The sequence below is a fragment of the Sus scrofa genome, chromosome 13 (assembly GCF_000003025.6).
Source record: "Sus scrofa isolate TJ Tabasco breed Duroc chromosome 13, Sscrofa11.1, whole genome shotgun sequence".
NCBI classification, from domain to species: Eukaryota; Metazoa; Chordata; class Mammalia; order Artiodactyla; family Suidae; genus Sus; species Sus scrofa.
In genome coordinates, this window is record NC_010455.5 from 93651857 (window position 1) to 93723945 (window position 72089).

The 72089-nt window shown below is 36.9% G+C and overlaps 1 long non-coding RNA gene across 1 annotated transcript; it reads right to left on the reverse strand.

Moving 5' to 3' along the window:
• On the reverse strand, positions 13505 to 39168 carry LOC106505717. Its single transcript, XR_002338147.1, has 3 exons — positions 39027 to 39168; positions 30659 to 30980; positions 13505 to 13690 (listed from the first exon to the last, which is right to left on the reverse strand). It is a non-coding gene; the product is annotated as an uncharacterized LOC106505717 (long non-coding RNA).

Below are 72089 nucleotides of genomic sequence, written 5' to 3' on the forward strand. Positions count from 1 at the left end.
TTCCTAGCTTCTGCCACCCTTTGGTCCTCAGAATCCATGGAGAACACTTTCTTAAGCCCATGTGTGGCTGGCATGGCTCTCAGCCCATAAACATACACATCAGTGCCTGTAGACTATGCTGGGGCCTTTGACCCACTCCTTTACTGTAACTTATTAAATGACCTAGATTTCCATTTCTGAGCCCCCAGAACCAATGTCATTTAATTCTGTAGCATTTTAGAGGCAGTAATTGGTTTTCAGCTTTAGAACTATTAAGAGAGAGAAAAACTATATATCCAAAAGTTTTTATTTTTTTAAGTAATCCCTAGATGGAAAGCTACAGCATCTGTGATGGCCAGAGGAAAGATCTGGGCGAGCAAATAAAATGACATCGACAGATAAATGGATTAAGAAGATGTGGTACATATACAGAATGGAATACTACTCAGCCATGAAAAGGAACAAAATAATGCCATTTGCAGCAACATGGATCCAACTACAGATTCTCATTCTAAATGAAATAACTCATAAAGAGAAAGACAAATACCATATATGGACTATAAAATATGGCACCAATGAACCTATCCACAAAACAGAAACAGACTCAAACATAGAGAACAGACTGATAGTTGCCAAAGAGGAAAGGGAAGGGAATTATATGAATGGGGAGTCTGGCAGTTAGTAGATGCAAACTATTACATTTAGAATGGACAAGCAATGAGCTCCTATTGTATAGCACAGGGAACTATACCCAATCTCCTGGGACAGAACATGATGGAAGACAGTATGAGAAAAAGAATGTATTAAAAAAGAAGTAAAAGGGAGTTCCCGTCGTGGCTCAGTGGTTAATGAATCCGACTAGGAACCATGAGGTTGCAGGTTCGATCCCTGGCCTTGCTCAGTGGGTTAAGGATGCGGCGTTGCCGTGAGCTGTGGTATAGGTTGCAGACGTGGCTTGGATCCCTCATTGCTGTGGCTCTGGTGTAGGCCAGTGGCCACAGCTCCTATTCGACCCCTAGCCTGGGAACCACCATATGCCACAGGAATAGCCCTAGAAATGGCAAAAAGACAAAAAAAAAAAAAAAAAAAAAAGTGAAAGAAATGTATATATACGTATGACTGGGTCACTATGCTATACAGCAGAAATTAACACTGTAAGTAAACTATAGTCCAATAAAAATAAAATAAAATTTAATTTAATGTAAAACAAAAGAAAATGAGATGAGGCAGAGGTTGACAACTCAGAATCTTCCTACATACTTATCTTCAGGCAGCCACTTGGTTATTTGTTATGCAAAGCTCTGCTTTTTCTCCCAGAAATATTTTTATTTATCATTGGCCAATCAGTAGGCTCTTCTCTCACTGAATGTCCTGAGATTAGTCCTCTCCAAGGAAGCTTGAAGAAACCAGGGGCTTCATGCTTAACTGCCTGCAGGACCAGCTGGCCCAAGATGTGAAAAAGGGTGGATGCTTATTATGAGCCCGTCGAGTCATGGGAGCTTTCTCCACAGAAGAGACCCTAGGTTCTATTCTTAGGTGGAAGGGCTTAATGTGACCTGCCTTTCACTGTCTACTCAGGTTGCAGAAGGATCCCCATTTTAGAAACTGAGACAGGAGTCCACTCTCCTGGCATGAGTACTAGGAAAGAGGAAGAATTCCTTTCCTTCAGTACTTCACATATAAGTGGATGCTCTTCTAGGTATAGGTAAAAGTCATTTTGTCATTTTCCTTTTATTTATTTATTTATTTTTTGTCTTTTTGCTATTTCTTTGGGCCGCTCCCGTGGCATATGGAGGTTCCCAGGCCAGGGGTCCAATCGGAGCTGTAGCCACCGGCCTACGCCAGAGCCACAGCAACGCGGGATCCAAGCCGCGTCTGCAACCCACACCACAGCTCACAGCAACGCCGGATCCTTAACCCACTGAGCAAGGGCAGGGACCGAACCCGCAACCTCATGGTTCCTAGTCGGATTCGTTAACCACTGCGCCACGACAGGAACTCCTCATTTTCCTTTTATTTTAAGGAAAAAATACATTACTATTACTGATAACAATGACTTTTACTTTCTCATGTAGCTTCATGCTCATAGAGCCATGCAAACTTATCTCTGAATGGCTTTTCTGAATGCAGGCCCAGGCTCAGTTCCTAAATATTTGGTTCCCCTGAGCTTTGGAAATGAATTACACAAATTACATATCGACCAGCTTTCTAAGACTTGCAACACTTCCCATATTCACAATTCAGAAGCTAACCACACATAATTGTAAATTACAGGCATCTAAAGCAGGTAATTATCTTTCCAGAATTAAGTTCCTCTTGGGAAACTACTTTTACTCAAATGGCTCACTGTAATATACTTCCTCTAAAGAAATTTGATAACATCTTAATCCATTATTAACTCATTGCCTTTAATTGCACACAAAAACTACTCAAACTGATCAAGGAATTGAGCAAATAAGCAAGATATTAGATTAACATTCAGAAATTACTTGCATTTCTGTATACTAACAATGAAATAAATATTAAAAAGTAACACCTTTTAAAATCGCTCCTAAAAATATTAAATATCTAGGAATAAATCTGACCAAGGAGATGATAGGTGTATATGCTGAGAACTATAAAACATTAATCTAGGAAATTAAAGAGGATTCAAACAAATGAAAAGAGATCCCATGTTCCTGCATTGGAAGAATTAATATTGTTAAAATGGCCATACTACCCAAAGCAATCTACAGATTTAATGCCATCCTTATCCAACTATCCATGACATTTTTCACAGAATGTCAATCACAGACCAAACAATCCAAAAAAATTATGTGGAACCACAAAAGACCCAGAATTGCCAAAGCAATCCTGAGGTTAAAAAAAAAAAAAGAAAAAAGAAAAGAAAACATACACACATAGGAGGATAGGCATAACTCTTCCAAATTTCAGACAATATTACAAAGTTACAATAATGAAGACAGTGTGGTACTGGTACAAAAACAGACACACAGACCAATGGAACAGAATAGAGAGCCCAGAAATAAACCCAGACACTTACAGTCAAATAACCTTTGACAAAGGTAGCAAGAATATAAAATTGGAAAAAGATAGTTTAACAAGTGGTGCTGGGAAAACTGGACACCTGCATGTAAATCAATGAAACTAGAACACACCCTCACACCATGCACAAAAATAATTTCAAAATGGCTTAAAGACTTAGACATAAGACAGGACACCATAAAACTCCTAGAAAAGAACATAGGCAAAACATTCCCTGACATCGACTCCATAAATGTTTTCACAGGTCAGTCTCCCAAGGCATTAGAAATGAAAACAAAAATAAACCAATGGGACCTAATTAAACTTAACAAGTTTTGCAAAGCAAAGGAAACCCTAAAAAAAAAAAAATCACCTACCAAATGGGAGAATACAGTTGCAAATGATGCAACTCAAAGGGCTTTACCTCCAAAATTTATAAACAACTCTTACACCTTAACAGAAAAAAAAAAAAAAAAAGAGAGAAAGAAAAATGGGCAGAAGACCTAAACAGATATTTCTCCAAAGAAGACATAGATGGCCAACAGGCACATGAATAAAAAAATGCTCAACATCACTAAGTATTACAGAAATGCAACTCAAAACTACTAGAAGCTACCACTTCACACCAGTCAGAATGGCTATCATTAATAAGACCACAAACAACAAATGCTGGAGAGGATGTAGAGAAAAGGGAACCCTCCTCCACTGTTGGTGGGAATGTAAGTTGGTAAAAACACTGTGGAAAACAGTATCAATGGTTCCTCAGAAACGAAATACAGAGCTACCATATGATCCAGCTCCTGGGTATATATCCAAATAAAACTTTAATTTAAAAGATACATGCACCCCTATGTTCATTGCAGCGCTACTCACAATAGCCAAGACATAGAAACAACCTAAATGTCCACTGACAGATGAATGGATTAAGAAGATATGGTACATATACACAGTGGAATACTACTCAGCCATAAAAAAGAACAAAATAATGACATTTGCAGTAACATGGATGGAACTAGAGATTCTCATTAAGTGAGGTAAGTCAGAAAGAGAAAGACAGATACCATATGATATCACTTACATGTGGAATCTAAAATATGGCACAGATGAACCTACCTACAAACCAGAAGCAGGCTCACAGACATGGACAGCTGAGTTGTGGTTGTCAAGGGGGAGCAAGAGGGAGTGGGATAGACTGGGAGTTTGGGGTTAGTAGATGCAAACTACTAACCATTTAGAATGGATAAGCAATGTGGGTTCCTGCTCTGCTAACAGGGAACTAATGTCCAATCACTTGTGATGGAACATGATGAAAGATAATATGTGAAAGACAGCATGTATAGATATATGACTGGGTTCTATACAGCAGAAATTGAAAAAATAATATAAATCAACCATAATAACAAATTTTAAAAAACAAATATGAACTAAGGGGACCTAATTAAACTTAAAAGCTTTTGCACAGCAAAAGTATCAATACTTTTAATTCTGGTCTGGAAAGGGAAATGTGAATAAGGCAAGCATAATAATAATAATAATAATAATAATTTTGTCTAATCTAATCAAATTTACTATCACCCACATTAAAAATGCAAAACAATGATGAAATAGATCTATGAAAGTATTCCTCTTAATCCACCAGTCATCAATCCACTAGCAACTCTTTTGAATGAAACACCACATTATCAGCAGAAATCATCAGTAGCTAAGACTGCCTAGAACAATACTAGTATTACAATTGTCAATATACACCACTGACATTCTTCAACTTTGAGGTCTTATGGAATTTTATAGCATACAAATAAATTAACTATAGAAAAAGCCAAAAGAATAATCTCAACAAATCCATAATCTACTGAAGCAAATGCCATTGATTAATTCTCAGACTTCACTCCTTTGTTAATTGTCATTGTGTACTCTGATCACTCTCTTCATAAAATCTTTCATTATCTGGTTCTTGGAAGCCCACTCTCCCTTCTCTCTTTTGTTCAATAACTAGTCATCCTCAGTGTCCTTTGTTGTTTCCTTTTCATATCTCTGACCTCTAAACACTGAAGTGTCATATTACAATTGCCAAATTTATATTCCTTGTCTGTCTGAATCTTTCGGCTGATTTCCAGACCCATATATTCAACTGCCTATAATACATCTCACTCAGATGTCTCTTACATGCCCTGAACAAACTTTTGACTTCTACCCTCCAGACTAAGATGCTCTCTTTGCAATTCTCAGTAGATGGCAACTTAATTCTCCCAGTCAATCATATCAGAAAACCTGGAATTCTCCTTGACTTCTTGAATTCTATTTCTTCCTTCACATTCAGCAAAAAAGCAACATCACTTTTTCTTTTCTCCAGAATATGTTCACAATCTGGTGCTTCTCATCATGTTGACTGCTACTACATCTGTTAATGCCACAATCATTTCTGTTCACAATCTGGTGCTTCTCATCATGTTGACTGCTACTACACCTGTTAATGCCACAATCATTTCTCCTTTGAACTGGCATAGCATCCCACTCAAACAATGGCATTGTTCCATTCTAAACTCTTTAGATAGCTCCTGGCTTTCAGTGGCTTCCAAAGCCATACATGACTTTTGCTGTCGACCTTTCAACTTGAATGTCACTTGCCTAAAGGCCTTTTTACATATTATTTCCTCAGTCTGGGATGTTCTGCCTTCCCCAAACCCTCTTCTTTCAGCTACCTTAATAAAGAGATTTTCTCCCAACTATAAAACAGCAAGTACAATTTTCCCTATTTTTTCCTCCACCAAAATTAACCCTTTCCAAATAATAATTCATAATTAGACAATAAGTAATTCTCTCTCCCACCTAACTTCCAGGGCCTGGAAGACTGCCAGGAAGGTAGTAGGCATATGGTATTTGTTGAATGAATGAACAAACAAAATGCCACAAATACTTAATGATATCCATATAATCAATTTTGCCTCTAATCATACTTGTTTTGCTTTTTTCACTTTTGCTTTTTTTACTTTTCATGTAATGGTATCCAGGGAAATTTTATATCTTCAAATGATATATTTGCTATACATTTTGACTTCCGTAGATATACAGCAAATATGAATGTGAATATACACTATTCAAGGATTATTTAGAGATAAATATAAAAAAGCATGCCCCAAAGACAAAATCCATAGAGGTATTATTAATATGTTAAAAATTTTAGTGAATATATATTTTATGTACTAATATATATTTTATATAACTAGATGTAATGTTATGTCATGCCTAGGACTTAGCCTCTATATAAACAAGGGTTAGATATCCACATAATGTAACTCCTTCTTACTATTCTCCCAAATATTTGTTAAAATTCACCACTAGGGAAAACCCACAAACTGTCAGTTTGTCAGGAAGAATAGTTAGAAAGGAATAGACCCTGTCAGAGACATAATTCTGTGAGCAATGCTGCATATCTGATCTGTCCGTTTTTACATGAAATCCTCAAAGAAATATGTAGTGTGATTGGAATCCAAATTTATACCAATAATAAGGGAATTTTTGGCCATAGAACCTCTTTGAAGAAAACATCAGGAGTTCCCGTCGTGGCGCAGTGGTTAACGAATCCGACTAGGAACCATGAGGTTGCGGGTTCGGTCCCTGCCCTTGCTCAGTGGGTTGACGATCCGGCATTGCCGTGAGCTGTGGTGTAGGTCGCAGACGCGGCTCGGATCCCGCGTTGCTGTGGCTCTGGTGTAGGCCGGTGGCTGCAGCTCCGATTAGACCCCTGGCCTGGGAACCTCCATATGCCGCGGGAGCGGCCCAAGAAATAGCAACAATAACAACAACAACAACAACAAAAAAGAGAGACAAAAAGACAAAAAAAAAAAAAAAAAAAAAAAAAGAAAACATCAGAGTATGTTAAGAACCAATTAAAATTAGGAAGTGGCTAATATTCAGTTCATTAAAGTCCTAATCATAAATAGAATTCCACCAAATCCTTCAGTTTGGATTATGGTTACTTGCCAATCCACTTCATCATGGTATTTGTAACTCCACTGGCCAGACTGGGGATGGGGGCAGGGAAACAGAATCCTTGACAGCTTTAAAAGTCTCTTTCCTCCTCAACTTTCTCTTTCAGAAATCCACTATCAGTTCAGTTTGAACTAGTATCCACTTGCTCAGAGCTGACACACAATGCCAAAATAAACAAACAAATAAATAAGTAAATAAAATAAAAATTAAAAAGACTTTGTGTCTTGCATTGACAACGTCTAGGTTCTAATTATGGAGGTTTCTTCATCTATAACTTAGTTCTAGACAGTTCTTATCCTATATACCACTCACTGCTCAGATTTGTTTAAATTATGAAATTTCAATTATCATCCAAGTTCATAAAGCAAAGGCTTTAGTTATTTTCTGAGGAAAATGCTTTGATGCTTGTGTTTGAGTAATGGTGTGAGTTTTATAAACATCCCTTATCATTAAGAAGAGATGGAAGTACAGGGTGAGCAGAATGTGAAAGGATCTACTCTAGAATCTCCCAGTCATTCTATCAGTTATCCCCCTAGAAATAGCAGCAGCAGTTGTTTATTTCTTAAGATCTAATTTTTCTTTTGTGCTGTCATCTTTTTTCTCTTACTTTTCACAATATCTGAGTTAAAAGTAATAGCTAGCACAAGAAATACCCGATAAATGCTGTTTTAGTAAATATATAATGCAATGAAAATTATGAATATTATTCACATAGCAATGAGCCCACCTTTTTATATTGTATATACATCTTAAGCCTCTGGCATATATGAAAGTGTGCTGACAGCAGTATTCTCTGAACACTGAAATTGAGAAGCTGATTCAGTGATGTGAAGCAGAATGTGACAAGACAACCTAAAGTTGGGGGGTGGGCAGGGAGAGGCTCTGGGAGGAAGGAGAATTTGACTACTGGATGAAGACTTGCAGCAGCACAAGTGACAGATGCAGAAGACTTGGTGTTATTTTTTCAGCCTTCCCTCTGTTCTAGGATGTGTTTCATTAATCTCCCAGCACACGACTGAGATCTGGAATTCTTTTACCCTTGTTTTGAAAAGAATATGATCTTGAGCAGAAGGCAGCAAGAGGCTTGACATAACAGAAGTAAGTAAAGTTACAGAGTCCCCAGTGCTGTTCTGTAGCTTCAAATTGTTTAATTGCAATAATAATTTTCTTTCTCTGTAACACAGGTAGGCTTTAATTACAGTGACCATGGCAACCAAGTCAATGAGCTACATTTTCTTTATCCTCGTGAAATACAGTTATTTTATTCAATATACCATATGCACTCCTTTCTTAACCATTTATAGGACTTTAATATTGAGGCTAGGATTTGGACTTTCTACACTGAGGCTTTTACAAGATAATCAAAATGTCTCTCCTATGTCTAATCAGGGGTCTATAAAAAGCTCAGGAATTCAGACTCTCTGCTCACTTCACCTTTCTGAGCCAATGGAGTATAGTACCTCAGACAAGCTTCTGGCTTTTAGTCCCTAGTCCCCTTTCAGCAACAACTTCTCTGCATGGTTAAGCACAAAGCCTCAAAATATTTCATCTAGCCCTATTTATTGCTATCTTGGTTCCTTCTTCCCATACCTTGTTCCACAGCTACCATCTAGATTGGTCTGTTCTGGATGACAGTCATACAAAAACCAGTCTGGATGGCATGGCAGATTCTGATCAAGAAATAGTGGGACACGAGGTTGGAAAGGCAGTTCAGATCTAGAGTATAATGATGATGTATCACAGGTGTATCTTTGATTCTCCTAAATTTATGGATTCAATGGTGAATATCAATGAAGGGTTCTAAGGCCCAAGAATTGTTTAAATGAGTGATTTGGACATATCCAGACATGACCTCAGTGCCAAGTCACACAGGCTATTGAATGCACAACTCAATGGGTTGCCTGTCAATTATACTACAGTCCATGGCATGTGCCCCATCTGTATAATGTGATCATTATAATCAGATATATGGGGAAAATCTGCAGCTAGTTAGAAAGATATTCAGTTTTATAGCAACCTGGACAAATAATTATTTGAAACAAAGTTTTTTGTTTGTTTTGTTTTTGAGTAGAGGTATGGATTAGGAAGCTGAATTAGGAGACCACTGCCATTGTCTGCAAACACAGTAAGTGTTGGGTTAGGATCTAGCAGTGAAAATAAGAAAACTGAGTACATGACAAAGCCATTATGAAGCACGGAGCAACAAAATAATGACTCATTAGATGCATGGAGGAAGAGAAAGATGTTGAGAGGAAAACTAATATGGATGACTTTGAAATTGCCTCACAGGGAATTGGGATGATGAACACACATAGATGAATTTTGTGTTTTATATACTGTTTGGGGCAGAAGTGCAACTACAGAGTAGGTCTCCTGACTCCTGTCAAAGACTTTTCCCTATTATTCTATCATAATTTCCCACCGAAAAAATTCTTACTCTTTTACCTTATACTTCTAGAAGACAGGTTACTCAATATCCTAGCATTTTGATCAATTCATCAAAAAATCATTAAATGAAGTTCTTTATACTTTCTTCCCCATGCACTGATTTTCAAGCATAAATACTGAAATCAATATCAGATATCTTTGAGGAGGTTAGAATCTAGTATTTACAATGAGCTGAACTTGCCGGTCACTATGCAAGAAATTTCACTTTTTATTTAAACATAGTCCTGTGGAGGTACATATTTTCTGTATTTACAAATGAGAAGACTGGATAAAAGAAGTGAATCAAATCACCAAGTTCCTGTGGCTAGAAAATTAAGGGGTTGAGATTCAAGTCCAAGTCTAGCTACAGAAGCGTTCCCTGACCCCTTAGTAGGTAATATCTCAGTGTAGACAGTGCTAAGTGTGTTGAGGTTTCTAGAGGAAATAAAAAGTAAAAGCAACACTCATTTTTCCTCGACTTAAGTTTCTTGCTGTCAACACTGTTTGATAAGTTTTATTTAAACTGGACACTAGTGACTAAAGCTCTTAAGGTGATAAAACTATCTCATTAGGTTTCACATGCAGGAAAGCTTATCTGAAATCTCCATATATCATCACCATAGGGTTCACTACTGTAATTATCACAGCTTGGGTGCCATCTATTCTAATAAATCAGTGTCAAATCATTCAAGTCTAACAAATTGTGTTTCTTCCAGCAAACCCCACACAGAATATCCTGCCTAGGCTAAACTAAGTGTGCTGCTGCCTAATAAGAAGGCCAACTAGACTCTAGGTTCAGGTTTCTCCATGTAAGAGACTGAACAAATGACTTCGCAGTGGAGGCATGGGATAGTCGAATACTAATGGTAATATAAGTGTGATGCTAGCAAACTCATTACTACTACTGATGAGGCTGCAGTCACAGAGGAAGAGACCAGGTCTGTCCCCACATCACTACAGAAACTGGTATGAAACTGCTTTAAAGAGTATAAATGAGAAATAATCTGTTTATATGTCAGGTTTGGTTAAATACATTCATATTTTAATTTCAAAAGCATGAGTAGAGCACCTATTAAATATCAGGCCCCCTGTCTTAGGCCTAAGGATGACAAAGAGAAATAGCACAGGACTCTGCCCATAAGAACCTTCCAGTAACCTGGAGAAACCAAAAGGAAAATTTGGCACTCTTCATCAGCAAATCACACCTGTGTCTATAAAGCTGGCCACCATGAATGAAAACTTCAAAAAATAACAGAAGAGACTCAGTCATGTGCCAGTAAATATTCTAGGAAAGCAAGAGGTTGTGTGTGTCTTACAGATCTGCAGTAGTGCCCTTTTGTTCCCTCAAGACTTTCTGTTACGACTGTAAGAGAAAAAACAATTGAAACTAGTATTTCTGGGAGAAGAATGACATAGAGACATTAGGTTCTTGGTTTTCATAGGCCAACCTATGAACAGGTGAGGAAGGGAAGTCATCTAAAGGCCTTTATAGTCTGAAATGACAGAACTTGCTTCAAGCCATGCTACATCCTTAAAACCCACTAAGTCCTCAGAAATCCAAACCCCTGAAGTTGTGAGTCTAGAAAACTAATGACCCTGAGAGGAAATATCCAAGGTCACTCCTGACTCAGACACAGAAAATATACTCTGTGTTCCCGAGATTGGAGGGTCTCTGAAACATAAAGGGTTTCCTATGGCAAAGAAGAGCACATGGCAGCTTTGGTCTAGGCAGATTCTGGAACTAAGGAGTGGAAAAGGCCCTTGTGGCATTCCCCATAATAAAGGAAAGCCAACTTTTCATTAAAATAAGATTTTAAACATGTCATACCCTGTACTTTCAATTCTACTCTGCTTTCACACCCCTCCTCCATCCTTCCCCTTTTCCCTCCTTCCCCCATTACAAATGGCTAAATTAGTATATTTCACAAAACAAGGATGACAAGAACCCAAAGACCTCATAAGCAAATAATGATAGTAGACTTTTGATAAGGCATTTATAGATGTTCCTATTTCTTTGAAAGTGTTTCTATTGTAGCTTGAACTTTGTAAAAAATGATATTATAATCAAAGTGTTTATAATTCACATTTTATCCTTTTATTGAAGTATCTAACTACAAAAAAGCATCATTGGTGAATAGTTGGCAGGTACTCTTGAGAGTCAGCACCCTTCACCTGGAGGTTCAACTCAAATACCCATCACATAGCTGTGTAGGAGTGACTGGGCTCTTGGCTTCATGGCATTACCACCAAACGTATTATATCTTAGTCTACTATGTTATTCCTTCATCCACCCAGCCTCTCCAATACCTACTTAGAGTAGGAATTCTTGTACCTGCATCAGAAACACACACTGTATGTGTCCTATTTTATGTGTAATCACTTTTTACCTTTCACCTTACATCCCGCACCTGAGCTTATAATTTTCTTATTAAATATAGGTGCTCAAATGATCAAGTACTCCAAAGGAAATATATATGTAATTTGGTGACTCTGGTGGTAATTCTATTGCAGATTCTAAAAAAGTTAATTTCCTCTGCTTATATTTATTAAACATTCATATTTCAGTTTTCATATCTGTTTGAAAAAGTTTAAGAGGTATTTTACTACTCAAGAAGTATGGTCTCTAAAAAAATTAATTACCCAAATTAGAGTTTGATGGGACAGAGATGCCTTTTTTTTTTTTTTTTTTTTTTTTTTTTTGGTTTTTTCTAGGGCTGCTTCTGCGGCTTATGGAGGTTCCCAGGCTAGGGGTCTAATCGGAGCTGTAGCCACTGGCCTACACAAGAGCCACAGCAAAGTGGGATTGGAGCTGTATCTGCGACCTATACCACAGCTCATGGCAACGCTGGTTCCTTAAGCCACTGAGCAAGGCCAGGGATCAAACCCGCAATCTCGTGGTTCCTAGTCGGATTCATTAACCACTGAGCCACGATGGGAACTCCCCAGAAATGCTCTTGTATCTGCTACTTTTAAGCTAGGAACTTCTGAGAAACAGAGGCAATAATTAGATGATATAAAAGGGAAAAAAATAAGGATGCTTCAAAATGTTTTTCCAACTGTATGAAATGCTATTGAATCTTCTGCATAAGCTCCTCTGTTCCTGCAGGCAAAATCTGTGTAGGAAATTTCAATAAGCAGGAGAGCGGCCACAGAGATAACACTGCAATAAGATTTCCCACAGTCAGTGCAGATGTGACCCGAATGCGCTATTGAACATACCGCTCCCAAAGGGAGTGGAGGCAGGAATTCAACAGTTTTGAGTATCTAGAGAGCCCTCCATCCATCACATTCCCTTCTGAGCCTAAGCTCTGTCATATGCCTACTTCAGTCTCATGTAACTGGAAACAGTTTATGTTTTTCTCCCGCAGGCAACAATCTTGATTTTTTTTTTTTACACCTCTTATTTTCTCAAGACAGAATTATTATCTCAAGTACCTATAAACCAAAACCCTCTATTCACTGCCCCTGGGCATTTAAAAGTATAAAGTCAACTTTTTGGACTATTTCTGGAAATGTGACATTTGTGCCCCTCCAACATAACCTAGTTACTACAGCACAATATTTTAGAAGGAAGAATCCTTTTACCTATGTCTGTATGTACACTGTCTTTCTACTGAAGTGTGTATTTACTTTTAAGTACATATTTATTGTATTCTCTGAATGCTAGTGGGAATGTCTGCTGTTATTAGTTATGGTGCTGATAATATTTTAATAGCATATGCTGCAAAGTACTTCTGTTCTGATTAGCCTTATCAAGTATTACTAGAACTCCTTTTAAGATTTTGCTATAAAAGTCTTTTGTGTATTCATTTGTTTCATCAAGAAAAACTGTCAGAGGTTTCTTTCCCCCCCACCTCTCCAGCCACTATTGGAAGAGTTCCGACTGTACTAGGAAAACACACACATACACACAAAGAAGCATTAGTGAAATAATGAATCACATCTCAACTGCCCTGGCCTAATTGTAATGTGTAATTACAGGTTGCTATACAATTAGAACCACTTTGTTTTAATAATGCCTCCATGTGTCTCAGTACCTAATGCCTCTCATGAGGTTAGATTAAGAGTACAGTATTTCTCTTCCTTTAATCAACTACTATTGTAAGAAATGGGAGGGAAGGCTTTACAATAATTACAGTGATGGCTATCTCATAGTCTTTAGTGCATGGTCAGGCACTGCGGCGAGTTTCATTCATTCTTCCTGCACTGCACTTCAGATGACCCAGCATCTGCTTCTGATCCAGTAGCGTACACAGTCAGGTCCTCTCTGTTTAAGTCCAAGAGAAATGATGTGCTGTTACAAGACAGAGTGCCTGCTCAAAGAAAATACTAGTTTATCAGCAGGGAGAACTGCTTTCCTAGGGACTGACAGCACAGCAGTTGGCTGGTGGGTGTACCCATCTCCTGGGCCTTCTAGGGCTCTATTTTAGGAAAATTATCACAACCAAAAAACTCTAAAGGAATACTATGCAGTATTATAACTGAATTTACTGACATTTAGGGCTTGAGTTAATATAAAACATTTTCCCTTCAGTTATCACTGTACTACTCAAGATTGTTGTGAATTTTTCTGAATATTTTCCCAACATCTGCATTATCCAGATTTATGATTTTTAATCATCTGAATTCTTGAATTCAAGTGAAAACACATAATGGTTAAGAACAAAACTAGCTTATATAAAGGTGCAAGTTCTATTCCTCTTAGGGGTCGATTCAAAAAGGAGGATTACATCTTTTAGTGTGATTTAACTGGGAATGTACATTTGTAACTTGAAAGTGAAAAGTATGATGGTTTGCAATATTCAGTTTTTAGGTGTTGTGTCTTCCTGTGAACAATTAGTTTCACCTAAGAATAGGAAGGTAAATGTTATATATGTACAAATACTACATCAATAATAAAAGAACTCAAATATCAACCTTAAAACAGGAGAGATTTGGGATAGGTCACAGACTATAATAAGGAAACAAGTTTAAGTACACACACTCAAATATTTTGCATTCAAAGTTACAAACACAAAATTCCCACAGATTTTGAGCTGCAGTTTAAATTTTATATAATTTCATTTTAGATACCTGAATAAAATGAAATCTGATATCACAATCAAAATTTTACTTATTTTGCTTCGGTTTGGCCTTTCCAGCATTTGTAATAAAGTCTTGATTCTTTCTAGAATATTCTGGCATCTTCCATCAGATTTATTTAAGCCCCCTTTCCTGTAAACATAAAGTGCATACGACAACTGTGTGTGTGTGTTTATGGGTCACCTTCAATCCCCTGTTAAGTAGAAGCTATCTGCAAGCACAGAGGAAAGGTCTAAAAAGTAGGAATCAATGATAGACTATTAAAAGTTATCAGCTATTTGCACTAAGTAACCATGACAGTTAAGGTCACAGACCCAAACTACACTGTTCAAAGTCCAGAAGTTATAGATGCCTTTGGTTGTGGTTGATGAGTAACTACCCTGTGTACATGTATATGTGTGATAAAGAGAAAGGAGATATTGGGGGCTGGGAAGGGCATTTGCTTCAAATATCCTGACTAACTTTTAAGCAGTTCTGGTCACAATTCAAGAACAAGAGGCAATGTATACAGATTAAGTGGGGTTTTCACACAGGACAGCCTAATTTCTTTGAGGGGAGCAGAACTGAGTATCTCCTTTGCTGAAAACCTTAGAAGGCTTACTGAATAGCCATGTTCATCCTCAAATACCCAAAGGATATATTTGAAGATGTTGCAAAGCTTGGTGATACAGTGTGATGGAGGACAGTACTAGCTAGCATCTGGAAAATCTTGGCAAACTACAGACTGCTAGCTAGAACTGTCAAGATTACATTTAATACAATGAAATATAAATTCTGAACCTCTAGTTAAACATGATAGTTTCAACACCTACATTCATTTCTATTCCTTCCCCCACTTCTACTATCATGACAGTTAATGAATTTTAATGAGACATAAATATCCAGGGTCAAAGAGAATGGGAAACAAGATCACAACAGTTAAAAGTTCTGAAGCAGAAAACCAGATGCAGGAGAAGTACCTATCTTACTGTAGCTGAAAACAGAAAATAAAACCACTCAGAAGCAAGTTAATTCAGATCTTCCCTTAACCCCACCTCACCAAAGAATGTGAATTTCCAGTTTAAAAAGAGATAATGAATTTTAAAAGGCACTTTTCCATAACATTTCTAAGAAGCAGAGATAATGGAACGATCTTACATTAGGTGCTTAGGTGCTTTTACAAAAAGGTTTTTTTTTTTTTTTTTTTTTTTTTTTTAAAGAGGTCACATATATTAACTACAAGAACAGCATCAGATTTCTTAATGGCAAGCTAAAGTTACAAGAAAATGGAACAATGCTTTCAAAACTCTGAAGGAAACATTTTCAGTAAGGAATTCCAGGTCTAAGCAAAAGATAAAATTAAGAATAGAATTAAGGCACTTCTAGACATAAAACATCTCAAATTTAACTTCCTCTTTAGGGAGCACCTAGAGAATATACCAAAATGTAGGTATAAACTGAAAGAAAGACAAAAGGCTCAGGAAACCTAACAAAAAAGAGAGATGAAGGAATTCCCAGGATGACAGCATAAAGAGCTTTCCAGTTGACGGTAGTACAGCAGGTCTATAGATCAATCCACCTACACTGGAGCAGAGGAAAAGGTAACTCTAAAATGAAAGAGAACACAAGTGATTATTTGATGCTCAATCCTCCAGAAACAGAATTTCAGTAGTAACAGAAAAAGCAAGATTTAAATACCAGGTAAGGAGAAAGTTGACCGACCAACCAAAATCAATGGCCATTATTAACTGTAGGGAAAACAAAAAATTGGACACAAAAAGAATGCTCATAATAATCAAACACAGGGTTCAGCTGTGGATAATATGTGTAAAGCCATCATAATGTAAGCTGTGGATAATATGTATAAAGCCATCATAATGTAAGTCAAATATCAATTTTTTAAAAAATAATTGATAAAAATGCTGTCATCCTCAGTGGAAGGCCTGAAAAGTCACATTTCTTTGTCCTCCACCACAGTAGCTATGTCACAGTCATAATAAGCAAGCTGGTTTTGAAATAGTAACACAAGTCATAGTCCCAGTAGCAGTAACTAAAAGGGCTACCAACCAAGCAAGCAACCCAAAATCCCAGGTGAGCCCTGATGATTTTCTATTCATACTGAGGGACACAGAGGCAAAGAACCCCGAGCAGACACAGTGAGTGCTCCTGCTTCTCTTACAGATAATGGGTTAAGGGTAGGATCTGAGCAGAAAAGTTGCTAAGTCCAAACTAAAACAGTTTCAATTCATTTGGGGGCTGTGTTCTGAAGGAGGGAACTCAAGACAATCAGTTTGATTTAGAGTGCAGCTAATGTTATTTACATGCCCTGTAGCTAATGTTATTTACATGCCCAGTTATTTTGATTTATAGTCATACTCTGAACCTGTTTCCAATAACCTATAACTTGTGATATTCCAAAATTGTTCAGTGAACTTAATGGGCCACTACTGGACTCACCATTTTTGTTAGGCTCCATTGCACTTAAAGCACAAATAGATGTTTTTATAGGAAATGTCATGTTTTTATAAGACTTAGAAACTGAAGAACTACTAAAAAACTTAAGTGAACATTAAAAACAGGAAATAGTCAAATAGTTTGAAGTACACTTTTCCACAAGTTTTATCATCAGAAGACTGATAACTGGCATTTCCGGTGATCAATCTCACAAAGTGGAAGACAGAACACACATGGAATCTCCTCTCCCAGGGCAGTTACAGCCTGCACTGAGATCAGTTGCTGACAAGTGAGTATGGAAAGGATGTCGTAAGGTCCTAGGTTTTTCATTTTAGCTTATGTCAGCCCCAGTAGTTACCAGCTGAATGTGTAGATAATAAAATAAAATTGGATTTTCACTGCAGCCACAATGAAGGAATTTGATCTTCAAACAGAAGATAACAGTAGATTTGAAACATCTCATCTCCATTGTTTAATTGCCATGACTGACTTCTGAAAGGCCACTCTTGGTGGGCCTTTATAAGTTATGGTTTGAGTTCGTTAAAGTGTGGCCTAACTGCTTGATGAAGGTCATATTGATCTGATTCCAATTTTACTGCTTTATTCCTTCAGAATATAAGTGATGTGCCATTGATTGGAGTTTCTATGAAACTTAGCACTTGGATGAAATTAAAAAACAAATATCATTAGCATTAGAAACACAAAGGTGAGAGCTTCTCCAGTGAAATCTGAAAAAGTCTCCCTCCAATACTGAAGTTATTCAGATATAAAATTGTTGAATTCACAAAACTGATACCAGATCTTGTTATTATGCCTAAGACCTTGTAGTTTGTGGTATGTTTTCACAAATAAGAATTACCTCTGAAAAGCCTTTGGTAGTATTATCCCATTTGCCTTTTCAGATAGGAAAAATTCCAATAAAAGCCTAGAAAGAACTTAAGAATGTCAGACATTTTTAAAGAGATTTATTAAGATAATTTATATTCCACATAATTCACCCATTTAAAGTGTCAGCTCAATGGTTTTAGTATATAACCAGAGTTGTGCATCCATTACTATAACCTAATTTTAGGGTATTTTCTTCACCTTCAATAAGGAGCCTTTCTCAGTGGCAGTCAATATGGCAGACTTTCTGCAGTTTCATTTCTTCCCTTAAAAAGAGAAGGCTGAAAGATAGCTTGGTTGTTTAGAAATAGCCAGCTAATGTACTTTGGGCATGGTCCTATTGTCCCCTCCTGCCTGAAAGAATCTCATGTATAGCATGTTTGTCCATAATGAGGGTTTGTGGATGATCAATCGGTGCCAATGACAATTACTAACATGTTTAATATTTGCCTGGCACTAAGTGGTTCATACACATTAACTTATTTATTCCTGGTGACAACCCTATGAGGTAAGCACTATCATCTCCATTTTACAGATGGAGAAACTGAGGCATGAGGTTAAACGCTTAAGAAATACTAGTCTTTTTTTTTTTTTTTCTTTTTAGGGCCACACCCACTGTATATGGAAGTTCCCAGACCAGAGGTGGAATCAGAGCTGCAGCTGCTGACCTATGCCACAGTCATGGCAACGCCAGAACCAAGTGGCATCTGCACCTACACCACAGCTCATGGCAATGCTGGATCCTTAACCCACTGAGCAGGGCCAGGGACTGAACCTGCATCCTTGTGGATACTAGTCGGGTTCCTTACTGCTGAGCCATTAAGAGGAACTCCAGAAATATCAGTCTTTATTACTTTACTAGCCCAGTCATTTGGTATTTTCTCTAACTACTGGACTAGAAATTCCTTCTAATTCTTCAATTCCTTCTAAAAGTCAATATTCAAGAACTTGTACATATACTGTTTCTGCTATCTGAAAACAAAACTCAATGTTTTCTTGCATTCCTTTGACTATGAATATCTTTGTATATAATCAATTTGGGTGCCTAATTTGTACCTATACTTAACTTACAGATGTATTCCAGATATAGGCTCTGTCCAAAGCTTTGTGTGTTTCAAGTTCCAAACAAGTGACCTCTAATTTACCACAGCAATGATGTTTCCAGTAGTCATATAAAGTCCTCTGGCTAGTCTACAGACACCCGAAGTGTACTTGGAAGTACAAACTTTTAACTACAAGTTGTAGATCCATTATGATTTAAAGGTATTATTGAGCACCCTGGAGAGCAAGGTCCACGTTTTGAGAGATTCTGAATTTTAACAAAGCTTTCTCTGCTGGATTCTGCTACCTTCTGCCCTCGCTGAAGGGGAAGGAAGTTACACATGTGTGTTTCTGAACTTGACAGAATCAGAGGGAAACAAAACCTACCTCTCTTGATTCAATGTCTACAGTCAGCATGGAAGATAAGACTCAAAGGTCAGAGTATGTTGAATGCTGACTGTGATTCCAGCATCAGAACCACTGAGAGTCAGGGTGTGTGTTGGGGTGTGTCACGGTGTGCGTATGTAGAGAGAGGCCTGGAACATGGGAAAGGCCCAGCTGTATGCAGACTTGATTATCTTTCTTTTGAAGATAGGTTTATTAATCTATAAATGTAGAGTATAAATCTATAAATGTAGAGTATAACTAGGGAAAACACAAGATGAATTTCTCCAAAACACAAATTGTTCATTGAATAATACATTTCAGAGTTTTATTTAGAGTACCAAAGAGTTTTTAGAATGATGGAACTAATACTTGTGAATTAGAACTACCTAAATATTAAAGAGAAAATTTAAAGACAACTATATTATGAAACAGTATATGTTCATTACTAAGAGCATAGACTTTGGGGTCAGACAGGCACCTACATTCAAATCATAGCTCTGCTATCTTGAAATACTCATATGTGTATACTTTATTTTACAACTGTACAAATTATGAATTGTGTGCAAAGTCCAAAGGGATATACAAACTATTTACATGGTTACCCCTGAAGAGTAAGAGTGGGAATAAAACAATTTTCACCTTTTACATTATAAGCTTCTGCATTATCTAAACATCATTTTATAACAAATATCTGTTATTTTTGTAGTAATAAAGAATATGTCATAAACATTTTCTTTTAATTTCCTTTTGAGCCAAAGAGTAACTTGAGAGCTAAACAGATAAAAGAATCAATCCCCAACTGGGCAAAAGGGTAAATGCCAAGAAATCTCTTATGCAGTACCATTACATTCCTATTTAATCACTCCAGGTCCATAATTAGGTGAACCTTAGATGACATACATGCATGTATGTGTGTGTGTGCAACTTCAAATCATTCCATTCAGATCAGTAAAATACAGATATTAAATACAAATCTGCATTGTAGTATGATTATGTTATACATGTCTTATTTTCTCTAATTTTGGAGGGCAGGTGTTCTCTTACTTTTAAAACCCCCACGGGACATAGGACAGCTTCCTAATGAATTAAAATGTACTCAATAACAGCCTTTAACTGAAGGACCAAAGACTAATTATTGCAGAGGTGATGGATATGTCTTAAAGTAGATAGAGGCACCTAAGCTGGTGAATTCTAGAAAGATGGGAAGGCCTTTAACAACTGCAGAAATGAAAAAGCACATTGCAGGGAGAGAAAGCCCTGTGGGCCAACACATAGCAAAAAGCAGAGCCTGTCAGGGGAAGACTGGGACATTTGCTTGGCTGGACATAACGTACAAATGGGATATTAGGTAGAAAATAAATATACAATATCTTCATGTGATTGAAAACTCAAGGTTTAAGTTTTTTAAATGTAATACCTTCAACTGGTAAGAAGCTGATGTGTGAACTTTGTGTAATATTCAAAAGCATGCATCTACAGCCTTATTTAGATGGACACTGCACTTTCTGCACTCATGTAGAAGCACTCTTCCTCATTAACAGCAACTGAGTAAAGAGCTGCTACTTGCCTGATTACATGCCACTTTTGGTCAAAGGCCAGGACATACCCGCCTTGACAAGACAAGAAAGAGGAGAAAACATATTCTTTCAATGGGAAGGAAGGCTGCTTTACAATTTCATATAGGCAAAGATGGCCAACATGAAGACCCAAAGAACATTCATGTTTAGGTACTTAAAAATATACACATTCCTTTAAACACAGAAGAAAAATATTTCCTAAGTAGACAGGGTACCATTTACATTAACAGAGCCTTATAATTTGTTGGTAATGAGGGAAATAAGATAGAAGAAGGATGGTGGAATGTGGTACTAGAGTACTTTCCCAGTCTCCTGAAAGAATGCCCTGAATTTATATTCATGGACAATACTGACATGCGTATAAAATCTAAAAGATATTGCACATGTTTTTGAACTCCCAGGATTACTCTTAGAGCCCTGCCTTGAGGTCTTAGAAAGGCTAACGGTCATGTTAAAAAAAAATGGTTAATTTCTTTGCTGATTATTAATTTTTCTCCACAGTAGCTCTTTCAACTTTATCCTAGTTAAAACTTTTTTCACATCAACATTCTGGTTTAGAGGAATGAAATGTCATTTCTATTGAAATTGCCTCCAGGATATTGCAATTCAAAGAGATTATAATATTTGGAATTAATGGACAAAAGTACATGTATTTTTCTTAAAGTATTCTCTATGAATAAGAGTATATTAACTGTTTGACAGCTGAATATAACAATTTTAAACCTCTGTAGCTTTTAAAACATACTATTTTAGAAAATTTAAATTCTGTATGAAGTTAATCAGTTTTACTTTGAAATTTGATGTCTTTTTCCAATGTTACGATAAGAAACATAAGCTTCCTGTCTGAAGTCATCATAGTCAAACCCACATTTCAGGAAGTCAGTCTATTATCGGTCTTTCCAGATGTTTCTTCAACTTGTCTGAGGCCGCCTGCAACTAATTTGCTTCCTTTGAAGAAATAGGGTCCTTTCCGTTCCCTTTATGACCATTCCTCAAGTTGAGAACACAGTATTTGCCCCCAAATCTCATTCCTTTCCTAAGATTATTGGTGAATGTGAATGTGTGCTATTCTCTCCTCTCCGGAAAATGTGTCACTGCAGCTTCCTTGGTCAGAAATGTCCTTGGGAAAAGGAAATGTATTGTTCCCTGTAAAATACTGAACGTTCTGAAAATCCCCAAACCAACCCGGAAGTGTTCTGCAATAATTTCATCCAACAATGTCACTGTGTAAGAGGATTTATTAGGGGTTTTTATGACCTCTTATCCAATGTCCCACCTGGTTTTTCTTGCACTTCCTGTTGCCAAACGAAAGTGCTGCAGATGTTCAGTGGGAAGTGATATAATTACATATGCGATTTGTTTGTCAAATCTTCCAAATAATGCATGGTTCTAAAGTTGTAGAGAATGAAGAATAAAAACCACAGGCAGTAGGTGAGACCTGGGAAGTCAACCTTTTCTGCCACCTTCATAACCAAGAATAGAATTCTCTACATGTTAAAGTACTTATAAAATATTTTACCTCTTTGTCAACTGCAGTATTTTTCATTTTCAACCAGTGTATCTTACTTGGGGTAAGTTTTCACTTAGGGAATAGAAAGCAACCCCAGTAAGTCTTGCCTACAAGGAGTTCTGCTGATGCTACGTCCCATGCCATATGTCTGCTAATCTCATCCCGACCCCACAAAATCCTTTCCTTCAATTTCCTTTTTCTGTCTTTTATGTTCACTTTAAGTATTAATTCTCACCTGCTTTTAACAGTTTTCATGGGATACAAGGTTGGGGAGGAATATATTCTACACATTGAAGGGGATATGGCATATTTGATCAATTTATATAAGGAAAGATCTCATAATAAAAAAGAACACAGTGTAATAACAGTCAAGCACACATAAGTTCAAATGCGATCCCTGTGAAAAAGAAGTTTGTTTCAATGTCAGTTTTCTTATATCTGAGACATGACAGCATTATGACCACTTCAGAGGATTGCAGTAAGAATAGAAGAGTATAGGTAAAAAGCCCAAAAATCTACTTAAGTCCAGGGGGAAACAAACAAACAAACAAACAAAAAAAACCATACTACTGCATGCCAGGTTCCATGGTAGGTTCTAACATCACAAAAAGGAATAAAGCAGCATCATTACTTTCCATGATACGAGGGCCAGTGAAGTAAGGGTACTCAACAGAATGCAATGAAAGTAGCTATCACCATTATTTAAACTATTCTATTTTGTTGATAAACCTTATTGCCACAGTTTTAAAAGCAAAACCTTATAACTGTAGCCCTAATACATGTACAAGCAAACTGCCATGGAAGCAAGGCTGGAAGAAAAATACCTTCTTTGGAAAAATGGATAATAGAGGTGAGTTCAGGAAAGCTTCAAACGAGAAGTTATCTTAGAGCTGAACTTTACTGGAGAAGTGGAAAGAGGGCATTCCAGGAAGCAGGAACACCACAAAAAGGGATAAAGGTATGATAGAGTGCATGGCACGCACAGACAACACGCAGAAATTTTCTCTTTAGAAAAAGAACATAGTATAAAACAGGAAGGCAGATGGACTAGCCAAGGGACTCAGTCCCTAGGATGATATTTTGAAGAGGGCTGAGTTAGGCTATAAGCGAAGAGCAGCCAGTGATTACTTGTGAGGAGAAAAAGCAATATAATTAAATCTGCGCTGTAGAATGGAAGCTCTGTTTGCAGTGGAGAGAGTGGAATGGATGGTGGCTAAACTGGAGGAAAGAACATGTCAGAACATTGAAAGACAATGGAAAGATGATGACTGACACTAGCATAGGACTAGTGGAATGGAGGGGGAAGAGAACTATTTGAAAAATTCTGGGACATGTTTTATTAGCATATTTGATCACATGATCAGAGAAAGAATATCTCATCACTGTCACAGATTAAAATATTACAGAGCAGTAAATATAGAAGTAAGGGTATCATGGAGACATTCTCCCCTTTTGGTGGGGGGGGGGATGTGGAGGTAAAAGAGGGACACAGGGAGAAATGGGAAGCAGGCACAGAAATCTGTTTGCTTGGCTGTCTTCCCTACCAAGAACCCCATCGTAATACTGACTTTCAGGAAATTGCTCAGAGAAGAAAGGATAGTTGGGGTCCGAAGAGTGAAGAGGACGAGGCTTATGACAATAGAACTGTGCTCTGGGGACAGAAGATGGAGGCCAGGGGCCCCTCACCACCTACCAGCTGCATGACCTTGGAGAAGCCACTTAATATCACAGAGCTTCAGCAGCATATCTGCAGCAGGAAAATAATAACTTCCCTGCTTGCCTACTGGAGACATGAAAGGAAATGTGAAGAGCTAATGTGTGTGAGAATTCTTTGCAAGACTGTTATGTGAATGAAGGATTATAATTAAAGGATCATATGTGTTAATGTTACGGGCATTTCACTTTTATGGGGATTCAAGAGACAGTGTCTTTGCTCCAAAAGATGCTTATTTCATGAAGACATTCATACCCACAAATGCATGCATAATTCGCTGGAGGCATGAAAAGCAGAACTAAATCCAACTACTTAATTTAAGCATGTTAAATAAGATTTCAACACCCCACAGTGGAAGAACAGAAAGTCCAGATCCATTATATAATGAGCTCATTTCCTTAATAACTTAGCACCATAGAAGACCCAAGTTTCCACTTTTCTCATTGAGATGGAAAAATTTCTCTCATAATAAACTGCATAAACTAACAAACAATACTTACAATGCTTGATATAAAAGTGAGATTCTATAAATATTAGTTTCCAATGTCCTGCATGTCTTCATTTAGCAAAATAAGTAGCATATGTCAAGTGTGCCAGGCACCATTCTAGGATGTGACACAAGAGAATAAGAATGACAAGGTCCCTGTCCTTGTGGAGCCTATACTATAGACTCGGGTGGGGTGGGGGGGAGTAAATGAAACAACAGACAAGTTCTACGAAGAAAACAGAACTGTGGCAGAAATCAGTGATGGTGGGGTGGGGTGGATGGGAAAGCTATTTTAAAATGAGAATCAGGGAAGGTCTTTCTGAGACTATGACATTAAGCTGGGATTTGAAAAGTGTGAAGGAGCCACCTTTAAAGAAACAGAAGAGGAAATTAGTATCACAAGTAGAAGAAACAGCAAGTGGAAAGGACTTACAGCGGCAAAGAGCTAGAAATGTGAGCGGCACAGGAGGAAGTCCAGGGTGGCTGGAGGGACAGTGGTACAGATGAAGTGGGACAGAAGTGGAGGCCAGACTACAGGGCATCACAGTGTGGGTCTGGACTTCATTCCAAGTTCAATGGGAAGACACTGAAAGGTTTTAAAGAATTGACATAATGTGAATTATAGCACCCAACACTGTGGCTTATGTATCATAAGCATTTAACAAAAGAGTATCATATCTGAGTTCTATATATTTTACATTCAAGATTCCTTTTATCTTAAGATATGTGACAGCAAAGAAATACTATCTATCAGGTTTTAATGGTTTAAAACTTTGCTGAAAGTTTTTCTATTAATTATGAGATCTAAGGACCAGCAATTCCTGAGTCTGATGTATTAAACAATTTTTATCAATCACATATAAATCTTCTAAAGCAACTTCTAGACTACATAACAGTCTAGCATAATATCCTGGCTTAAAAGAAATCTCTTTGATGTCACAGTCTGGTTTTCCTTCCTTTCCCAAATGTCTAGTTTCCCTCCTCAAAAGTATAAAAAAGAAGAATAAGAAGAAGGGGTTATTTTCCCAGTGACCTGCTATCTCTACACCAACCAATTACAAAGAAGTAATTTTCTTTGCTAACTCAATGTAGTTATCAAGCCATTTAGAAAAAGAATGTATGTCCTACTTTTCTCCCCTTCACACAGATTCATTTTTTCCAAGATGTGTGGTACTTGTTTTCAGGTTCAGCTCCTCTGATTCCTGGGACTATGACAGGCTTTTGTTTGACTAGTAGAAACCATTCTGTGTTTCTGTATGGTAACCTACTGCTTGGCTGGATTCCTCCTCATATCCATCCCTATTCTTTGATTTGTTTCTATTTCCTTTCGTTTTCTCCCCTAGAGAGTCAAAGAATATAACATTTCAGATGAAACTGTGTTAGGACTAAGCTTTCACATTCTGCAATCGTTCTTCCTGTGGTTTTAACTGAGTGTTTCTAGATAGATGCTCAGCAGTGGGCCATGATTTTTTGTTTTAGAAGTCCATGGGGAGACATGTACACTGTTTAGAAGGAAAGTTTTTTTAGTGCTGGGCTCATGGAACAGTGGTAAAATAATCAGTGAGCAGGAATCTCAGGTGGGCTGGGTCTCTTCTCATCTTCATCCCCAATTGCTCCCAGAAGTTAAAGAGGACACATGAAAATGTAAACAGTGACTAGAATTAAAGGGACAGGGAAAGGGCAAGGGATTATTCCTTTTGAATGGGCAAAGTGGGTACCAATTAAAAGGTAGAATCTCCTATGAGGAATAAGAAAAACTAATAGTTATAGCTATCAAACGTGAAATCACCGAGCAACTTCCCTGGAACTTAGTGCCAGGTAAATAAATGCCAATGTTTGGTATTTATTACATTTGATTTTTTTAAACAAAAACTCAAAGAAAGTTAGAAGTGTGTTATCAACAAATCTATAGAGAAAGTTGCAGTGAAGTTCATGCTCTACAGTCAGCCAGTTTGGCTCCAAAACATGATGGTACCACTTACTTAGACAAGTGACCTTGGGCAAGTTACCTACCCTGTCAAAGCCTTCATATCCTTCAGTATCAAAGGTGGGATAATACCACCTACTTCAGGGGTCTCATAAGGAATCACTGAGATAACACATGCAGAAAACTTACTATACTTTCTAGTACACAGTAACCACATAAATACCATCATAACCTGAAAACAAAACTGGGATTGAAACCCCAAAGCTGACTTCATAGCCCATAAACTAAACCTTTGGAAACCTGGATGTAAATTGTCTTTTTGTCACATAGAGTGAATGTTAAAAGATGCACATTTGACAACTTTTTTTTTCCTATTTTGAGATTTGCTGTCACATAAAAAATGTGGCAGCCACACTCTTTCTGCCCTAATACCAAAGGGCTTATTCATCTCTTTACTGGGGCTAGTCCAGACTCCTAGCCCTTACCCCCCCCCCCCACTGCTACATTGACTTATAAGAAATATATATTTGGTCTTCATCCAAGGTTCCTGGCTCATGGCTATCAAAACCCTTATAATTTTCTGAGCATTAAGAACACTGGGGAGTTCCTGTCATGGCACAGTGGAAACGAATGTGACTAGGAACCATGAAGTTGTGGGTGTGATCCCTAGCCTCGCTCAGTGGGTTAAGGATGCGGCATTGCTATGAGCTGTGGTGTAGGTCACAGACACGGCTCCTATCTGGCGTTGCTATGGCTGTGGCATAGGCCGGCAGCTGCAGCTCTGATTCCATCCTTAGCCTGAGAAGCTCCATATGCTGCGAGTGCAGCCCTAGTAAGAAAAAAAAGGGGGGGGTACATCTTTTGTCACAATATTTGGTCTTTTGTCTTCAGTTACTGAATATACTTCAGAGCCATAAAGGTGAAATAGGTGTCTTGTTATTTATAATATGCCCCTTTCCACCATAACTGGGTTTATGCTAATGTGGTAAATTCTGGAAAGCACCTAAGGATGGTGGGGGTGGGGGTGGGGGGGCCTGGTTGCCAAAGGAACTTTAGTCCACCCTCCCTGCACTACTCCTCTTTATATTACACCCTGGCCACTTGACTCATTTACGATGATGTGCCTGCACCTTGTAGGCAGTTGAGTTTGCAAACTCTTGTGCTATATCTTCCAGAATTTGTCAATTATACTTTTTTTTTTGCTAATCTCATTATTTCTTTATATTCTTTATAAGTTTTGAAGATCAAGAGTGCTCACTAATTAGTAAGTTCCAACACCTAGCACGTACTGTCTTTCCCACACAGTCACTACTCTGATAGAGATGAGTACATCCACTCATTGTGAATTCCCTGGGAACTCTGATCACACCACTCTTCTGAATCCTCCATCCATCCAGCCTTGTAAAGGAGCAGAGTCTTACTGAACCCTGTATTATTCAAGCCATTATCCAGTTTTGATCACTGATCTTTAAAATTGAGTGTGGAGAAGTACATACTTAAGACTTCAATAACAATTTCTCTAACATAGCTAACTATTTGTCATTTCAAATTTAAAAGTTACTAATGTCATCTTAACCTTGTTCTCCAATTCCCAGTTACACCACTATTCATCCACTAGGTGACATCTCTTAACCCAGTCCTTTGTAAAATCCTTGGCTCTTTATAAGCATCATTCATCTCCAGTCTTGCTTGCCACTACTAGCAATAAAAATACATGAATGAAAAAGTTTATTACATATGGTCTATTTACTTCTAAAAAGTAATATGTGATAGGTTATAAGGAAAATCAAGTAAGATAAAACCTAAAGACCAATGACACAAAGAAAACATGTACGTAATTTGAAAAATGAAAGGCAATCATATTCTAAATCTGGATAAATGACAGCTACTACAAGTCAGTGCAAAACTTCACTTTGAGTTTTGTGACAGGCATGGAAAGTAAAAGGCATGCTCATCACTCCACACCTGAATTATTTCAATACTTTCATAGCTGGTCTTCCAGCTTGCTCTAGTTTAAGTAAGACTTCATACCTCTGTCAGATCATAAAAATCAGTATTTTAATAATTTTAGTCCCTTGCTTATCTCTCACTTTTAAACGGTTTTACCCATACAAGCATATGATAAGAATGAGTAAAATAATGTCAAGCAAAGGCAAAAGACCCATATCTACAGGATCTATACAGATCATCTCTTCCCCATCCATCCCAACATACAGTTAAGTCTCCCTCTTGTATTTGCTGGTCCTGTCTCTATCTGACTACGCAACTTTCTCCTAGTCTGGCATCCCGTGTTCATACTTGAGCATGGTATAGCTGTGGTCCTGGCCTGAGCCCCAGTGATATTCCCTACTAGGAATTTAGAGAAGTCTGAAAATATTTAGTCAACCTCACAGAGGGACTACTACAGAGTCCCTAAATAAAGAGAGGCTCAGACACAACACATTTGGTAGAGTAACGCAGGCTGAGGGCTGAAGAAGAAGAAAAGATACATAGAGCATCAAGTTTATCACTAAGATTTTTTCTTCAGGTTCAGCTCCCTCCCCTGTTCTGCTTATCCTGAGCTGAACTCATATGACTGAGCCCTGGGAGGCAGAAGATATAAGTAGAGTGTAAAACTATAAGCAGCAATTGAAATAACTCTTTTTCTTTTAATCTATAACACATTAGGGCAGCACAAAGGTGACACGGGGAACATAACTACAATGACTATAATGACAGATGGCCAGAAGCTTGAGTGCTCTGAGCCTCACCCATCAGAGGCAGCAGTGACAGCCCATCCAGAACAAACCTCCTTTAGTTCTGTGGGAGGGATAGTATACAGCAGTCCAAAGAGGGGCCAGAAGGAACACGTGGTATCCCTATACTAGTTTGCCTCACTTGTCAATTCAGGTGGAACACTTCTTGCAATTCCCTGAAATACTCTGTAGGATATTCAGGAGCTTATGTCCCTGTATTAACCAGAGTTCACAGGTAGGTAACAGGGATATTTATCTTCTACAATATGCACTTTGGATCCCAGAACACCTAAGCCAATACTAAATGGGCTTCTCCTTCATGGATTAGGGCTTACATCTTCTCAGTTGGGCTCATCTGTGCTACCCAATCACCTCTCACACTGCTCCCTGGAAAAAAATCTCCATTCCAATTAGAGTAGAGCCTTCCACCCTTGCAGCACTCAGACCCATCTGTGCATTTTCTTGTGCTCTTCCCATAGCCAACTCTCCATTTGCCTATTCATATCAAGGCTATGCTTCTAAATATCAGCTTAAATTTCAATCATTCGGCTGCATTTGTATTCGCAGCATCATTATCAAGCATGTATCTCAGTGCTGCATTACAGTTGTTGATTATGTATATTCAGCTTTATCATTTTAACTTAGACTTCAAGAAACACAAAAGTTAAATGCCATCTTCAATTAATCAATAAGGATTCATATCTAACTTTACTTGCTCAGCAGTGTTCTTGATAGGCACACAAAAGACACTGTTCACCATTCCAAAGAGTTTGCTAGGGCCACACTTTAAGAACAAAGAGACAAGTAATTGAATGGGGAGATCATTAAAGGCAGAGATGGTTTCAAAGTAACAGTGAAATTTGAGTTGGGCCTTGAAGGATGGACAAGAGTGTAACAGGGCAGAGAGTGGAAAACAGTCCTCTCTTCCACCACAAGGCCCATCCTACACAGCTCCAGCCCAGGTACACTGTCATCCCCTGCAAAGCAGCATTGACTCCCACACTCACCTTTGTTCACATTCTTCTCTCAGCTGCCTTTCCTGTGTGATAAAACCCCACTAACCTTCAAAATCTATTTAAAAAATTTCCGGGTACTCCTTTGCTTCTTAAGTAACTTCTCTTTAAATTCACACAAATACATTCACGTTTCAACTACAGCACTTGCCATGTTGTGACTAATAATCAACATTGTCCTGTCTACTGAATTGTGGATTTCTTAAACCATATTTTGGTGTCTTTAATCTGGGCCACTAGCATAGAGCCAGGCATTTGGTAGTGGCTTAATGACCACTGATTAAATACCAAAATAAGTGACAAACATCTAGGCACCAAGATGTGAGAAAGTACAACTAATATGGGATATTGTTTTTAGTCTGGTTGGATAGAACATTATTAATTATATGTTAAAAATTATCCTAAAACTCAATGGATTGTAACAACAAACATTTACTAACTCACCATTTCTGCAAGTTGGGAATTTAGGCTCGACTCAGGGTCTCTTAAAAGTTAAACAATGGTGATCCAGGGCTGCAGTCATCTCCAGGCTTTGCTGGAAAACGATCCACTTTCAGGCTCACCAGCATATCTATCAGCAGGGTTCAGATCCACACTGCTACTAGCCAGAGACATCAATTTCTCCTGAAGTGGGCCTCTCATTAGGGTCACTCACAAATGGTGCCTGGCTTCACTCAAATTAAAGAACGAACACCCAAGACAGAAGCCACAGTCTTTGTTATGATAATCTAAGAAATGGCATTCCTTCTTTTATCATATGCTATTCCTAAAAAAAAAAAAAAAAAAAAAAAAGCAGTGAAATTCAGTCCACATTCAAGGGGAAGAATTATAGATGATATAGCAGGGTCATACAGAAAAGGAAGCAGGGATTATTGGAAGCTCTCACAGGGTCTGTCTACCACATAGGACTTGAAAATGTTCAGGAATAGCTAAAGGTACTTCTTGAGGAATGAGCAGAGCCAAATCATAAGACCTTACATGCCATGCTGAAGAGTCTGGAATTTATGCAAATGATTATCGTACCCTCAATAGAATTATTGTCCAATAAATTCACATGTTAAGATTATTCTGAATGTTTAAGGATGTTTATATCCACTGTATTTGGCCATGGTGATACAAAAAGCAGAAAAGCCATGTAAAAAGGCAGTTATACCAAGCAATGAGGTCTTCCTGGGTAATTCCTTTTTTAAAAATTTATTATTCTACAAATAGTTTGCTCCTTTCAAAGTTTTTTTGAACATAGAAAAAACCATGTGGAAATTATTTATGTATAAAAAATAAAGAATTCTATTCAATGGTTACAAAGTATCTGGATTGTACAGAAAGGTACATTTGAAAAGAGCTGTAAAAACAGCAGAAAATGTCCAGGTCAAAGACAAAGACAGAATGAGAAATTGTTATAAAGGAAACTGAGCAGTCATGATGACTAAATGCAACATAACATCTTGGATTTGATTCTGGGATAGATCAAACATTAGTAGAAAGTCTGGGGAAAACCAAACAAAATATAGTTTATTTAACAGCAGTGTACCAGTGTTAATTTCATAGTTTTAATAAATGTTACCATGGTCAATGTTATAGAAAGCTGAGTGAAGCATATATAGAAAATCTATTTTTGCAACACTTCTGTAAATCTAAAGTTCAAAATATAAGGAAAAACAGCAGGAAAATAACTTTTAGTTACACAGCTAATAATTCCAGAAGCAACTTGGATGTGACTGCTGATAGAAATCACTGATCTCACCACATTGAGGAAAACAACCTTAAAAAAAAAAATTATGCTCTGTGGGTGGTAGATGTTGTAAATACTGCCAGACTCTAGGCTGTGGCACATCAGTGAGGAAAGAGCTCACCATATTCTCAGGAGGGTTTCATGCTGATAAAAATAAGTTAGGAAAAGGCTTGGGGGAAAAATCTAAAATTCTGTATTGATCTGATAATTTTTATGATTTTTGTTCAACAATCTGTAGTTCATATTTAAAGAGAAAATAGAGTGCATTACATAACAAACTAAGTGTACACACTAGAACCCAAGAGTTTTTATTTTTCACCTGAAATGTATAAGCAGGTTGAAAGAGAAACATATGTTCTTTTGAGTACAGAGGAAGGTCTCTTTCCAGACCTTTGTTTTTTCTTTCCATGTGGTATGGTTTGGTCCATATGTCAAAAATAACTCCTCTACTCCCCTACCTCCAAAAAGAATGGGGATATTAACTGGGATTTCTGAAAGAAATAGTTCTAGCTAGTTACCAGTAGAACAGGGTGAATCTGGTACATAGGATTTTCTCAGTAAATACTATTCATTGATTGACTTGCTTTAGCTATTGAAATGCTTTCCCAGGAATAGGGCTAGGTCCTGAGTAAGGCACAAGAAGGACAGATTATTTTAGATTAAAAAAAAATCAGCAACCTTTAACATATCTCCCTTTAATTTCGGATCTGCAAGCAAATTTTAAAGATAATTATGCTGCAGTTCCTGACCTGAGCAAGGCTGCTTTCAGTGGTGCTACTGTTTCTAGCCCTTTTTGTTTCCTCTCTAGAGGGAAAATGAATTACAGGACAAGTAAAAGCTTAATCAATACAGCAGAAACTTTAAAAGGCAATGAGTCCAGATTTATAGAAAGGTATTTATTCAATGTTTTTAAAATCTATACTTATTTACTATACATAGTATATAGATATCAATTAGCCAGCAAAATTTAACTGACTGCCTATTCTCATGCTTGGTGCTGCAAAAGCTCAGTGGGGATAAAATAGCAGCACGAATCTTTAAATGACTGCTTATGGAGTCAACTGTTGGAGCCCTAGCCCCTAATACGATGGTATTTGGAGATGGGACCTTTGGGACAGAATAAGTTTCAGATAAATTCATAAGGGTAGGGCCCTCATAAGAAGAGACATTAGATAGCTTGATTTCTCTCTCACTCACTCCCTGCCATGCGTGTACACAGCGGGAAGGCAGCCAAGTGCGAGCCAGGAGAAGAGCCCTCACCCAGGGACTAAATTGGACAATATCTTTTTTCTTGGACTCTCCAGCCTCTTGAACTACAAGAAAAACCAAAAAAAAAAAAAAAACAAAAAAAGCCCCCAAAACCCCACTTCTGTTGTTTAAGCAACCTAGTCTACAGTATTCTGTTATAGCAACAGGAGCAGGCTAATACAATGACTGTATTTAAAACAAAACAAAACAAAACAAAACAAACATAGAAATTCAGTCAGTCCTAAATCGTAGAAATTTAGGAAATTCAGTCAGTCCTAAATTGTTAGGTGTAACATGCTTTGGTCAAAAGAACAGTAAAAGTGAGAGGGTGACTAGGGAATGACCAGGGATTTGGGACTGGATCTGTTCTTTGCAGGCCTTTCCAAACTATCTGCCAAACTCACTGGCATCTTCACCTACAGGTTTGGTCTCTACCAGGCCCAAATCCACCCTGGGCATGCCTAGACCTCACCAGCCAGCAAGGGCATGTCGGACTTGCTGCTTATAGAATTTGTGTCTGCCAAAGGAGCCTTAGTCCTAGCAGGTGGCTGTCTGGACATATTCCTTTGTCCAGTTGGCCAGTTCTTTTGCTTAGGCCTTCTTAGACTTGATTTACTCATTGAGATGGGTATGCTGAGCTCTCACTAAAGATAGGAGAAATTAGAGGAGTGATGGGGGAGGAGGTAAATGTGGAAGGATAATAATGGAAGACATACAGTTGGAAATGAGTATCATGTTGTTATAAAAAAATCTAACCCCTCCCCCAAAACACACATGCACACAAACACACACCCCAACTGATGAGACTAGATGAGCCAGGCTAGGGAATAATGGGAAGTAAAGTCATGGGGGCCAAATTATATGGAACTTAGGTGAGCCTGTGGGATAATCATGTGTCAACTTGACTGAGTTAAGGGATGCTTAGCTGATCTGAGTGTCTTCGGAAGACATTAGCATTTAAATCAGCAAACGTAGAAAAAATGATCACCCTCACCAATGAGTGGAACTCATCCAATCTGTTCAGAACCTAAACAGAAACAAAAAGGAGGATGAGAGAACCTTCTCTCTGCTGGAGTGTAGGCATCCATATTCTCCTCTTGGCCATCAGCACTCCTAGTTTTCAGGCAGTTCTGACTCACCATCGCCTCTCAATTCTCAGGCCTTAGCATCCAGACTGAATTACACCACAGCTTTCCTGGTTCTCCAGCTTGCAGAAAACAGACCATGGGACTTCTTGGCCTCCATAACTGTATGCCAATTCCTACATTAATTCTCCTCTTATCTATCCTATTGGTTCTGCTTTTCTGGAACTGTATGTTAAAGTTGATAGGAGCAAGCAGAGAAAAGAAAACAGTAAAGGAACAGATCTTGTTATCGTACCTATAAATACCCCACCAGCATAACTGCTAGCAAGAGCTGGCTCCTGTCACACTGAAAACCACAAATATATGGGTAACCCACTAGACAAATAAATCACCCCCTAATAACTGAAAGTTATCTATGTGCAGCAGTGTATCACAGCACAGACAGGATAAGTTTATAGGGAGGAGAAGCACTTTCTAAGTATTTCATTTTAATTTATGTTTTGACCATTAATAAGTTAGAAATGAAGAGGTAAAAGGAACGACAGATGCCATCGGCTTCTCCATCGTCTTAGGTAGTAATCCTCAAATTTTAACATGCATCAGAATCTGAATGTGGAGTTGCTGACTCATTTGGGGGAAAGAAGGCATGGGGTGGGCCAGGAATTCATGTTTCTAACAAGTTCACAGGTGATCCTAATGCAGCTGCTCAGGATCATGTTTTGAGAAATACTAGTCTAAACATAGAACTCTTGATTACTTTTACCAGAAAAAAATCTGCTAAAAATGTCTAATTGCCTCTTATTATCAAGAGTCTGAAAGTCTGACAGACCACTATCTGCCATCTGTACCATTAGCAGCCCTCTCCCTTAAAAAAAAAAAAAAAATACTCCTTATCATTAAAATGCAATGTTGCACAACAAAGATAAGTCAAGGAATGGGAAACATGAAACATTCTTTCCATTTGATTATTTTAATACACTAGGCATGTTGTAAGATAAAATAGTCAACATCAAAAAGAAAAGTGAAGGAAATTCTTTCAATTTCAAATGCCTTGCCTCATATAACCCTGACCTGAATTAGAGTTAAGATTGGGTTTTGCATACAGATCAAAGTGGTCATATATTGTTTAACAATAACTCTCTAATATTTTTATATACTGGTAACCTAACTCTCTAATATTTTTATATACTGGGTAACCTAACAGTTTTAAACTATCATTAATGTAAAACTGTTCATTTAAAATAAAGCACAAACAATTTGGGGGACACCATGTAATCAGGCCACATCAGGTCCTCAGAAGCATGGAGGTCATGAAATGAAATATTTTTTCCATCCTCTGAAGTTTCTTTATAAACTTCAGGACATTTTTATTGCTAGGGTGTGGCAAATACAAGTTTTGCTTTTTGAAAATTTCTGGAATCCCCCCAAATATTTTCAGTACACAGTTGGTTGAGTCCTCAGATGTGGAACCCAAGGAGATGGAGAGCCAACTGTACTGATACTGCTGAGAATCCCTAGCTTCAAACAATAGAAGGTGAAAAATGCTAGGAAATGGGGATTCTAAAAAAAAAAAAAAAAAAGGATCTGGGAATATCTAAATCACTTTTCTGCCTCCTTACTAATCAATGCACATTTTTCACTGAATTTCAAATATGTTCTTCCAAGAATATTTCATTGAAACACCCCTAACAGCAGAAAGAGGAACATTATTAAATTCCCCAGAGAGTAATACTGTCTCTTTTCTTTCACCCCATCAGAGACCACTCTGGCACAAAGGACAAAAAACAGACACACTGGTGAGCCAATCACATTTCTCCAGATTCTGCTCATTGCAGTTTTTCAAGCCTGTCTCCTATAATTCTCCTTAATGAACCTTCTATTTCATCAGGTTAAGTTATCCAGTGCCCTCTCCTCATCCCATTAGCCTCTCAATATCTCTTGCACTGACAGCTTGGAAGAGTTACCTAGATTTATCAATTCCTTTCCTCCTTCTCTTTATTCCACTGCAAATAGGCTTCTACCCCCTTTCTTAAAAAAAAAAAAAAGTTTCTCTTAACATCAACCATGATACTCTGATTTCCAAATCCAACAGCAACTTAGCATTCTTTGAAGTATAGCAACTTCAAACACTTTGCTATATGCTATAATAGAACTGTCCCTTCCTTTTACCTGTTCAGCTAACTCCTTAGTGTACTTTAACACTGAACTTTCTTTGCTCCAAGCCTAATATGTCTCTGTCTTTCCTGCCTGTCTTTCATTTCTCCCTAAAAACAGATATTTCCTATAGTTCTATTCTCAGGTTTTCTTGCCTGGTTTTCTAGCCATCTAAAGTAGGATCTATGTCCCAAATTCATGTTTCCAGCCTTTACACTGTTTCCATTACCTCATATTTATTTTGATAAAATGTATTGGGTTAACCCAGGTGTCCATACAAAAATTTCCTCCTGGCCTCTTTACTGAAGTTCATAGACATTGTTGGTGTGAGTGTATATAGGCACAACCCATTTGGAAAATATCTGTTAATGTTTTAAAAACCTGAACATATACTTATTTTAAAGCTCAGGATTCCACTTCTAGACACATAGACCCAATAGCGATGTATATATATACATGCACCAAAAGACATATACAAGAGTATTACTTATAGCAACATCAGTCATTATAGCAACAAACCGGAAACAACCCAGAAGTCTATGAATAAATAGAAGGGATAAAAAAGTTTGTGATAAATCCTTCCCATGAAATGCTATGTGGTATTGATAAAGAAATACAAAATACAACCTGGTGGCATCTCACAGATAAAATATTGAGCAAAGGTAAAAAAAAAAAAAATGTCATCCAGTATGATTTCATTTATATGAAATCCCAAGTAGGAATCAAAATTCTGGTGAAAGAAGTCATAATAGGAATAACTTTCAGGGCATGATCTGTGATACTTCTGGGGTGCTGGTAGTGTTCCATATCTTAATCTAGGTGGTAGGTACACATGCACCCACTTCATAAAGTATTGCCAAGCTAAATATATGTATGATTTGTTTACAATTTGTGTGCTATATTTTAATTAAAACACTTAAAAAATTTCTTGGGCTTCAGAAAGTTCAAACATCCAAATGTGTTCCCATGGTCTTGTACCCAACAGAACCATAACTTTCTAACAAATTAAGTCATCTTGTCATTATTCGAACTGTGAGATTTGCCCTTCTAGAAGAATAAACCCTTAGACACATAATTGTCACAAGAGTGTCACCTTCACAACTTTTACGAAGTCAGAACTATTTATATTCAAGATGAAATCAATAGAAACCTGAAATATTAAAGCTATCCACTACATCATTCAGCATATGCTACTTACATTTTTCATATTCTTCATGAGAAGTTTGAAAATCATGTTCTATAAGACATAGAAATACTTTCATGAAAGTATTTCTGAAAACTAGTCTCTGGACTCTTTTTTCAGTATGATTTCTTTATAGAAATTTCTTCATAGAAATTTCTTTAATGTTAGAATAAAGCTAAATTGACTTGAACCCCTTTGCTATGTATGAAATTGATGATTTCACTTAAAGATGATGATTTACATTCATGTCTGCATTTAAATATTTATACTGTTATAGTGAGAACCTTCTTTTTTGCCAATTAAGTTGCTGTCATCTATATACAGGGGCAAAGTGAAAACAAAGGTGAGTTCTAGAGAAAAGCTATCAAATAAAAGTCATCTAACTCAAATTAAGATCTTACATAAATTAAATTCATGGAGTTTAAGGCTTTTAAAAAAATCTGGAATGCTTTTATAAAGAAATTAATTCAAACATTTCTATGGCTTTCCAAGTAAATATGATTAACTGGCAAAGCTGCCATTATTTCAGCATTTGGCATCTGGACCCGATTTCCAACATTATTCTGGCTTTTCACTTTTTCTTTCAAAATCTATCATTTTTTTTGTGTGTGTGATAATTTACCATCTTCAGACTATAGTCTCAGTCACTGTGTTATGTCAAGAATGGGAAATTCATGGTCAATAAATTTCCGGGAAAAAAGTCAGCCAAAACAGAGAAATTGTTTTGAAACTTGCGCTAGGCTGCTCAGCTTAGTAGGCAGCCCGTGAAGAGGATTAAGGCACCAAAAATAGTTTTGAGAGTGTTTTATGTTTGTTTTTAAAAGGGAGTTAACATATTTTGGAAAAAGTCAGAACTTCTTTGGATTTCCTCATACTTCTAAAGCTCAGGGGTTTTTTTTGGGGGGGTGCTTTTTGTTTTAATTTAAACACATTTGAAGTAGGAACACCATCCCCCCACCCACTTAGAGTCACAGAAGGGATTAGTTAGGACCTCATTTCTCACACTACTTACTACTTACACTTCTGACATAACTAGATAAGGGTTATGTATCTCATGCAACACAACCAGAGAAGAAAAGTTACAAATAAAAACTTTGCAAAAAAGAAAATACAAACCTGAAGTGACTACTTCAGACTGTCTACACAACAATCTCTCTAAATTAAAGACTATCACAGAGATGGAGAAATATCAAGGACAAGCTTTCGGGGAAATTCTGCCCCCTCCTCATCTGGATTTATTTCTATATGCAACAAGAAGAGTAAATTTGGTTCGTAACTGATTTTCCAAAATTTCTAGTTACTCCCCACTGTTTTTTAAACCCTTTACTACAACTTCAAGATGTGTTGGCAATAAATAGCATATTATTAAAAATATGCAAGAACAACAAAAGTTAAATCCAAACCACTCACAGTTCTGTGTTCATCACCAATCCCTGAGGAAACGCGAACACTTCAAAAAACTGGCCCATGTCCTGCCGTAAATGCTACCTTCCATCAAGAGGGAAGATTCCAGAGGCTACACAGCAGTTTTCAGTCCTGGATGTACATTGGAATTACCTGGAAAACTTGGGCAACAAGGTAGGCAGTGACCCACCTCCAAAATCTGAGATAATTGATCTGGGGAGGGGCCTCTGGCATCAAAGCACCCAGGTGATTCCAATACGCAGCTGCAGTTGAGAGCACTGTTCTAGCCCCAAAATGATTCAAACTAAAGTAAAATGTTTTGGGTTCGTAATTTCTCTATTACATGTTAATTTTTACTTAGGAAACAAGCATTTAAAGGTTAAGTTCAGTGGAATCCCGGCAACAAAAATAAAATATCCTTGTAGTTCCCACAGTGGCTCAGAGGAAACGATTCCTACTAGTAACCATGAGGTTGTGGGTTCAGTCCCCAGCCTCTCTCAGTGGGTTAAGGATCCAGCTTTGCCGTGAGCTGTGGTTTATCACAGACATGGCTCAGATCATGCCCGCGTTGCTATAGCTATGGCATAGGCTGGCAGCTGTAGCCTGGATTTGACCCCTAGCCTGGGATCTTCCATATGCTGCGGGTGCAGCCCTAAAAAGCAAAATAAAATATTCTTAATTTCAGATATTTTTACTGCCCTATTAATTGAATTATTTTTGCTGTTTTTTGTTTTGTGTTTGTTTGTTTGCTTGCTTGCTTTTTTAGGGCCACACCCACGGCATATGGACATTCCCAGGCTAGAGGGTGAATTGGAGTCGCAACTGCCGGCCAAAGCCACAGCCACAGCAATGTGGGATCCCAGCTGCATCTGCAACCTACACCACAGCTCCTGGCAATGCCTGGATCCCTGACCCACTGAGCAAGGCTGGGGATCGAACCCGAATCCTTATGGATACTAGTCGGATTCGTTTCTGCTGAGCCACAACAGATCTCATTTGAATTCTTTTCCTGTAATGATCAGAATCGAAAGGCAGACTAGACTTGCTAGCAGGGAACTGCGGCTCCTCAGAAATTTTTCAGCTAGATTTACATATGGACTTTTTGTATCAGTCCTATGCTCAACATTCCTCTTTGCTAAGACCCTGCCCCCAACTTTCACCAGCATTCAACCCAAGAAGATGAAGTAAAGGTGCCCTGGGAAATGTTTAACACGTAGCTCTTTGGGGGTGGAACAGGAAAGATGGGGAAAACACTGATTTGTACCATTTGTTGATTTCCATGGCATTTATACTCCCACCATGACTGATGTCAAGCTACCAACTGGCTTGCAATTTTTTGTAAAATTTAACAATCTTCTGAGCTAGTATGAGCCAGTTCCAGCACTACATTGTGAAATTATTAACATGTTTATGTATCAGAGTCCTGGACTGCTAATAACTAATATTTAGTTACATCTGGCACATTACTTCACACATCTTCCAGATACGTCACAGAAACTGATTTCAAAATTTTGACTTACAGTGGACTAGAGGAACTTTCCCCAGATAAGATATTTTCTTTATTTTTTTATAAAGATTTTTTTCCATTATAGCGGTTTACAGTGTTCTGTCAATTTTCTACTGTACAGCATGGTGACCCATTCACATATATATGTATACATTCTTTTTTCTCACATTATCATGCTCCATCATAAGTGGCTAGACATAGTTCCCAGTGTTACACAGCAGGATCTCATTGCTAATCCATTCCAAAGGCAATAGTCTGCATCTATTAACCCCAAGCTCAGATGGGGATATTTTCAAACCATGTTTGAGCCACAATTGGGGTTCAGAAATGTACACATATATCTGTGTAGCCCAGACGGAAAAGGGTAAAGGAAGTAAAATTTTTAGTGGTGTTAAGAGAGAAACCATCAAAAGGCAAGGTTTCCATGATGAGGGAATTCAGGAATTTCTGAATTCAGAAATTCTCTCTCCCATGGGTCAGAGAGGAGTTGATATTTTTAGTCAAGTTCAGAATGACAGTAGATAAGGAAAGTTCTTTAGATCCAAGTAATCTGTGCTGGATGGTGGTGGCATGAGGGTGGGGAAAGATCATATCTGTAAGCTAAATGGTTTGCACCACTAAACTCAGGATCAAATATGCTGCAGGTTCCTCTATGAAAGTCAGGGGAGAAACCATTCTCTTTGTTTTTGGGAGAGGTATTGTGAAAAGAGTTGATCATCAGAGCAGTCATCTGGAAAATGTTAAGAATACTTAGGTCTTTGGTAGACACTGGAGTTCCAGAGTAAGTAGTTGGAGACTTAGAGCTATTAGAATCCTTGTTTAACTGTGAATATGTTAATATTTGACACCTGGAGACATACAAGTAATTTACATTTTATTATCTCCTTGCAATTGCATATCTAGGCATAACACCATAGTGTTAAGAGTATACCCCATATCAGACTAAAATCCCAACTCTACACTTAATATCTAGGTAACTTTGTGACATTTCTCTCTGTATATTTTCTTCTCTTTAAAATGGAGATAATGATAGTATTTATTTATAATAGGGTTATTATAAGAAACAAGTAACATGACATGCAAAACCTTCAGCATAATGCCTGCGTGAAACATTCTATTGCTTTGACTGAGGACTTGGAAATAAAATACCTTGCTCAAGATCATGCATTTAGTTTAGGTGTGATCTAGAACTTGAATCTGATTCAGCCTGATCCTCCAGCTCCTGTTCTCACATAAATTCTTCCTCCCATGGGAGAGCCCACAACAGTGTGAACAAATTCTCCAAGATGCTTATTTATCTTGGAGGTATTGAATGGCAGATGTTCTACTGCTAATTTGTGTGTGTGGGGGGTTGTTTTGTTTTATTTTGTTTTTAAATGAAGGTTCAGAGTTGGGACAATTATATGAGCAATAAAATACCCCTCTTAAATTCTGATTAGAGACAAAATTCTGTAGCAGGCTCTCACTCCTTTGCTCCCACAAGTCTCCTCTACAGGCATTTTTCCACCCAGGGCACAAGCAAAAGTCAAATAACATAGCTTGAATAGCTAGCTATTTACCATTCTTCCTGGATCAGAGCTCTCTGAACCATCATTCTTCTTCACACCCTCAGGAGCTATACTCCATGCCACTGCATGTGACTGAAGCCTCTCAGCCAGGTAGCTCTTTTCCTCTACTTCCATTCTGGGTATCCTCTTTGTTATCATTTCCCAGAAGTGATAATATGTACTCTTTCCCAAAATGTGTGTGGAACAAACAAAAGCTCCTAAATATATTAACAAGTCCGTGCAGAAAGAAAGCACATGTGGCCAAATAAATTTGGGAAGTCCTAGGGTGAACAAAGTTTAGTATAAGAGCCCTAAATATTCTATGGCATATTGGATATCTTCAAGAAGGAAATATAGAAGTTCCCATCGCAGCTCAAGGGAAATGAATCTGACTAGTATCCATGAGGACACAGGTTCGATTCCTGGCCTTGCTCAGTGGGTTAAGGGTTTGGTGTTGTCACAAGCTGTAGTGTAGGTTGCAGAGCGGCTCACATCCCATGTTGCTGTGGCTGTTGTATAGGCCAGCAGCTACAGCTCCAATTCAACCCCTAGCCTGAGAACCTCCATATGCTATGGGTGTGGCCCTAAAAAGGGGGGGGGGGAGAAGGAAATATAATAGGCAATATTTGCAAATACAGTTTTAGAAATGTATGGTGCCCCTTGACCACTCATACCATTTTCATTACCTTTCATTGTCTTCTGAAAATGATAGTTTCCATTCATTTGCTCTTCTTTTCATTTGCTAGTCCTACAAAACATATCTATCAGCCAAAATATTCCATTAATAGCTGCAACTTTAGTTCCTGCCTAATGAATTTTGAAATGTAACTGCCAAAATATGGTACAAAACATTCAGAACAGATCCCTATCTGGGGCTGAACTTGTGATTCACCTTCCACTTCAACAGAAAACTCTTACGAAGCAAGAAGCAGAACTTTCCAAGTATAGCCGAAATACATGCGTAGCTGTTTAATTGGACAATAAAACTCTTGGGATGGTAGCAAAAATGAACTACACTTTTTATTTGAATTAGAATATAAACCGATATATTGAAAACTATATAAACTGATTAAGCAGAATGAAGAAATAATAACATGTAATAAAGGGTAACTGAAGAGAATGCCGACCTAGCTTAGTATTAATCAGTTTGAAAACAGAAATGGAATCCCAATTACATATTCATTTTTCACTGGGCAGTTTTCCATCCATTTTTTCCCCCTCTTATCTCGCTTTTTTACAGACAGGCTGGAATACTTCCAAGTTAATTTTATTACATTTTGAATGGCCTATTTTTATTCTCATACCCTTGTATTATAAATAACTTGGAACTCTTTCAAATATTGTTGAACTTTCTCAGCTCACCTTTTGCACCACAGTTTGTTCATGCTTAATTTGAATGGAAAATTTAACCTTGACTTGTGAACTTAGGGAACTTCATTTAGCTAAATTTTCTTTCCCTCTGCTTAGAAAAGGCAAGGAGTGATTAAAATTTACATTAATCTGCCCTCTCAATTACAGTCTATCAAATAATATGTTACCCAACAGTACTGATGAATAACAACAAATACTAATGTATAATATTATGTTAACTTACTTTACTTGGGGAGAAATTAAGTTGCTGAAAATATGAAATATTTCAGAAAAGATGTAGAGGATGCTTGAATTTTCTCATTTTGGAAATGCTAGCATTTTGCTATTTTTTGGAAATAATAAGCCCTGAAAATGTTGTCTATAATCTTACAAAAGATGTATTGCCATTATTACTTATTTAAGGACCTGCTAATAGTAATGTTTGGTTAAAATGCGGAGTTCCCGTCGTGGCGCAGTGGTTAACAAATCCGACTAGGAACCATGAGGTTGCGGGTTCGGTCCCTGCCCTTGCTCAGTGGGTTAACGATCCGGCGTTGCCGTGAGCTGTGGTGTATGTTGCAGACGCGGCTCGGATCCTGAGTTGCTGTGGCTCTGGCATAGGCTGGCAGCTACAGCTCCGATTAGACCCCTAGCCTGGGAACCTCCATATGCCGCGGGAGCGGCCCAAGAAATGGCAAAAAAAAAAAAAAAAAAAGGACAAAAAAAAATAAAATGCTATGAATACCTGAGAGAAGATGTAGCATGCATACTAAATAATGAGTATTACTGTAATAAAATGAACATGCCATAGATTGACTCCACTGCTTACATTCAAGAAAGCCATAAATTAAAGCAGACATGGATTAGAATAGTTATAATGCATAGTTTACATGCTGAGCTACTATTAACAAGGTGTTTTAAGAGACTGCTAATGATGAGGAAGAGAAGTAGGAGTAAAGATTAGATTGAGAATGAAGCCAAAGATAGCATCTTTGTTTTAATTACACAAGGGAGTCTAGGAATCAAATAAAAATAAGTTCCTGATTCAAAAAGTTCAAAGTTCATTTAAATGACAATGATACCATTAAAGAGCAGGGAAAACAATGGACTAATTCTATCTTAATAATAAAAAAAAAAGATTGAGAAACTATATATTGCATATAAATCTATAGGTAAAGCATTTATGTGCCTTGTAATGTGCACATAAAGGTAAAGCATATATGTGCCTTGTAATGTGATATTAAAGTACATGGTTTTTTCTTGTTTTGAAGTCATTTAAAGCAATAGTTTAGCTACATTTTCATTTAGTTAACCTGCAACACAGTAGATAAAATTGTAACTGAACATAACAAACTCTAACTGAAATGCAAATGTGCTACATGCAAAATGATTACATCTAATATTTTCAGAGATGCTCTTTAAAAAGTCTTTACTAAACATCATCTATTTCTCACTTCCAATTGCCTCCCTATCTCTCCTTTATCTAGCAAGAGGATAAGAGTAAAATCCTTTGCTGCTCTGGAAAAAATATTGCCTTAATATTTGTAGTCTATGTTTAGGATCTGTAATGCGGTTGTTAAAACGATTGTGCAAATGTTTTTGCTTTGCTGCAGATGGAAGGGGGCACGCATTAATCAGTTGTTCAATGTAAATGTAAGCCAGAATAATTATTGTATTATTAAGGATGGCCAGAGTCACTGAACCAGTGTGGACCAAACGAAATGTGTGAGTCACTGGCTACGTAGCACAAAATGTCAACTTCCTCAGCAAGGCTTAGCAGAAAATGAAAATAATTTGAAGGAAAAAAAATATAACTTGTGCTGAAAACCTCGGAAAAGACAGGCTTTTCTATGTGAACTGAATATTACCAAATGAAGTATCTCAGGAATGCTAACAACAAATATAGTTACCCATGTATATTTCTGTGCTCAGCCAGCATCCAAACCAATTTGCATGGATTGTAACTCAACACTTTCAATGACTACCACTTTGCTGGGCATTGTACAGATCCATGGAAAATACATTATTAACTAATTACTCGTCACTCAGCTGCTCCCTTTACCCTCCACCCACAAAACCCCCAATGATTCACTCTAATACTCAAGTATTTTAAAAAACTAATCACTTAAAATTAAAACTATTTATTATCCCATAAAGTTCATTATATAACTGTCTGCTGACCTATATTGTTCACACAGTTTATGTTTGTGTGGGGGTGTGGCTATTATTATTTAATGGAAAAGCTCTTAGTGTAAGAAAAAGTGAGAAGAATGTGTCTTTATGTACTTATTCAACAATAGATATAATCAAGGATGACTGATGTCCATTAGATTTGTGTTTATTTTTCATGAGTTTTTTTCACTTTTAGGAGAAAAAAATATTTTTTATTTTCTAGACAGGCAAGCTAAGACCCAACAACTTTAATTTATCAAAAGTCTTATTTGTATTTCCTATAGTGTATCCTTACTTCCTATTTCTAAAAATACATGAAAAACTCATTTAAAGGACCCCACAAAGACTCAGTGTTCTCTATCCATTCCAAACTCCTTGGTTTTAAAATAATACGTGATTGGGTCACTTGTTGTACAACAGAACTTGATGAAACATTGCAAATCAACTATACTTCAATAATAATAAAATTAAAAAATAAAGTAAAAATTAAAAATAAAATAATGTGGATATTACTTTGTCTTTCTTCACTAGAAGTATTCTTCAATGTGGAATCTCACATACCTTAAAAGAGTCAACCATCTAAAGAAGCCGGTGACAAAGACCACATTTTACATGGTCTTCCATTTATGTGACACGTCCAGAATAGGCAAATCTACAGACAGAAAGTACATAGCTTGTGGCTTAGGGTCAGGGGGATGGGGAGATAGGGAGGTGATAATTAAAGGGTATGCGGTTTCTTTTTGAGGTGATGAAATGTTCTAATATTGACTGTGGTATTAGTTGTACATATCTGTATACTAAATAATATTCTAAAAAATACTGAATTGTACATTTTAAATAGATAAATTGAATGGTGTGTTAATTATATCTCAATAAAGCTGCTACTAAAAAGAAAGTACAAGAAGGGGGGAAGGAATAAAATGGAAAAGGAAAAAAAAAAGAGAAGAAAAATAAAATTATATGTCAGTTAAAAAATAGAAAAAAAAAGCATTCTTCAATGTGGTAATGAAGAAAACCTACCTTTTTAAAGACATAAAAATTATCTTTTTAATGCACAATAATCCATGGCTCTCTTCCACTTTTAAAATGTATTTTGCACATGCTATTCATTATATAAACACACCAAAAAACTGAAGAGATGGAATTGGGAAAATCACTTTATTGTTCTGTAGTCTTTTTTATCACTTTAACATTCCAGAAGTCCCTAGGTGTTCCTTTCTTCAGAATTGAGTGCTCTGAAAAATTCACCCCTTAAAAAACGTATCAGAAGGAGGTAGGGAGTGAAGATGTGATGAGAGGAAGAGGTAAGGAAAGGAAGGATGAAAATTACACTAAACTTAACTAGAAACCAATGTAATTTGTTCATCCAATTATGAAACGATTAAACCATATAGTGGTCATGCAAATGACATATGGAAGTTGCCTGGCTCTGGGAACTGAACCTAAGCCACAGAGGTAACAATGCTGAATCTTTAACCACTAGGCCACCAGGGAACTCCAGTTAAACCATCTGGATGCTAATATATAAGGAAAATAGGAAACTTTAAAACCAAACTGTTAACACAATATTAAAGTTATAACATGTCAAATGGAAGTTTGTGTATGAAAATGAGATGCTATTGAACATATAAGCATGCCCAGGTCCAAATTTATACTTGTTTCTATGCATTTTATTTCCATCCTATGGCAGTAGTTTAATTTCCACCTCAACTGCCCATTATCATTCTAATAAGGAATTCAAAATTGAGCTGAGCCAGAATTATGATCATTGCTGGAGTTGGATGATGGATATATAAGAATTTACTATTCACTATACTTAATCCTATGTTTGAAATATTCTGCTATAAATTTCCATTAAAATTAGTCTAAATCCTAAGGTCATACCTTTTTCTATTTCATACATTAGTTTTCCATACTTTATTCCTTAATTGAGATTTGGATGGGAGATAGAGCAAGTACTAAAATTACTACTGTTAAAAATAAAATATAAAGATCAAAAAGAAGTGGAAAATAGCATGGTATTTCAGAGAAAGAAGAGATCATGTTGATAGAAGGACGAAGAAAGTTTTGAATAAGAAGTGGCATTTGGGGTGGGACTTGAAAAAAGGGTTGGAGGCAGCTTGGAGAACATTTAAAGAAAAGGAGAAAAATGAATAAATTCTGCATGAGTTCAAGGAAGAGAGGTTTCCCAGTGTGGCAGGAGCATGAAAAAACAAAGAGAAAAGTGTGGAAAAGTAGGGGTTACCATTGATGAAGATGAGAGGCAAAGAGGAGGAATAAGGCATGACCTAAACAGTTGTTCTTTTAAATTCTTTTTTGAAAAAAAAAAAAAAAAAAGCTCTAGAAAACTATAAATCGTATTGGAACGGTTCAAGGAATTACTGCAATGTGAACAATGTAATTACCACCAGATTAAAGAATGTAACATTGACAGGCTCTATCCCACCAACCCAAAACCTCTCTTATGCCCGCTTCCAAACCATACCTCTCCTACTTCTCAAATGCTATTAATTACCTCTATTTTTGAACTTTCCATGAAAGAAATCATACAGTATGTATTCTTCTGTGGGTCTTCTTTAACTAAGCATTGTGTTTGTCATATTTATCTACATTGTTTCCTACAACAATAATTACTTCGCTGTCACTGATACTTAGTATTCCATTGTGTAAAAATAAGCAATTTATTTAATCTATTACTGATGAACATTTGGGTTTTTCAAAGTTGGGGCTATTACAAAAAATGTTTATATAGATATCTGAAATATAATTTTTTATGCATATTTGCATGTTATTTCCACATACTTGTATGTATTTCATACATACCTATTAGTAAAAAGCCTGTGTCATAGCGTTTCATATGTTCAATATTATTAGATAATGACAGTTTTTCAAAGTGGTTGTAAAAATTTACACTTTGATTAGAAGTTCATTAATGTTCTCATTCTACATCTTAACCAACATTTACTGTAGCCATTTTTGTCTTTTTTGTCTTTTTTTGAGGGCCACGCCTGCGGCATATGGAGGTTCTCAGGCTCCGGGTCTAATTGGAGCTACAGCAGCTGGCCTACGCCACAGCCACAGCAACACCAGATCTAAGCCGCGTCTGAAACCTACACCACAGCTCACAGTAACTCCGGATCCTTAACCCACTGAGTAATGCTGGATCCTTAACCCACAACCTCATGGTTCCAAGTCAGATTTGTTTCCTCTGCACCAAGACAGGAACTCCTGTAGTCATTATTTTTAATTTTTGTTATTCTGGTGGGTTTTAGAAGTTTCTCCTTGTGGTTTTAATTATTAACGACATTGAATATGTTTTAATATACTCATTTGTCATGGGATGTCCTATTTTTGGAGGACCTGTTTCAGACTTTTTTATATACTGCTGTGTTTCACTTATTGGTTGTTAAGAATTCTTATATTATCACGAGATATACTCTTTATCGAGAACGTATATTGCACATATCTCCTTCTACTCTCTTGCTTATCTTTTTATTCCTTAAACAGCATCTGTTAAAGTATAGAAAGAAATGTTTTACAATTTACTTACAAAAATTCTCCATTATAATTAGGGAATTTTGTATCCTGTTAAAGACATGATTCTTTACCCCAATGTCATGTAGACAGTCTCATTTTTTTTAATCAAAGTATAGCTGACTTATAAGATTATATTAGTTTCAGGTGTTCAACATAATATTTCAATAGTTTTATAGATTATACTCCATTCAAAGTTACTATAAACCATTGGCTATATTCCCTGTGCTGTACACTGCATACATGTAACTTAATTATTTTACACCTAGTAGCCTGTACCTCTTAATCCCCTTCACCTATTCAATCCCCCCTCAACACTACTCCCCTCTGCTAACCACTCATTTGTCCTCTATATGTGTGAATCTGTTTTGTTACATTTGCTTTATTTTTTAGATTCCACATATTAGTGAAACATTTAACATGTGTCCTTCTGTCTGACTTCCATGAAAATATTTTCTTTATTACTAATAGAAATGTTATTTTATTTGCCTCTCATCTTTGGATGTACAATCTGCTGGGAACTTATTTTTATGTATGTGAACTCTTACAAAAATAAAAATTAAACAAACATTGAACTTGTAGTGATATTCATGCCAGAATAGTAAGGAAAAAGTGTACAGGTGTCTTCAATTTACTTTATATGCATCAAAAATGATGGATTAATAAAAAGTAGAAGGATAAGTAGTAAGAAATACATGTGATAAATTAAGTATAGTAAAATACTAACGATAGACTATAGATAGTGGGAAAGTGATATTCACTGTAAAATTATTTCAACTTTGTTAAATGTTTGAAAATGTCCATAATATATGTCATAAAGTATTTATCAATGTATTTCACTGTGTTTAAAAGGAAATGAAGGAAAATTGATATATCATCTAAATAGGTTCCAATAAAGCATTTGACAAAACTCCATTCACATCCATAATACAAACCTCTGGCAAACTAGGAACTGAAGGGACCTTCCTCAATAAAAGATACTGTGAATTTGCTTGTGATACTCCACCCCCCAAAAAAAAGATATGCTGGCGTTCTCATCCTACTACCTGTGAATGTGACCTTATTTGGAGAATAGTTATAGATGTAATTAAGTTCAGCTGAGGTCATACAGGATTAAGGTGAGCCCCAACTCTAATGTCTGGTGTCCTTGTAAGGAGACCATGTGAAGACACAGAGAAATTGATGTAAGGACACACACACAGAGAAAATGGCCATGTGAAAAAAAGAAAAACAAAATCAGAGTAACACATCCATAAGCCAAGAAATTCCAAGGACAGCCAGAAATCACTAGAAGCTAGAAAGAAGCAAGGAAGGCTCCTCTCCTAGAGTTTATTAGGAAAGCATGACCCTGATGACATTATGATTTCAGACTTCTAGCCTGATTTTGAGAGAATGAGCTGCTATTGTTTTAAGCACCAAATCTGTGGTAATTTATTCTGGCACCTCTAGGAAACTAATACAGCACCTATGAAGAATTTACAGCAAACATCATACTCAATGGTTAAAGTATAAACACCTTTCCTCAGACAGGAAATAGTCAAGGACGTCTGCTTTAATCACTTTTACTTTACACTGCACTTGAGGTCCTATCCAGTATAATAAGGCAAGAGAAATGATGAAGGTGTTGGAACATGTAAAGTATATAACAATCTTTAACTGCAGATAATGTGTTCTTACATATAGAAAATCCAAGCGAATTGGGGGGGGGCTACTAAATTTAAAAGTAGATTTGATAAGTTGCATGACACAAGAGTCAAGAACATGAAATACCTAGCAATATTTAATAAAGTACGTGCAAAACCTATAAAACGTAAACTACTAAATGTTGCTAAGAAATATTCAATCAGAACTAAAGAAATGTATAAATATATTACCTCCATGGATTGAAAGAGTCAATATTGTTAGGAATGTTAATTTCCCCCAAGTTATTCTGTAGATTTAATGCAATCTCAAACAAAGCCCAAGCAGGTTTTTATTGTATAAATTGACATACTAGATCTCAAGTTTACATGAAAATGCAAAGAATCTAGAAAAGTTAAAACAATTTTGGAAAAAAAAAAAAGAACAAAGTTGGAGGACTGACATTAACTGACTTGAAAGTTTACTTTATATATCTACACTGATAAAGACAGTATGATATTGATGTAAGGATACCCTCATAGATCAATGGAAAGTAATAAACAGTCCAGAAATAGACCCACACATATACAATCAATTAATTTTCAACAAAGGTAGTACCAAGACAAATAAATGGAAAAGAACAGCCTCATTAACAAATGATATCGGGACAAGTGGATATTCATTAGGAAAATAAACTCAATCCTTCACTCACACTACACAGAAAAACAAACAAAAAAAAACCCCTCAAAATCGATCATAGATCTAAAACTAAAATCTAGAGAAAATACAGGATAAAATTTTCATTGTATTAATTAGACAAAGATTTCTAGAATACAGAAAGCACTAACAATAAAAGGAAAAAAAAAGAAAATTTGATAAACTGTATTTCATTCAAATTAGAAACATCTATTCCTGGAAAGATGCCATTTAGAATATGAAAAAGTCAAGCCACAGACTGGGAATAAAATATTCACTACGCATATGTCTGACAAAGGACTGATATCTAGAAAGAATTTTCACAACTCAATAATAAGACAAGCAACTCACTTTTTTAAACGGCCAAATGATTTTAAGAAATACTACACAAAATAAAATGCAAAAATAACCAATAATGACCAAAGCAAGCTCAGCGTCACTGGTCATTAGAGAAATAAAAAAGCAAAATCATAATGATAAACCACTACATGCTTAATGAATGATTAATATTTAACAACTGACAAGTTCAAGCATTGGTGAAGATGTGTAAATTCTGGGAGTGTAAATCCACTTTTTTTTATACTTTGAAAAACATTTAAGCAGTTTCTTATAAATTAAACATATATCTACCATATGATATAGCAATCCATCTGTAGGAATTACCCAAGACAAAATGAAAATATATGCATACAAAAAGATTTGAATATGAATGCTTACAGCAATTTAATTCATAATCATACCAACTTGGAAACAATTCAAATGTCTATCAACAAGTAAATTAATGAATGAATTCTGGCATACTCAATCAATGGAATACTACTCAAAAATAAAAGTAATCAACTATCAGTAAGTGTAAAACACTGATAAATCACCAAAGCCTTATTATGAGCAAAAGAATCCAGAGACAAATAAACATACACTACCTGATTCCATTCATATGAAATTCTGGAGCAGACAATGCCAATATACAGTGACAAAAAATATCAAAGGGTGCCTAACACTTGCAGAGGATGACAATTTACTGCCAGAGCAACTGAGAAGTGTTGAGGGGTGCTGGAAATATTCTATGTATCTTGGTTGCAACGGTAGTTATATGGGTAAATTCAATAGTGGACTATAACTGAATTACATAGTAAAATACATGAATTTTACTGAATGCAAATTACACCTTAATAAAATGGATTTAAAAATTTTTTAAATAAATTTTAAAAAACAGGAAAAAAAAGAAAGGGTGGAAGGAAGAAGGATGGACCACAAATGTAACAGCTGAAGGGAGTTTTTAACCCCAAAAACTGAGAGGGGAAAGTTGAAGAGGTTTAAATTATTATAGCGTAAGACTTACTGGTTGGAAAGAAGAGACCTCACAGAGCTCATGCAGAGGAAATAGTGCCATTTGGCTAAAGGAATATGTACCTGTTGAGAAAGAGAGAGCACAGTTAGTCTGTTTTTAGGAAGCATAGGCAAAATACAAAATAGAACTGTCATTCCCAGACTAAGGGCCATTTTTGGAGAGCTGCTGACAGAAACGGAAAGCAAATAGACAAAGCAAGTCCCTTCTCCCTCCTCCAATCTCCCTCTCATGCTCCCTACTTGCAGTCTCCTAAAGATCCACTGACAATGAGGGTATGTGGTTTGCAGAGTCCCCTCGGTAGCATCACAAGGCTGAGTATAAAAAGATGGATTTGACAGTGAGATAACAACAGCATAATAACCAGCATAGTCTACCCTTTTGACTACTCAGGATCCCTTCCACACACTTTTAATATATATTCAAACATCTGTCAACAACAAAACAACTTCATTTTCATCTAACAAGATACAACCATCCTACATACAAAGACACTCCCACCCTCTCCCCAAAGTGAAGCTACATCAAGTCCCAGTAGTCATTGTACCTACTGCTGTGAAGTAGCCACAGTATTTGCCCCTAAGTGTTCTCAATGCCTCCTCAAAGTTAGTTTTCTCTAAATATTCTGTTACACGAAAATTAAATCTTAAAGTAAACAACCATCAGAAATGCTATGTAAAATTGTAAGGGGTATAAAGAGAGGGAAAAAAATAGTTAATACATACATACTACATATACAATGAAGATCTCAGATGGCCAATGTTTACACATTGGAGGGTTGGCACAAACTTTTATTCCTGAAAGATCTAAAATGTCTGAATTCTTGGCGATTCTGCATTTCTTTGTTTTTTTTTTGTAATTACCCTTTAAATTTTATGGTAGGGACAGAATTACTAGGAAGCATCCCAGAGAACCCTCTGGGACTCAGACAGAGTCTCTTCTAACCCATTGTGTAGCTGCATGTCCACAAGCAGTGGTTACATAAGTGTGTTCACTTTGTAAAATTAATTGTGCTACATACTAATGAAATCTTTTATCTTTCTGTTAGACTTCAATTAAAAGGTCTTAAAATAGCATAAGAGGAAATAAGAACCTAAACCAGAGCAGTGGTTGTAGATATGAAAAAGAGAAGGTGAAGACATTGAAGAAACACTGCAAAAGTTAAATTAAATTGGTTTTATAGGAGTTCCCATCATGGCGCAGTGGTTAACGAATCCGACTAGGAACCATGAGGTTGCAGGTTCGGTCCCTGCCCTTGCTCAGTGGGTTAAGGATCCGGCTTTGCCGTGAGCTGTGGTGTAGGTTGCAGACACGGCTCGGATCCCGCGTTGCTGTGGCTCTGGCGTAGGCCGGGGGCTACAGCTCCGATTCGACCCCTAGCCTGGGAACCTCCATATGCCACAGGAGCGGCCCAAAGAAATAGCAAAAAGACAAAAAAAAAATTGGTTTTATATATATTAAACTAATGTATATATAGTAAGATACACACTAAAATATATACGTTAAAATATATAGATGTATATGTATAAACATGGGATAAATGGAAGCAAAGAATATCCATAACACTAAGCTTTCTGGCTTCAGTGATTTAATCAATTAAATGAGATGAGGACTATAGCAGGAGGGGATGATGATTAAGGAGAAACAGAATGCATTTATTTTAGAACATATTACATTTGAAATGGCTTGTTACATTAGGTGATCACTGATAAATCTAAACAAATGTTAAAAGAGTAAAGACATTGGCGCAATAGTATTACTGTGGCCCATTCATTCATCAAAAATTTTTTAAATGACTACCAAATGTTAGGCATTTTTCTAAATGCTAGAAATACAGCAGTGAAGAAAAAAAATAAAGTTTCTATTTTTTGTGGAATTTACTCCCTAGTGTGAGTGTGTATATACCTTGAAAAAAGATGACCATGGTAAGCTTAGTTATCATCTGTTGCCATATCAAGTTAATGCAATATTATGACTGTAGCCTCCATACTGTACATCTACATGACTTATTTTTTAAATAGACATTTTAACCTCTTGATCCCCTTTCCTCTTAATTCCTCTACTATCTGAAAAACCATTCTCTGCATCTATGAGCCTGGGTGTTATTTTGTTTTGCTTTTGTTTTTCAGATTCCATGTATAGATGAGATTATACAGTATTTGTCTTTCTCTGTTTGATTTGTTTCACTGAACATAATACCCTCTAAGTCCATCCCTGTTGTCTTGAATGGCAAGACTTCATTCTTCTTTATGGCTGAGTAGTATTCCATGTTTTATATGTACAAGCACATATATACACACCATGTCTTTTTATCTCTCGCTGGGCACTTAGTTTATTTCCATATCTTGGCTATTGCAAACAGTGCTAAAACAAACATAGGGGTACATATATCTTTTTGAATTAGTGCTGAGGTTTTTCTTCAGACCCTAGAAGTGGAATTGCTGGACCACATGGTAGTTTTATTACCCATGGGATTACCCCTTAAGTAAATGAACGTGTTTTGTGTTATATAGTTTAGCTAGTTTGGGAACTTTCCATTTGGTGGGGGCTTGGGATGTTTGAAGTTAGTAAGTAGTTGGTCTCTGGGTAAGTAGGATATTAACATGTTAGATTTTGAACATCCATCTCTTAGGGCTCTGGAAAACAATCTGATGCACAGTAAGCAAAGCAAGGATGAACAGACATCCCTAGCTATGAACCTGTTTCAAGGAGAAATAATTTAGACTCAAAATGTGTCTAAAAAAACAAATTTCTTGGAAATTCCTTGTATCAGTGTTTTGAAGTGATTTACATACCATTATAGAGCCTACTTCTAACAATCATTTCAAAACACAATTTAATGTTTAAAGAATTACTGGAAGTAAGTAGGATATAATACCTCAGGCATAAACCTGTCAAAACAAAAACAATAAACATTTTCTTTTATTAGAGGAAAAGTTCTGAGTTTATCTGAATGTCATACATCTCAAACAATGGTCATATTTAGCATGCCACTGAATTTTTGTTTCCCATATTTTAGCTAGATTATCCTGCAGATTCTAAAAGATGAGCTTAAAGAAATAATACTTACTTAGTATATCTACATGAAAGAACTTGCAAATGACTAGATTCAGAGTTTTCAAATGTAGGTCATGGGTTAGTAAGATCATTAGACACAAAAATGTGCACTGGCTTATATTAAAGAAATCTTTGTAAATTTCCACTAATGACCTAGTGTGATATAAGGACCATCTACTTCACATCATCATCTGACTACAGCTCAGTTTCTTTTATGTGATATTGTTACTAGAATCATGATGGATTGGTTTTCTCCTTTCAGAGTTTGAAAAAAGATTGGTTATTATGATGCTGCTGCAGCTGAGATTTGGTAGTTGGTTTAATTCAAGAAGGAACTGATGCTTGGAAAAGAAAATATCTGTGCTTATTTCCTGGAAAGCTGCGTAAATCTAAGCCTGCTGTGGCATGAAAGAAGCCCACTTCAAGTGACATAAGTGTCTCATATTCAGAAAACCCCATTTTAAAATCACATTTTACCATTTACCAGCCTTCTTACTTTAGGATGTGTACTTCATCTCTAAAAGTGGCAGTTTTCTACATTGTTTTGTGGGTAATTACAACCTGTGTCACAGGAAAACCATGCAGGTTATGGCACTGTAAAGTGCCTTAAATAAGGAAGAAGCAAGGATGTGCCATTCACAAGTAAATTTGGTAAACATGGTTGAGAGTGACCTGTGCTGCTAGCAATGACTACAGAAAAAAATGTTTTACTGAGCTCTTAGAAGCTGGCTAGTTAGACACAGCTGAGACTTAAATGGTTCTTGTTTGTGGTAACAACAATAAACCTCACCAAGCATTTCATTTACTTCCATAAATTTCCTGGCATCCTTGCAGTTAAGTACAGTGTTATAATTAACTCTGTCCAGTGAATTGTTAGAGTGACCCCTGTGGTTTCAAGGGCTGAAGCAATGAAAAAACTGTAAAAGCTTCAAGATTCTCCAGCTCCTCTTTACCATGCCACAGTAACCAAGATTACTTTATTTTGGATAGTGCAGCTGTACTATGCTGGAGCTTCCATCAATCTGGGTCGCCACTTGACAATGTGAAGTAGAGCTCCCCACAGGCTGCGATGGACATGCACTATGAGTAGAAATAAACCTGTGTTTAATAAATGCATTGGGATTTAGTAACTAATTAATTAGCATGGCATAAAGTAGCCTATTATGAGCAATACCCTGGTTTAGAGTGGCCACATTTTCAAATACCTTTTCTGTTATGGACTGTTAAAATTAATTAATGGATTTTGTTAAGAATTAGAATGAAATACACCGTGATTTCCAGATCAACTAAATTATGGAATAGTTACTGAGGGTTATGCTACATATAGTTTTCACATAATATTAACATGCTCAAGGTCAGTGAAAATGAGAGATAAGATCAGCAAAGTCTATGAGTATAGCAATGAAACACACTAACACTGCTGAAATAGGCTGATTGCTAAAATTGATTGTGATTATGTTTTGAGCTTGCATAGCATTCTGCAAAGTACTCAATTCACTACTTATCTTCAGATAAAATTCTGGATCCAAGTGATACTGAACTCAGTGGGAGACATATCCAAGAATAGCATACTGCATGGACTTGAACTTCAATTTTAAGCAGTTAAAATCCTCTTCACAGAAGCAAAATGGACTCTCAAACTAACCATTTCATTAATTAACCAGAACTCAGAACATGGCTAAGAAGTAGGAAAGAACCATTTGAAGGACCATTTGTTCACCATTTTCAAGCCAACAGGATGTAGTGGGTAATAACAGTTCACCTGGAGATAATTAACTTAATAGTAAGATGAATAGGATTTTGATTTCTAGAAATTAAATCCATGGGGTCTTACAGCCATGACTACAAATACCTATAGCACAGAAGATAAGAGTGCTGACTGCATCAGAAAAATCTGATCTCAAATATCAGCTCTGCCCCACTTATTTTTAATGTGGTCTCAGCCAAGTTTACTTTTATGTTGACAGAAACAATCATGTCTCAAAAAGTAACATAAGACTTAAATGGCAATGTAGGCAAAGAGTTTGACATAATGATTTTAGGCATTTTATAAATGGAGTTTTTCATCAATTTATTTTATTAAAAGGGCTAATGAGTTCACTTCTGATATGGCAAAAAAAAATCAAAACTCATGTTATTAGAGTACTTACGTAACCCTCAATTAACACTATCATGAATACACAGGTGAATTATTTATCTAACAAACCACGCTACTAAAGGTCCACCAGGTTTTACTATTCTTCTTACATCTACCTCAAAGTCTCTGAACCAAAAGGAATGATTTCCAATTTACTGAGGCTTAAAAAAGAATCCCGATTTGAAAGTGACAATGTATCTGCAAAGATGTTTTAAAATTTGGCACCACAAATGTCTTTACACAGTTTTCCCTTTCTTTAAAAATATTACATTGTAAACTTGGGATCCCCATATAAAGAATCTTCAGGAGTCCAATTTCTTATTTGGTACATTGCTATTCTAGAGATAAAAGCTAAATAAAACCCATTCACGAAGTTTCATTTTCAGGATGGCTTAGTTAGGCACACGCTGGGATGTGGGAAAAACTTTTTTTTGACTTAGCTATCTACTTTAAGTAACTATATATTAGGTAAAATAATTTAGTGGCATTTTGTTTCAAGCTCTGGAAATGTCTGAAATATATATGTGTGTGTGTGTGTGTGTGTGTGTGTGTGTGTGTGTGTGTGTGTGTGTGTGTGTGTATATATATATATATGTTACATTGTATTTTTTTCAAAAAATTGGCCATACCTGTGGCATACAGAAGTTCCCAGGCCAGGGATCAGACTCACGCCATAGCAGTGACAATGCCAGATTCTTAACTACTAGGCAACAAAGGAACTCCAAATGTACTGTAATTTTCATTCAAAGGGAAATTTTTTTTGTTTTGTTTTCAGAGCTACACTGCAGCATACAGAAGTTTCCAGGCTAGGGGTCGAATCAGAGCTGCAGTTTCTGGCCTATGCCACAGCCACAGCAATGAGGAATCCAAGCCATTTCTATGACCTACATCACAGCTCATGGCAACACCAGATCCTTAGCCTAGTGAGCAAGACCAGGTATTGAGCCCACATTTTCATGGCCACTGTGTTGGGGTGGTCCTAACCCATTGAGCCACAGTGGGAACTCTGGAAAGTTTATTTCTTGTTTGGGATTCTTCTTGACCCTTTCTTTTGTCTGTTGCCTCTATACCTATCACAAAAGTTTGTTTTAGCTTTGTTTCTTATATCTCCCATGACAGAGGTCAGATATAAAAGTTCCTTAACATAAAACCCCACATTATAGAAAAAAGCACAAGGTTATGTTAATTTATAAAGAAGAGTTGTAATTTATTTCTCTTGTTTCTTTTATGGCCTCCTGTCTAATCTTACCCTCTTTGGCTGACCTCAAACTCATCTTTCCTTTGATACACTGTAATTCTCTTCCATAGCTTTTTAATTTCTTTATAAATAGAAAGCAAAACTCTTGCCAAACAATACAGACTGCACTGCAGTTTTGAAATCTGTGGAAGTCATCTATTCAGATTCTTATTTTGCACATAATGAAATTAAGATACACACTATAACCATATCCAAAGACCAGTGGCCAATGAGGGACAAAGCTGAGATCTGAAAAGTATTTTTACTTTTGGAGAAAGAAACAAAAAAAGCATTTAGCTACAACTGTATTCTTATTAATATAAGACTATAAATTGTTGGAACGATTTAGTTTGTTGGAGTTACATCTGAAAAATAATGGCATGGGAATTTCTATTCCTTGTCTCCCCCTGCAAACATCAATTTGAACAACTATCTGTAGAAAATACCTTCAAAAGAGCCAAGGATTCCACATAAGGGATTACAGCATTTGCATGAAACATAGAAATAAGAAAAGACATGTTGAAGAGGGTAGAAAAGATAGTGTAACATTACACCCATTACCTCTCACTCACGCCTAGGCAGTCCAGCACAGAGAGAAACACCATTCCCATGAGAGGACAGTAAAGTGAGCACTGGACTTCACGACAGTTCCCAGATCCCACCTTACCCCACCAGGCCAACTCCTGCAGTCCTAGGTTACTCCCCGTGGGCTTGCAAAATCCCAGGCCCTCACTCACTCTGGTGCTTGCTGGCTCTAGCACCCTACCAATGCATGTCAGTTTTAGTGGTCCCAGGTGGCTCCAGTAGCTCCAAATGGCATCTTTGGCACCAAACTCTCAGTGGGGTCCTAAGAATCCAGACTCTGGCTCACTCTAAGGCCTGCCTAGTTCAGCAGCCCACACAGCCTCCAAGAAAGGGCTCCCAGGAACCCAGAGCCCTTTCTCATTCAGGAGTCTGCTAGCTCCAGTGGCTTTAAGTACCTCCCATGGCTCCAAGCAATTTTCTTTAGCTCCAGGTTCCCAGAGGCCCCCAGCAAATCTAGGCTTCTGGCTCACATAGGCACTGGTGAGCTCCAGTTAAAAGCAACTTTCTTGGCTTCAGGCTCTTAGAGGGCTTCATGAACCCATCCCCTAATCTACTCAACATCAGACAGTACAAGCGGCCCAGGCAGATCAGTGGCCCAAGGCTTCCAGCCCGCCCCAGTGACAATTGACCCCCATGGCTCCTGTGAATCCAGTTCGTTTTTTTGGCTGCAAGCACAGCATATGGAAGTTCCAGGGCCAAGGATCAAACCCATGACACAGTTGCAATCTGCATCACAGCTATGGCAATGCCGGAACCTTAACCTGTACACCATGTAGGAACTTCCAAAAATTCCTGACAAAATACTAGTAAACCAAATTCAACAGTACAGTAAAAGAATCACATACTATGATCGAGTGGGATTCATTCCTGGGATGCAATAATAGTTCAACATATGCAAACCAATAAATGCGATACATTAGATTAGTAGAATAAAATATTAAAATCCTATGATCATCTTAACTGATGCAGAAAATTTACTTGACTAAATTCAACATCTATTCAGGATAAATACTTTTAACACATTAGATAGAGAAGGAAAGTATCTCACCATAATAAAGGTCACATATGAGAAACCCATAACAAAACATCATATTAAACAGTGAAAGATTGAAAGCTTTCCCACCAATATCAGGAACAAGACAACCTTTCAGCATAATACTAGAAGTCCTTTTCAGAGCAATCGGATAAGAGAAATGAATAAAAAGGATCTGAATCATAAAGAAAGAAGTAAAACTATCTGTGTTTATAGATGACAGGATCTTATATGGAGAGAATGCTAAAAACTCCATCAAAAACAAAAAACAAAACAAAACAAAAACTATTAGAGGAGTTCTGTGGCACAGCGGTTAGGGATCCAGCATTGCCACTGCCATGGCTCAGATGCTGTGCCTGGTTTTGATCCCTGGCTCAGGAAATTCCACATGCTGAAGGCGTGCCAAAAAAAAGGAAAAAAAAAAAAACCTGTTAGAACCAATCAACATATTCAGTAAAGTTCAGAAAAAGCAGGATACAAAATTAACACACAAAAATTCATATTTCTATATATTAACAACCTAGCTAAAAAGAAATAAAGAAAACATTCTTATTTATAATAGCATAAAAATAAAAATATAAAATTCTTTGATATAAGAGGATAAAGGTCTATACACTAAAAATTATAAGACATTTATGAAAGAAATTGAAGAAAAGTAAAATAAATGGAAAGATATGTTCACGGGTCAGAAGAATTTATATTGTTAAAATGTTCATAGTACCCAAAGAAAACTACAGAGTCAATGCAATCTCTATAAAAATTCCAGTAACATTTTTTGTAGAAATAGAAAAAGCAATCCTAAAATCAATATGAAATCATAAAAGACCCCATATAGCCAAAGCAATCTTGACAAGAAGTACAACTGAACCTTGAATAACACAAGGGGTTATTCCACATATAACTTATAATTAGGCTTCCTTAGCTAAGGTTCCTCTGCATCTGTAGATTCAACCAAACATGGACCATGTAGTATTATAGCATTTACTATTGAAAATATCTGCATATAAGTGGAACTGCATGGTTTTAACCCAAACTGTTCAAGGGTAAACTGTACAAAGCTAGAGGCATCACAATTTCTGATTTTAAACTTTTTTACAAAGCTACAGTAATCAAATCATTATGGTACTGGCATAAAAATAGCATTAAAAGACCCATGGATCTGAAAAGAGATAACAGAAATAAAATCATACATAAATGGTCAACTGATATTTGAAAAGGAAGTGAAGAACACTCAATGGGGAAAAGACAGTCTCTCTAATAAATGGTGGGAAAACTAGACACCATATGGAAAAGAATAAAATTGGATCCCCATCTTATACTACTCACAAAAATTAACTTGAAATAAATTGAAGACTTAAATGTGAGATCTGAAACTGTAAAACTTCTAGAAGAAAATAGAGAAAAAACTCCTTGACATTGGCTTGGCAAAACTTTTTGGATGTGACACTAAGAGTGCAAGCAACAAGGCAGAAATAAATGAGTGGCACTATATAACATTAAAAAGCTGCACAGCAAAAGAAGCAACCAGCAAAGTAACGGGCCAACACACAGAATGAAAAGAGTGTATTTGCAAACCATCTATCTGATAAGGGGTTAATATTAAAAATATATGAGTAACTCATGTGAGAAAAAAGAATGAATATATGTATGTGTGACTGGCTCACCTTGCTATACAGTAGAAAATTGAGGGAACACTGTAAACCAGCTATAATAGAAAAAAATAAAAATCATTCTAAAAAATAAAAGTCATTAAAAATAAAAAATAAATGAATTTTAAAAATATATGAATAACTCATGCAACTCAATATCAAACAAAACAAACAATGTGACTAAAATAGGCAAACGACCTGAATAGAGATTTTTCCAAAGAAGACATATATGGCTAACAGGTACATGAAAAATGCTTGACATCACTACTTATCAGGAAAATGCAAATAAAAGCTACAATGGCACATCACCTCTCCCATAATAGAATAGCTATTATCAAAAAGACAAGAGACAACAAGCATTGGCAAGGCTTTTGAGAAAAGAGAACGTTCTTGAACTGCTGGTGGGAATGAAATTTTGTACAGCCACTATGGAAAGCAGTAGGAAGGTCTCTCAAAATGTTAAAAATAGAACTACCATATGATCTAGCAATTCTACTTTTGGGTATATATGTGAAGGAAATGAAAACACCATCACGAAGAGATATCTGTACCCCCATATTCATAGCAGCATTATTCACAATAGCCAAGACATGGAAACAAGCTATGTGTACATCAATAGATGAATAAAGAAAATGCTTTACACTCACACACAATGGAATATTATTCTACTATAAAAAAGGAAATAAGGAAATCCTGCCTTTTGAGAAAACTTGGATGAACCTTGAGGCCATTAGGATAAACAAAATATGTCACAGAGAGAAAGACAAATACTATATGTTTTCACTTGTGTGCAGAATCTAAAAAAACTGAACTCAGGGACATAGTACAATGGTAGTTGCTAGGATGGAGCAGGGATTGCAGGGGCAGGTACAAATTCTCAGCAATAAGATGAATAAGTTCTGGGGTTCTGATATACAGTATGGTGAGTATCATACTGTATTATATACTTGAAACTTAGATTTTAAAAGCTGGAGTTCCCATTGTGGCACATTGGTTAACGAATCTGGCTAGGAACCATGAGGTTGCGGGTTCCATCCCTGGCCTTGCTCAGCAGGTTAAGGATCCGGCATTGCTGTGAGCTGTGGTGTAGGTTGCAGAGATCCAAAAGGATCCAACAGCTCAGATCCCGAGTTGCTGTGGCTGTGGCATAGGCCGGAGGCTACAGCTCCGATTCGACCCCTAGCCTGGGAAACTCCACATGCTGTGGGAGCGGCCCAAGAAATGGCAAAAAGACAATAAATAAATAAATAAAAATAAAAGTTAACACCATCACAAAAAGGGTAACTATATGAGGAAATAAAGGTGTTAACTAATGTTATTGAGTAATTATCTTTAACAATAAAGGTGTTAGCTAACATTATTGAATAATTACAAATTACTCATTTTGTAATATATACATGTATCAAATTATCACATTGTACATATAAACTTACATGTATTATAAGTCAATAATATCTCAATAAAGCTGGAGGAGGAAAAAAAGACTTAGTTGGCTGAGACTGATCATTATGCACTCAAATGTGCTGAAGAGGCAGTAAACTTGACATTCAGTCCCCCTCACATTTAGTATGCTCTGTAGGTCTTGGTTAGGAATAACAAAGAATAGGGATGGTAAATACCTCATGCCTTTAAGTAAAGTCATTAACATTCAGGAAGTACCTTTATTTTGTATCCTTTTAGTTGTATTTGGTAAGAAATTTAATATTGGGCAAAGTCAACAGCAATGGTTTATATAATACAGTATGGGTCAAATTGATAACAGAAGATTTCTGATTTGCTTCATGTAAAATTTTGTGTGCAATTAGCTAAGTACAGAAAAAGTGTCTTGTTCAACAAATTGACCCCAGATCTTCCTTACTCCCCCCCCCCAACTGCTTGAATGTTCAAATCGGCTCAAGACTGAATGCATTTTGCAAAATTTGCTTCTCACACTTGGCAAAATTTTTGAGCTGCTAATTTGGAGAGAAGTCCCTAATTTAGTCCTCAGATCTCAATGCTGCTCACAGTTCTAGTTTTCTGATACACAAAGCCAAAACACCAAAGAAGAATTCTGAACATTTGGGAAATGTTCCTGATAGGAGACAATCTTCTCACTTTTAAGTGGAACTGAATTTATATTTATAACATGAAATGTGTCATTGTATAACAGGTTGTAAAAATAAACAACTTTTGGTTTATATTTTTAAATATTTGAAAAGACCTCTCCCTCAAATAAAATATTTCCTAATGTTAAACGAAAAAGCAGATATTCATTAGTGATAAAGCAAGCTACATAAATGAATTCAATGTTGGCAGTGAATAGTTTTATTTAAATCTGATAATGTATAGCGACTTTTTCAAACAGAAAAGCACATACAGCAAGATAAAAGATTCTTTTCCCTGCCCTGAGGATACTTTTGCAACACAATATTTTTCTTCACCATTTACTACTCTAAACAACATAATCAGGAAAAATATATATATATAACTTTAAAATGTCAGGCAAAGAGAAGTAAAGTCAATTATGTCTATTAGATTATCTTCGTTTTATCAATTGCAAATCATGCTTCGGAGTTCTAGTAAACATTATCACTTCTCTGCCTTATTTGCTCTGATTCCATCATCACACAACTAGGAATATGACGTTTATTGCAGTTAAGACCTTACTTTAGACTCACCTATAGGGAATGTGGCGTTTTCTTTTTTCCTCTGCACCCCAAGATCTGTATTTCAGTCGCTTAGGGGCACTGAAGTCTTAACTATTTCCAGCAATAACACATGTTTTTGCTGAGCCTCTATTCCAAAACCTGGGTCCCGTACCAGCTTCATCACTCCCTGAAGCTGCCGAGGCGCTTCTCCACCAGACATCCATTCTTATTAAACCGAACGTGGGCTACCGCGCAGAAAGGGTCAGCACATGCGCCTTTGGCCTGCGTATCTGCGCATGTGTGCTTTGGCCCGTGCGTCTGCGCACACGCGGTTTAATCTGCGCCTGAGGCTTGCTCAGTGTGGTGGTGCAAATGGGCCCTTCAACGTGACTCTGCGGCGAATCGCACAAAGATTTTGGCAAGGTGAGATTTCAGGCGTGTGAACAGCTATTTTCAAAAGTGAAACCTATGGTAGAAAGGAGGGGATACACTACTCTTGTTAACATGCCCAAAGAAGGTTAGGAAAAAAGATAGGCCTTTCAGGCTTTTTAGAATCTGCTGGGCCTCGCCCTCCATGGTAGCCGGATGTAAGTGAAGCCGGCGTGGAGGATCCCGCCACTCTTTTTTTTTAACCCCCCTTCTCTTCCTTTTCTGGCTGCACCTGCGGAACATGGAAGCTCACAGGCTAGGGGTCGAATCGGAGCTGCAGCTGCCTGTCTACACACAGCAAACCGGGATCTGAACCGCGTCTGAGACCTGTGCCTCAGCTCATGGCAAGGCTGGATCCTTAACCCACTGAGAGAGGCCAGGGATTGAACCCTCATCCTCATGGATGCTAGTAGGGTTGGTAAGCTGCTGAGCCACAGTGGGCACTGCCTTTCCCTCACTCCTTCTGAGGAGTGGTGTTTATATCTCGGTCTCACACAGGTAAGCAAATCTGTAGGCATCATTCACACTGTTTCTGCGCTATTTGAGGAAAAGTGTTCTTTTTCTTGTTATGAAATATCATGCATATTTGATGGCCAATGTGAGCGATGTAAGAAGTCACAGTGAAGTGACCACCTGTCTGTACATACACAGCTTTTAAAAAGAAATATTTCATTATCTGCTCATAAAATGCTTAACAAACTTACCTGCAAACATTTTTAAAAAATGAATGTAATGAAATAACTGTGCTAGAAAAATAGAAAGCAAAATGTAGTAAAATATATTTCAGTCTGTAAATGTGTGGGCACATGTACACTAGCGATCTCAGGGAGCAGTTATATTTCTTCTTATATGCTTACAATGAATTTGCTTTGATATAGGGTATATAAGGTCAAGAGCTATTCAATATGGGAACAGAGTCAAGGGTGGACTCTCAAATTAGATAAATCAATCAAACCTAAAATTTGGGTAGGTAATTACAGACCAGACTTACTAGTGTAAGGAAGAGGAGAGGCCACAGAAGGATGAAGGGATAACAGTCAGAGGCAAATTACAGACTGCTCCAGTGGAGAAAATGAGGTCATCCCTTCATCTGAAGATCAAGTGATCTTCAGAACTGTATTTGGAACTGTAGTGTCAAAATTATTCACCCTGTTATAGCCCAGGATGCTGCCATAAGTACACTATATCCCCAAACCCTTTTCAATTACAAATGTAGCTGGAAGTGCTAGGATATATTGAGTGAGCAGAATGTGCAGAGTAAAACATTGAATAGTTTCAAGATGATGTCTTGATTCCATTTAAGCTTCCCTCTGGTTAAGGTCTGTTACATTTCTGAGCCTTTTGAATAATTTCTTATAACAAACGCTTTAATATTATCATATTAAAATACTTCCAATTTATATGTATAACGGTTTAATTCAGCAAGGCATTCCAAAATTCAGTAATGCCAATACAGTGTGCTCCTAATCATGAACTTCTGCAATGCCCCAGAAGGGGGATTGCAGAAGGGGGTGTTACTACCTATGTTAAGAATTCTGAAGTTTCCAGTTTTCCTTTCGCCACTACAGACCCCTGCATCCTTGCTAAATGCTACCTTGAATTTTGTGTTTATAATCTACTTGGTTTTCATTCAGTTTCAATATCCATGCATGCATTCCTATATATAATTAGCTTTGGATATTTATGAACTATATATAGTAGTATCAGACTGCATATTGCTTGCTCACATCCTGCTTTATGTAACACATCCTGTTTGTGAGAGCCTTCCATGTTGCTCTCATTAATTCATTTTGAATGGTGATGTTCTGTGGAATAAATGTGGCATGTATATTTATTCTACAATCAGTGGATGTTATCAGTATTTTTTTTTTTTTTTTTTTTGGTCTTTCTGCCTTTTCTAGGGCTGCTGCTGTGGCATATGAAGTTTCCCAGGCTAGGGGTCCAATTGGAGCTGTAGCCGCTGGCCTACGCCACAGCTACAGCAACACAGGATCCGAGCCGCATCTGTAACCTATACCACAGCTCAAGGCAATGCTGGATCTTTAACCCACTGAGCGAGGCCAGGGATCGAACCCACAACCTCATGGTTCCTAGTTAGATTCATTAACTACTGAGCCATGATGGGAACTCCAACGATATTCTTTTACGTGTTTTCTCATACCCATACATAAGCGCTTCTCTAGGGCTTTGACTAAGAATAAAATGCTTAGGTTTTGGAGAAGGCTCATGTCTAACTTTATTAGGTAATGCCAAGTGATTTTTTTGTCTTTTTAGGGCCACACCTGAAGTTTATGGAGGTTCCCAGGCTAGGGGTCCAATTGGAGCTGTAGTCTCTGGCCTACACCACAGCCACCAATGCCAGATCCAAGCCTCATCTGCAACCCACACCACAACTCACGGCAACACTGGATCCTTAACCCACTGAGTGAGGCCAGGGATCGAACCTGCATCCTCATGGATACTAGTCAGATTCATTCGTCGCTGAGCCACACAACGGGAACTCCCTCCAGTGATTTTTTTCAAAATGATGTACTAGTTTTCAGTCTCACCAGGTGTATATACGTGTTCCTATTGCTGTACTGCTTCACCAGCACTTGGTATTGTAAGACTTTTATTTTTGGTAATATATAGGTGCGAAATAGTATCTTGTGTTTTAAATATTAACTTCCCCAGTACCAATGGTATTGTCTTTTAAAATGAATATGAGATATTTGAGTTTGCCTTTTTGTGAAAGGTGTGTTTATGTCTTTTGCACAGTTTTATGTTGGATTTCTTACTGCTTTTGAGGTCTTTATATGTTCTGACTCTGCATTGTGTGTTTTTTATGTGCTGCAAATCTCTTCTCCCAGTGTTTGGTTTGTCTTTTCATTTATTCGATGATATCTTTTGATGGACAGAAATGCCAATTTTAATCAAACTTTTAAAGGAAGATTACAATGTTTATGTCTTAAGAAATCATTCCCAGAGTTCCCGTTGTAGCTCAATGGTTAACGAATCCGACTAGGAACCATGAGGTTGCGGGTTCAATCCCTGACCTTGCTCAGTGGGTTAAGGTCCAGCATTGCCTTGAGCTGTGGTGTAGGTCACAGATGTGGTTCGGATCCCGTGTTGCTGTGGCTCTGGTGTAGGCTGGCGGCTACAGCTCCAATTAGACCCCTAGCCTTGGAACCTCCATATGCCACGGGAGCAGCCATGGATAAGGCAAAAAGACAAAAAAAAAAAAAAAAAAAAAAAAAAGAAATCATTCCCTTCTGCAATTTTTATTACAGTCAATTTTTATTATAGTTTAAAAGTTTTGGCTTTCCTATTTATTTATTTATTTTGCTTTTTAGGGCTGCACCTGCAGCATATGGAAGTCCCCAGGCTAGGGGTCCAACTGGAGCTATAGCTGCCAGCCTGTACTACAGCCACAGGAACCACACCGTATCTGCAACCTCTGCCACAGCTCACAGCAATGACGGATCTTTAACCCACTGAGCGAGGTCGTGGGTCAAACCCACATCTCCATGGAGACTAGTTGGATTCATTTCCACTGCACCAAAATGGGACCTTTGGCTTTCCTATTTGAAGGGAAATCAAGAATTGCTTTCTGTATAGGTGTAAAGTAATCGGTTGTCCTCTCACCATTTACTGAATATCATTATTTCCCTCTGATATACAATTCATCACTATCATATTAAGATGTTACATATTAACTGGGTCACCATGCTATACAGTAGAAAAAAAATTGTATTGGGGAAATAATTTAAAAAAAAAAATAAATGCACAAAGATGTTACATATAAGAAAATCTGTTTTTCTGCTTTCTATTTAACTGCGTTAGTCTCTCTAGCTCTGTAATAATGGCACATATTTTAAATTCTAGAGCTTTTTTAATATGCCTTGATATTTCTAAATCCCTTAAATAGTCTACTTGGAAAGTATGTTAGTGAATTTTGGACCTTTGCTCTTATGTATGAGTTTTAAAATCCACTTATCAAATTCAAGGTTAATATATCTATATTTATAAAAGTTCTTTTGGCTTTTTTCAGATTTGTCCAGTCATGTTTGATGGTCCCTTGTTCCTAGTTCAAGCTTAGAATTATTTTTTTATTTATTTAAATGTATTAAACATATTTTTTTTGGTTGATGTCAATATTTAAAGTCTCTGTGGATCTGATTCTTTGTTTCCACAGACACATCCTATTCATGTTCCTTTTTTTCCCTACTGTACTTTGCATAGCCCCAAGATCAGCCACAGCCTGGTCCCAGGACAAAGTTCGGGAAAAAAGATATACTAATTCTACAACTTCTCAGCTCAGTGTGCGTTTTGTAGGGTTTGTTGTGGATATTTGATCTTTTTTTGGTTCAAATGTCTATCCACTGATATAATTTCAAAATTATCCAACACTAGATTATTGTTTTTCTTTCTCTTCTTTAATGTGAGATAGTACAGAGTAGTGCTTAAGACTATAGACTCTGTTATCATACTGTCTGAATTCAAATCTGAATTTTACCACTTAATAGTTCTACATAGGAGAATTTACCTTTAGGAGGCTGTTTTTCACATTATATTAGTATAAATTTGATTCAGTGTTATATTGGGCCACTGGTGGTAGTGAATGGCGAATGCATATAAAGCAGGCATAGTGCCTAGCACATAGAAACAGCTCAGTAAGTATTCATTATCATTACCTCTTTTGTTTCTCCTCTAAGCATCAGCACAGAATCTTTCATATACTTGGTATCAATGAGGATATGAATTGGTTGACAGGTACTGAATATCTGATTGTTGGACTAGTACCTGTAAATCCACTTCAGAAAGGGTAAATAAAGTACTGATGGGGGGGAAGTTCTGTATAGAGGTTACAGACCAAAGGCAGCAAAAATTTACACTTCAGTGTCATGGCTATCTTAGGGTGGTCCTGCCCACATGATGATGCTCTTCTCTTGCATTCCTAGGAGATCTGAGGTATCGGGGCAGTGCAGAATGCAGCAGGGAGAAACACAAGTATTCAGTCCTCTGGAACGTACATATGTTGTTATGATAGCTTCAATTGGGTTTTAGTCTTAACTTCAATCTCAGAAAGACACGTGAATCATCTTAAACATCTTTTCCTCCCTTAATGTCAGTAGAGATTAATTTACTTAAAGTGTTTCCAGTGATAGATCCCAAAAGAAGTCTTTTGAAAAATGTGAGCACAAAGATAAACAAACCCTCATCTTAGGTTACAGTGTTTAGAAGAATGAAAGACTGAGTGCGTGTGATTTAAATGCAATGAAGAAAGTCCATTTTTCCCTCTTAGCTTCAGTTTAAACATTTTAGATGAACTTGAAAATGTAATTTTATAAATCTTTTTGGTTTCTAAGTATATCCTCCTGATAATTTCCTTTCTTCTGATTCTTCAGGAACTACTTACCTTGTCACTACTCATTTTCCTCTGGTATTTTAAAACTATAGGTTCTTGCTAAAGCAAAAGGGATTTTGCAGCTTCCGTTTTCTTTCAGCACTCAGTTCAACTGGTACTTTTCTTGAGGATTATCATATACTACTCCTGTTAAAATATTCATTAACACATTGAATCAGACTTCTCAGTATAAAATTATTCTGAATCTACTAATTAGTCAAGGTGAGACATTTAGCACATTAAATTACTTTTACTTAGTTTTACTATTTAATGACTCAGCTTATTATACCTGAACAATTTTTAAACCCTTTTAAAAATATCTCTGTAGCTCCTTAAGAATAAACTTAAATTTCCAATGTTTAAGTTTACCACTCTGGTTCATATTAAACTTATACAATTCACACACATTGCAAAGAGAGTTGCAAAATAAGGTTTTTCTAGAGATGTTTTGTTTGTGAAAACCACATTAAAGAAGCCTAATTTAGGAGAAGTAAATTGCCAAATAGTGTATGCCAGGGTCAACATCTCACTTTCTCCCCCTTTAATTTGGCTGATTGGATTGTGCTAATATATTCCTATTCCTTCTCTCCCTCCCCCAACCCAAGCAGCAGGAAAGGTCTGTTTAGTTCTCTCAGGACAGAGACTAGATTTGAGATTTATACCTGAATCTGGCCTTATATTTTTAAGAAGGGCTGGAACCTGGTGATGAAGGAATGACATCCTGAAACTCACTTCTCTTTTAAAAACTTCTTAGGTTTGAAGGAAGAAAGCAATGCCTTTTAAAGGAATGGTATCTTTTGATTGAATTCTTAAAACTACAGTGATTCGCGATCACAGGAGAACTTAACATTCATTTAAATTTATCATTTTTGTTAAATGATGTTTAAATGTTCTTATTAAAATACATATTATGAGTTAATTTTTAGTGAGAAAGCAATTCCTTGAGAAAATATGGAGCTCCTATCATGGCACAGTGGAAATGAATCCAACTAGTATCCATGAGGATGCAGGTTCAATCCCTGGCCTTGCTCAGTGGGTCAGCGATCCACCATTGCCATGAGCCATGGTGTAGGCCACAGCTGTGATTTGGATTCCCCCATCCCTCTGGCTGTGGCATAGGCTGGTAGCTGTAGCTCTGATTCACCCCATAGCCTG